Here is a 66,844-nt window from a genome sequence, read left to right on the forward strand (position 1 = left end):
GAAAGTGCTTTACCAGAGTCTGACACTGGTGAGCACAAGTGAATGTCAGCCTCTACACACTGGAATTACTGTCAACAATGTTGAGAAACCATGTCTTAAATGTTTATACACTGTATCTCATGCAGTGAATGGTTTTTGAGGAATGAATGTGTGGCAAGTGAATCTCCAGAGGAGAGGTGAAATAATTTCTCCAGGGTCACACAGCTGGTCAGAGGCAAAGCTAGATTTCATGTGAAGTTGGTGTCCTCCAAATCTTGTTCCTCTCCTACTGACCACAGCAAAGGGATTAGAGTTTTCCTTTCTGTCTGTATTTTGTGACAATTCCAACTCCCACATAAGTACACAAGGAGGTCTCACAAGTCAGAACTTCTCCTGAGCAGTAGCCCACTTGGGTCAGTGCTGAGCCTTTGTCCAGGCTGTTCCACCACCTGGTCATCATTCCTTCTCTCCCTCCAGCTTCTCAATCTTCCTCAGCCCTAACACTCTGCTCAGGAGCTGTCTCCTGGTAAGTGGGGGCCACTCCACAATGCTTCCTCAACAAAAAGACCATGTTTTCTAGCTGATACGTCTACTCAAACTCCCTTGTCATCATTGTTCCAAACAGACAGAGGGTTCAGGAAGTGTCATTTCTCATGATTAGGGTTTGCATTTTTTGATAATCCTTTCCCCCCATTTTTAGTGAAAAATAGTTGACATTCATCACTGTATAAGCTGAAAGTAGCAGTTTGATATCTGTGTATTATGAAATGATTATGATAATAGGTTAAACTAACATTCATCTCATCATATAGACACAATAAAAAATGACCAAAAAGAAAAACATGTTTTCCTTGTGATGAGAACTCTTTAAGATTTGCTCTCTTAACAACGTTCCTATTCATCATACATCACTGTTGGCTCTAGTCACCATGTTGTACATTATATCCCCAGTACTCACTTGTTCAGAACCTAAGTATGAGAAAGAGTGGCAAAAAATGCCTACATTAAGAAGCAAGAAAACCCCCAATAAACAACCTACCTCTATATCTTCAGTTCAGTTCAGTCGCTCAGTCGAGTCCGACTCTTTGCGACCCCATGAATCGCAGCACGCCAGGCCTCCCTGTTCAACACCAACTCCTGGAGTTCAGTCAGACTCACCTCCATCGAGTCAGTGATGCGATCTAGCCATCTCATCCTCTGTCGTCCCCTTCTCCTCCTGCCCCCAATCCCTCCCAGCATCAGAGTCTTTTCCAATGAGTCAACTCTTCGCATGAGGTGGCCAAAGTACTGGAGTTTCAGCTTTAGCATCATTCCTTCTAAAGAAATCCCAGGGCTGATCTCCTTTAGAATGGACTGGTTGGATCTCCTTTCAGTCCAAGGGACTCTCAAGAGTCTTCTCCAACACCACAGTTCAAAAGCATCAATTCTTTGGCGCTCAGCCTTCTTCACAGTCCAACTCTCACATCCATACATGACCACAGGAAAAACCATAGCCTTGACTAGACGGACCTTAGTCAGCAAAGTAATGTCTCTGGTTTTGAATATGCTATCTAGGTTGGTCATAACCTTCCTCCGAAGAAGTAAGTGTCTTTTAATTTCGTGGCTGCAGAGTACATCATGAGAAACACTGTACTGGAAGAAACACAAGCTGGAATCAAGATTGCCGGGAGAAATATCAATAACCTCAGATATGCAGATGACACCACCCTTATGGCAGAAAGTGCAGAGGAACTAAAAAGCCTCTTGATGAAAGTGAAAGAGGAGAGTGAAAAAGTTGGCTTAAAGCTCAACATTCAGAAAACAAAGATCATGGCATCTGGTCCCATCACTTCATGGGAAATAGATGGGGAACCAGTGGAAACAGTGTCAGACTTTATATTTTGGGCTCCAAAATCACTGCAGATGGTGACTGCAGCCTCTATACCTTAAGGGAATAGAAAAAAAAAAGAATAAACTGAGCTCAAAGTTACCACTGAAAGAATACAATAAAGATTATAGCAGGAGTATTTGAAATAAAAAAGACAAAAATAATAGAAAATATTAACCAAACTAGTATTGGACCTTTGAAAATGTAAAGGAAATGGAAAAACCCTTAGCTAGATCTCATGACTCCCAAGGGAACTTCGGGTCTTCACATGTTGTCTGGGTCTGCTTTGTCCTCGAGATAGAATTTAGAAACAATTACCTGGCAAAGCTCAAGATAATGAAGTTTTACAAAGCGAGTGGGACAATATATCATTATAGTGCCTTGAACCAGGTGTGCCTGAAGCCCTCCTTGCCACAAACTTTAATGCTCAAATACATTTCTGGCTTTTTATTTTTGTTGAAGTCAGTGTGAGTCGGGTCATGCCATTCAAATCCACAGGAAGTCCTGACAACGTATCTGTAGACTCATGTCTTCCTCTTCCATTCTGAAATCTACTCTAGGGTCACAAAACCACATTGGAAACATAACAGATGTCAAAGTCACAGGAGAGCTTAGAGGTCATCATTTTCACTTCTTTGTTTAAAAGTCTAGGGAGACTGTGGCTCAGAGAAGGAGAAGGACTCATCTCTGGCCACATGTGTCTTGAACCCCGCTTATTTTCCTCTTTCTATTCATCTGTTAGGTCTTGAGAAATTATATACTTAGGCAATAGTGTTAGTTTCTCAGTCGTGTCTGACTTGCAGCAACTTTATAGACTGTAGCCCAGTAGGCTCCTAAGTCCTTGGGATTCCCCATGCAAGGATACCGGAGTGGTTTGCATTCCCTCTTCCAGGGGATCTTCCCAACCCAGGGGTCAAATCCAGGTCTCCTGCACTCCAGGCAGATTCTTTGCCATCTGAGCCATCAGGAATGTCCTTTTACAAAAAAGGTTAAAAAATATTACCTAAAAGCTTTGCTTAAATTATAGATGCCTGAGCCCCTTCCTAGGTATTTAGGGTCAGAGGTTCCTGGGTAGTCTGGCCCTGGAGTGTCTGGCAAGAAATGGAAACAAATGGACTAGATGGCCCAAAGGCACTTTCTATCTTGAGTTCTAAGAGCTGTATCCCCCAACCCCATGCCATCCTCTAGAACCTCAGCTCTGCCTAGACATGACCCTCACAACCCTACGTCTGATCCTGTTTCATCTCAACAGAAACCAGGCAGAGGGTGTCACTGCCCTCATTTCTTGGCTCATGGGTGTGATGCTCAGAAGGGGAGGATGACTTGCTCATGATCAAACAGATGGGAAGGGAAAGATCTGGAGTGTGCTCCCAGTTCTGCATTTTCTCCCATGAGAAAGGCTGATCCAGCTCACAGCCTCTGGAAGCAAGAATAAGTCACATTTATTGACCCCAGTCCCACACCCAGGACGAGCAGGCAAATGGCTGGCCCTGAGCTTGGCAATGCGGGTCCACTTTCACCATTGGTGCTCATGAAAACACACTAAGAAGGCCTGGAAAACTCCATTTTCCAGTTGAGGAAACTCAGGTCAGGGAAAGGAGGTGACTTGCCCAGGTCTCATAAGGACAGGAACCCAGCATTTGAGTCCACAGGGAAGGTTAGATCATATTGAGGCCAGCTGGTGGGGCAGGAGAGTCCTTAGGCTTGAACATCCTGTTTGTTTCCTTGACCTCTGCTGTTTGAGTTGGTTGTTATGCCTGATGCGTTTGGCCCGTGTCAACCTGGAACACGCAGTCCAGGATGCACAGATGGGTGCCCACTTGACATCATGGTGGAAGCACCATGAGAAAGCTCCAGATCACCCAGGGTCAGTCTCCTCTGGTCCCAACCTGCATCAGTATGAACCTTATGAATGTGACCAGGACATAGTAGGGACAGGCTGGTGCTTGAGGAGCTATCTTTCCTCACCCTGACTGTGGTCCCATCTTCAGAGTACAGAGCAGGGAGAAGGTGGCAGCCTAGGTGGCCAAGGCTGGGGCTGGGACATGGAGGACCCCATCCAGCAGAGCCTTAGACCATCAGCAGACCACCCTCCCTGTTGTCTGTACCCAGTTCTGCAAATATCAGGGGCCCTCCTTCCCTCGGTGTGGGGACAGAGGTGAGAATTATGGGAAAATTTGTGATGAGAATTTTTTTGGCCTTAGGGCCATAGGCCTGAGCTGAAGTGTGATATAGTGAATTCAGACCCAGTGTTGGCCCCGGAGTTCTGCTGCCATATCGTAAAATGGGTAAACAACTTTGTGCCTGATCCCCGTGGCGAAAAGGGTAGTAGGAGTTGGTGTTCAGACCTTATTTCTTTGTGCAAATCCTCTATTTTTCTGTTGCTGGCTAGGGAGCCTTGAGAAGGGACTCATCTCCCTGAGTCTCAGATTCCTTCTCTGTGAAATGAGATTAAGAGAGTTGAACAGTGAAGAAAGCTGAGCGCCAAAGAATTGATGCTTTTGAACTGTAGTGTTGGAGAAGACTTTTGAGAGTCCCTTGGACTGCAAGGAGATACAGCCAGTCCATTCTAAAGGAGATCAGTCCTGGGTATTCTTTGGAAGGAATGATGCTAAAGCTGAAACTCCAGTACTTTGGCCACCTCATGCGAAGCGTTGACTCATTGGAAAAGACTTTGATGCTGGGAGGGATTGGGGGCAGGAGGAGAAGGGGACGACAGAGGATGAGATGGTTGGATGGCATCACCGACTCGATGGACATGAGTTTGAGTGAACTCTGGGAGTTGGTGATGGACAGGGAGGCCTGGGGTGCTGCAATTCATGGGGTCGCAAAGAGTCGGACACGACTGAGCGACTGAACTGAACTGAACTGATGGGACCCTGCAGGCTTCCCAGATGGCGTTAGTGGTAAAAAGAAGCCTGCCTGCCAGCGCAGGAGACATAAGAGATGTGGGTTTGATCCCTGGTTTGGGAAGATCTGTTGGAGGAGGGCATGGCAACCCACTCCATTATTCTCTTGCCTGGAGAATCACACGGACTGAGGAACTGGACAGGCTACACTCCTTAGGGTCGCACAGAGTTGGACATGACAGAAGCAACTTATGCACCCATGCACTTTGGATTCTCCTCCCACGTATGCTGTGAAGATGCTGTGTGATCATGTGTGTAGGCCCCTGATACACAGTTACACCAGTGATGATGATATTATAATTGTTACTGGTGTCTGGTCATTTCACTCCTCTCCACCTCTGGTCTCCCATCTGTACATGACCCCACTGCAGAGGGTTATGGAGAGAATAAAGTGAGGAGATCAAATATCCAATATGTTTTATGCTTAATCAATGGCAACTACATTTCCTATTTTGTGTGCTATAAAGGCCATATGAGCTATATGGGCTCAGACTTCTAGTACACTCGTGTCTACAAATACTGTCACCCTTGGTGGCTAGTGTATAGTTTTTGAGGGGTGCAGTTTCTCACTCAGCTTCAGCTACCCATCCAGGAATGAGTTAGAGACTCTAAGATCAATGGCATGTAGTACACCTCATTGATTGTAGGAACTAGATAGAGCTTTCTGCAGAGAAGTCCTCCCAAGCAGTCCTGGGCTTTGAGAGCAGGATTGATTAGTGATGTCTGCCCAAGTTCAGAGGGGAGAGTAAAATGACTGCATGTTTGCCAGGGCAGGATCAGATCATGTCTCTGTTTCCTCTAACTACAAAATGAGCAGATTCTCTGCTACACAGCTGACCCCTTGGGTCTTTGAGAGGCAGTCAGGAACAAATGTGGGCTATTTGCTACATTCCCACCAGCTGGAGCAATGCACATAGTGGAGAAAACTCAGGCCAGCCAGGCCCACGGTCTAAAGCACTACACATACCAATGGTCACCTGAACAGAGAGGGACCAGAGAGAAGGGAGGGGTGGGTCCTAATGCAGCAGAAGTGCCCAGTGTCTGGGGGGAGGTAGACGTGCACAGAAAGTACTTGAAACAGAGCAGCATGGCTCCCCCTCAGGGAAGCCACCCGTGGGCAATATCCCTGAGCTGTGTGCTATAAGAACACAAACAACAACATGTCAGGGAGCATATGTTCATCAGCTACTATCCCAAGGCATTGTTATGACACAGGGGACATGTTAGGGAACAAAACAGACAAGATCCCTGCCTTGTGAGGCTCCCACTCCAGCGGAAGAGCAAGGAGAGCACATTTCTAGGGACTATGTGTCTGAGTTTATACATTTTAACTTGTGTACCCTTCAGACTGATTCAGTAAGGTAGGTACACACACTCTGCCCAATTTCCAGGTGAGTTAGCTGAGTTGTGAGAGGCAAAGCTCGCAAAGCAGAGCTAGGATTTGAATCCAGCTGCATAATACTTTCAAGAGGTGCACACACTCACCCTTGTCACCCTCCCTATTTTCCTAGGCTCCTAAATGATGTCTCTGGCCACCACTCAGTACTGTTTATTGTGGTAATAGCAATGACAGTGATTCCTATAATTCATGGATTCTACAAAGTTAAGCTGGGCTCGCTACTGACATTTCCTCAGTTAGTTCCCCAGGCAGCTCTTCTAAGGTAACTAGAATGTCCTAATTCTATTTCTGGCTTTCTGTTTAAAACAAACAAAAAAAAAAAAGTAAAGCTCAGATAAGTTAGGTCACTTGCCTGCTGTCACACAACCAACAAGGGGAAAGTCTGGGATACACAACCAAGAATGAGTCCAAGAGCAAGCTTTTTGTGCTACTATAAATAAAATGAATGGTTGTCTAAATATGTACACTTTAATTAATCAGTAATAAAGCAAAATGTTTCTGCAGGTGATAATAAATATTTATTGAGCATCTGTGTGTCAGGTCCTGGGGATGATTCCTTGTGGTCCTGGCCCTCATAGTTTCAGTGAGTGGGCAGTTATCTCTGTGTCCAAGGAGTGGGTGTGATTCCTGCAAAGCAAGAGTGCCAGGTGTTTGATCTGGTGGAATGTGGCAGGTAGACCCAGATATTCCCGATCACCTGTCAGAGCCCTGAAATGCCAACTGTTTAGAAGAGAACAACTGTTCATTTTGTAATTCGAGGAAACAGAGCCACTGTGAGGGAGCAAATGTCTTGGTCAGAATCACAAAGCATGTTATTAAAGAGCCAAGATTGGAACCAGATCAGGGTCTCCTCCTTCCTGTAGCACCAGACAAGTCCCAGGGTCATACCCTCCATGAACATGTGGTGTCGATATGCCCATCACTAGCTGCAGGGCCCTTAGAGGTGACATGGTTCTGCATTGGCAAACATGCAGTGTCTTCACTCTCTCCTCCTGAATTTGTGGCAGACACCACTAATCAATCCTTCCCTCCAAGCCGAGGAGTTTCCTGGGAGGCCATTTTGGCATAACGCTCTATCCAGGCCCTACAATCAATCAGAATCTTATGTGAGACTCCCTAACTTGACCCGAGAAGGGAAACTAGGACAGAATGAGGAATCGTCTGTGCCAAGGGCTATATATCAGCACCCAAGGGTGCCAGAATTTTTGAACATAGGTATATTGTAGATGTAAGATCATTTGAGCTCATTAGTCTTACTGCATGCAAAAATAAGAAATGCAGTTGCAATTGATTAAGCCTATTGGCTGCTTAATCTACCCCTACCACCTCTCCATAACCATGTACAGTGGGGTCATAAATAGATGAGAGACCGGAGGTGGAAGGGAGTGAGGTGACCAGATAACAGCAACAATTGTAATCATCAACATCACTGTAGTAACCGTGTATCAGGGGTCTACACACAATATCCCACCACTTCCTCACAGCACACCTGGGAGGAGAGGCCCATAGTTAGTTCCATTTCACACCTAGGGGACCTGAGGCTCAGGTAGATGAAGCTGTTGGTCCAGGCCACACAGTCAGCAACAGGCAAAAAGAAGGTTCTAATCCAGGCTGCCCAACCTCAGAGTTGGGGTATTGTAATTTCCATTTTGCCACTAGGCATGGAGTTGTCTGACCATTTTTCAATGAGGCAGCTGTAGCCTGGGGCCAACATCAGGTCTGAATTCATTATATCACAGTTGACTCCCTGGGCTGTGTTTTTGATTCAGGACAACTCTGCACAAGATTTCTGTACAACTCTCAGCTCTGTGCCCACAACAAGGGGAGGCAGGGCCTCAGATGTTTGCAGAACTGGGTGCGGACAGCCTGGGAGGTGAGTCTGCTGACCAGTCCAAGGCTCTGCTGGATGGGATCCTCCGTGTCCCAGCCCCAGGATTGGGCACTTGCCCTATGCTCTGATGATGGGACCACAGTCACCATGAAGAACACTAGCTATACAAGCATCTGGAACTACCCCTACTTTGTCCTGGCCACGTTCACCTTAGGACAGGGTTACAGGTCCCTGCTGAGGTGCATGTGGCTGAACGAAGGAGACTGACCTGGAGCCACCAGTGCTCCCAGCCGACTGCCAAGTGGGCACCCATCTGTGCTTCCTGGACTGGGAGTTCCGTGTTGACATGGACCCAATGCATCAGGCATTACAATCAGCAGAGGTCAAGAAATAAACAGGGTATTCAAGTGCAAGGACTCTCCTGCCCCACCAGCTGGCCTCAATGTGATCTGAGAGAAAGGTCCTTCCTGGGGACCCAAATGCTGGGTTCCTGTCCTTCTGAGACCTGGGCCACTCACCTCCTTTCCCTGAACATCAGTTTTCTGAATCGGAAAATGGGGTTTTCAAACCTCCTTAGGGGTTGTCATGAGCACCAATGGTGAAGGTAGACCTGCAGTGCCAAGCCCATGGCCCAGGTACTGCCCTGGACCTACTGGATTCTGGATACTGGGCCCAAAGAGTGAGACTTGCTGCAGTCCCCAGAGACTGAGTGTCAAAACAGCTGATCTCAGTGGGAGAGGATGCAGAACTGGGTGCACTCTCCAGCTCTGCCCATTCCCATCTGTGTGGCCTTCAGGAAGTCATCCTTCCCTTCTGAGCCTCACACCCCAAAGTCAAGATGAGGACAATAACATCCCTGCCTGGTTGTTGATGAGGTGACACAAGATGAAACAAGATAAGCCCCTAGGGTTGTACAGTCATGTCTAGGCAGAGGTGGGGTTCCAGAGGATGGCGTGGGGATCACAGCTCTTGGAACACAAGGTAAAGTATCTGTGAGACACCCTAGTCCAGTTACTTCCAATTTTGGCCAGACAACCCGGAGTTCCTGACCTTAAGTATCTAGGGAGGAACTCAGGCATTTATTGTTTAAAAAATTTTATTAGAAAAACTGGAAATAGAACTTCCATATGAACAAATGATCCCACTTCTGGGAATATACACAGTTCAGTTCAGTTCAGTTGCTCAGTCATGTCCAACTCTTTGCGACCCCATGAGTAGCAGCATGCCAGGCCTCCCTGTCCATCACCAACTCCCGGAGTTCAGTCAGACTCACATCCATCGAGTCCGTGATGCCATCCAGCCATCTCATCCTGGGTCGTCCCCTTCTCCTCCTGCCCCCAATCCCTCCCAGCATCAGAGTCTTTTCCAATGAGTCAACTCTTTGCATGAGGTGGCCAAAGTACTGGAGCTTCAGCTTTAGCATCATTCCTTCCAAAGAAATCCCAGGGTTGATTTCCTTCAGAATGGACTGGTTGGATCTCCTTGCAGTCCAAGGGACTCTCAAGAGTCTTCTCCAACACCACAGTTCAAAAGCATCAATTCTTCAGCGCTCAGCCTTCTTCACAGTCCAACTCTCACATCCATACATGACCACAGGAAAAACCATAGCCTTGACTAGATGGACCTTAGTCGGCAAAGTAATGTCTCTGCTTTTGAATATGCTATCTAGGTTGGTCATAACTTTTCTTCCAAGGAGTAAGTGTCTTTTAATTTCATGGCTGCAGTCACCATCTGTAGTGATTTTGGAGCCCCCAAAAATAAAGTCTGGCACTGTTTCTACTGTTTCCCCATCTATTTCCCATGAAGTGATGGGACCAGATGCCATGATCTTCGTTTTCTGAATGTTGAGCTTTAAGCCTACTTTTTCACTCTCCTCTTTCACTTTCATCAAGAGGCTTTTTAGCTCCTCTTCACTTTCTGCCATAAGGGTGGTGTCATCTGCATATCTGAGGTTATTGATATTTCTCCCGGCAATCTTGATTCCAGCTTGTGTTTCTTCCAGTCCAGCGTTTCTCATGATGTACTCTGCATATAAGTTAAATAAGCAGGGTGACAATATACAGCCTTGACGTACTCCTTTTCCTATTTGGAACCAGTCTGTTGTTCCATGTCCAGTTCTAACTGTTGCTTCCTGACCTGCATACAGATTTCTCAAGAGGCAGGTTAGGTGGTCTGATATTCCCATCTCTTGAAGAATTTTCCACAGTTTATTGTGATCCACACAGTCAAAGGCTTTGGCATAGTCAATAAAGCAGAAATAGTTATTTTTCTGGAACTCCCTTGCTTTTTCCATGATCCAGCGGATGTTGGCAATTTGATCTCTGGTTCCCCTGCCTTTTCTAAACCCAGCTTGAACATCAGGAAGTTCATGGTTCATGTATTGCTGAAGCCTGGCTTGGAGAATTTTGAGCATTACTTAGGAAACCAGAATTGAAAGAGACATGTGCACTCCAATGTTCACTGCAGCACTGTTTACAGTAGCTAGCATGCCGGAGTCCAGCTCCACCAGCCAGGGAATCAGCCCGAAGGGATGAGTGGTGTTGGCAGACAATGATGCAGCCTCTGACTCAAGGTGTGGTATTGCATATTTATTTCAAGCAGGTCTTCTTTTATACTCTGACAAAAGCATTAGGTCAGAGGTTTTACATTTTCAGCTCCCCCTCACCCAGATTTATTGTCTCCTTTTTGCCCTTCAAACAGAGCTGCTGCTCCAGCGATTCTCTCAGAATCCTGTTTACTTGTGATTGCATTGTAACTCATGCTTATGTCTGGGCCGCATACCACATTTCTCAGTTTATTTCTTATCTTTCTAAATCCTGCTTGCCCCTAGTATTTTAAGCTCACTGTCTCATAAAAAAGCTTCTAGCTATTCTTAATTACTCCTGAGCCCTAAGCTCAGCAAGATTCCTTTGCCATAAACATTCCAGTCTGCCGGGGTCCAGACCTGGTGGATCCAGGGAATTCGAAGCGGGGATGGCGTTGGCGAGGAAAACTTATTTATTTATTAATATAAGGTTAGATTAGGAAGAAATAGTGTAGTAGGAAAATTAAGTAGAGAAAGAAGGCTGAATAACTTGGCTTACAGGGAAGGCCAATAAAGTTCCAGACAAGGAGCTTGCACTATCTACATTGGGCCACCAGCGGCCACTTGAATATCTAAGGGTGCCCCTCCTTAGGCTCCCTTTTGCACGGGTCTTAAAAGCCAGGGCAAGTAAGTAGACTTAGTGAGCTGCCCCGCTCCAGATGGGAATTCAGGCTGAAATTAGAGTAAAGAGGAGAGGGAGGGAGAGGGAGAAAAAGAGAGAGACAGAGACACGGGGGGAGCCAGATTCCCAAGAAACTGGGCCGAGAGACTAGTCCGATAAACTGGTCCATCCTTTATTGTTCAGAAGACTTTTTATACTTTTGAATAATACATGGAGATCAATGGGTAACACAAAGTTATGCAGCATTAGCAGTCCAGACTCTTATCAAAACCAGGCTTTTCTCTCTGCATACCTAGTAGCATACACAAGTCTTAGGTGATTTACATCATCTTCTGGCTAAAAAGGGCCAATTAACATTTTACAGCCTTTTTTCTGATAAGGGTTTGTTAACTAGAAGATTTATTTGTGTTGATCTTCCCAAAGTCTGGTGCCATTCTCAGAAAGCACTAAATAAAGTTACATTCTTACATAGCAAAGATACAGCAGTTTATAACAAGTGAAAGGAGTACAGTGATTTATAATAAAAGAAAAGTAATTAACTCAAAAGTCTAGTGTTGCTAACATCAAAACTACTATATATCTTTTTCCATATCCCATTTACATTGATTAACATCTTCCCAGGTGCCTAAAAGATAAAGAATATGGAGGCCTGGCAGCAATCATTGAGTCAACAGTGAAAACCTGTCACCAATATGATTTTTAACTCTTTAGAAAAGGCTCTGTATCTTTAAGATGCTTTTAAGCTTTGTGCCTCTTGCGGTTGGGGAGCTGTAAGCAATTCACAAACTATAAGAGGTCCGGGGAACCTGTTAGGCAAGCTAGAGAGCTATCAGAGGGGGTTTAACTGAAACATCCCTTTCAAATGCAGAAGACTAAAGCCCTGAGTTGACTTTGTTCCAGAGAATATCAGAAGAGTGGAAAAGCAGAGTACAAAAGCCGGCAGATTTTTGTTTTTTTGTTGGGGTACATGCTCAGGAAATTCCAGGGGGACCCCTGAAGTCTGATCACGTCCTTGTGTATGTCAGCTTCCTTCCTCATGACCTTGTCACGGGCGGGATTCCTCACACTGGCTTCTGGCACCGGTCACAAACAGGTCTCAGATAACAATCTTTCCCATGGCCTCAAGCTGCGGCCTACATGCTCATCCTGGAACATTCTTTGTAAAGATCCTTGAACAAATGTCAATGGTTACTTTATAGTTTATTTTCTGGGTACAGCTACAGAAGGCTTTGTGCTTTTTTCATGCTTCTCTCAAGAACGATAAGCACCTTAGCATTCTTTCCAGCCAACTCAACCGAAGAAAGGAAAGAACAAGTCAGAATCACAAGACCTAACTCCTTCATCCCGGGACCGTGCCTGTGGGATGAGGAGAGGGGTTGGGGCCATGCCTCCATTTTGTCAGTAATGGCTAATGCAGCTCTCAACACTAGCACATGGAAATAACCTAGATATCCAGTGGCAGAAAAATGGATAAGAAAGTGTGGTAGATATACTCAATGAAATATTACAAGCTATTAAAAAAATGTATTTGTTGCAATGGTGAATGGAATTGTTTCCTTAATTTCTTTTTCTACTTTCTCATTATTAGTGTATAGGAATGCAAGGGATTTCTGTGTGTTGATTTTATATCCTGCAACTTTACTATATTCATTGATGAGCTCTAGTAATTTTCTGGTGGAGTCTTTAGGGTTTTCCATGTAGAGGATCATGTCATCTGCAAACAGTGAGAGTTTTACTTCTTCTTTTCCAATTTGGATTCCTTTTATTTCTTTTTCTGCTCTGATTGCTGTGGCCAAAACTTCCAGAACTATGTTGAATAGTAGCGGTGAACGTGGACACCCTTGTCTTGTTCCTGACTTTAGGGGAAATGCTTTCAATTTTTCACCATTGAGGATAATGTTTGCTGTGGGTTTGTCATATATAGCTTTTATTATGTTGAGGTATGTTCCTTCTATGCCTGCTTTCTGGAGAGTTTTTATCATAAATGGATGTTGAATTTTGTCAGAGGCCTTCTCTGCATCTATTGAGATAATCATATGGTTTTTATTTTTCAATTTGTTAATGTGGTGAATTACATTGATTGATTTGCGGATATTGAAGAATCCTTGCATCCCTGGGATAAAGCCCACTTGGTCATGGTGTATGATCTTTTTAATGTGTTGTTGGATTCTGATTGCTAGAATTTTGTTGAGGATTTTTGCATCTATGTTCATCAGTGATATTGGCCTGTAGTTTTCTTTTTTTGTGACATCTTTGTCAGGTTTTGGTATTAGGGTGATGGTGGCCTCATAGAATGAGTTTGGAAGTTTACCCTCCTCTGCAATTTTCTGGAAGAGTTTGAGTAGGATAGGTGTTAGCTCTTCTCGAAATTTTTGGTAGAATTCAGCTGTGAAGCCGTCTGGACCTGGGCTTTTGTTTGCTGGAAGATTTCTGATTACAGTTTCAATTTCCGTGCTTGTGATGGGTCTGTTAAGATTTTCTATTTCTTCCTGGTTCAGTTTTGGAAAATTATACTTTTCTAAGAATACCTCCATTTCTTCCACGTTGTCCATTTTATTGGCATACAACTGCTGATAGTAGTCTCTTATGATCCTTTGTATTTTGTGTTGTCTGTTGTGATCTCTCCATTTTCATTTCTAATTTTATTGATTTGATTTTTCTCTCTTTGCTTCTTGATGAGTCTGGCTAGTGGTTTGTCAATTTTATTTATCCTTTCAAAGAACCAGCTTTTGGCCTTGTTGATTTTTGCTATGGTCTCTTTTGTTTCTTTAGCATTTATTTCTGCCCTAATTTTAAAGATTTCTTTCCTTCTACTAACTCTGGGGTTCTCCAATTCTTCCTTTTCTAGTTGCTTTAGTTGTAGAGTTAGGTTATTTATTTGACTTTTTTCTTGTTTCTTGAGGTATGCCTGTATTGCTATGAACTTTCCTCTTAGCACTGCTTTTATAGTGTCCCACAGGTTTTGGGTTGTTGTGTTTTCATTTTCATCATTTCTATGCATATTTTGATTTCTTTTTTGATTTCTTCTGTGATTTGTTGGTTATTCAGAAGTGTGTTGTTCAACCTCCATATGTTGGAATTTTTAATAGTTTTCCTGCTGTAATTGAGATCTAATCTTAATGCATTATGGTCAGAAAAGATGCTTGGAATGATTTCGATTTTTTTGAATTTATCAAGTTTAGATTTATGGCCCAGGATGTGATCTATCCTGGAGAAGGTTCCATGAGCACTTGAAAAGAAGGTGAAATTCATTGTTTTGGGGTGAAATGTCCTATAGATATCAATTAGGTCTAACTGATCTAATGTATCATTTAAAGTTTGCGTTTCTTTGTTAATTTTCTGTTTAGTTGATCTGTCCATAGGTGTGAGTGGGGTATTAAAGTCTCCCACTATTATTGTGTTATTGTTGATTTCCCCTTTCATACTTGTTAGCATTTGTCTTACATATTGCGGTGCTCCTATATTGGGTGCATATATATTTATAATTGTTATATCTTCTTCTTGGATTGATCCTTTGATCATTATGTAGTGGCCTTCTTTGTCTCTTTTCACAGTCTTTGTTTTAAAGTCTATTTTATCAGATATGAGTATTGCCACTCCTGCTTTCTTTTGGTCTCTATTTGCGTGGTATATCTTTTTCCAGCCCTTCACTTTCAGTCTGTATGTGTCTCTTGTTTTGAGGTGGGTCTCTTGTAAGCAGCATATAGAGGAACTAAATAGACATTTCTCCAAAGAAGACATACGGATGGCCAACAAACACATGAAAAGATGCTCAACATCACTCATTATTAAAGAAATGCAAATCAAAACCACAATGAGGTACCACTTCACACCAGTCAGAATGGCTGCGATCCAAAAATCTGCAAGCAATAAATGCTGGACAGGGTGTGGAGAAAAGGGAACCCTCCTACACTGTTGGTGGGAATGCAAACTAGTACAGCCACTATGGAGAACAGTGTGGAGATTCCTTAAAAAGTTGCAAATAGAACTACCTTATGACCCAGCAATCCCACTGCTGGGCATACACACCGAGGATACCAGAATTGAAAGAGACACATGTACCCCAATGTTCATCGCAGCACTGTTTATAATAGCCAGGACATGGAAACAACCTAGATGTCCATCAGCAGATGAATGGATAAGAAAGGTGTGGTACATATACACAATGGAGTATTACTCAGCTGTTAAAAAGAATTCATTTGATTCAGTTCTGATGAGATGGATGAAACTGGAGCCGATTATACAGAGTGAAGTAAGCCAGAAAGAAAAACACCAATACAGTATACTAACACATATATATGGAATTTAGAAAGATGGCAATGACGACCCTGTATGCAAGACAGGAAAAAGACACAGCTGTGTATAACGGACTTTTGGACTCAGAGGGAGAGGGAGAGGGTGGGATGATTTGGGAGAATGGCATTCTATCATGTATACTATCATGTAAGGATTGAATCGCCAGTCTATGTCTGACGCAGGATACAGCATGCTTGGGGCTGGTGCATGGGGATGACCCACAGAGATGTTATGGGGAGGGAGGTGGGAGGGGGGTTCATGTTTGGGAACACATGTAAGAATTAAAGATTTTAAAATTAAAAAAAAATTAAATAAATAAATAAAATAAAAGCCAGAAGGCACAAAGTAAAAAAAAAAAAAAATGTATTTGAGCCCATTCTAATGAGGTAGACGAAATTGAAGTATATTATACAGAGTGAAGTAAGTCAGAAAGAAAAGCACCAATACAGTATATTAAGGCATATATATGGCATTTAGAAAGATGGTAATGACGACCCTATATGCAATACAGCAAAAGAGATACAGATGTGAAGAACAGACTTTTGGACTCTGTGGAAGAAGGTGAAGGTGGGACGATTTGAGAGAATATCATTGAAACATGTATATTACCATATGTGAAATAGATGACCAGTGCAAGTTTGATGCATGAAGCAGGGCACTCAAAGCCAGTGCTCTGGGACAACCCAGAGGAATGGGATAGGGACTGGGGTGGAAGAGGGATTCAGGATGGGGTTAGGATCACATGTACACCTGTGGCTGATTCATGTCAATGTATGGCAAAAACCACCAGAATATTGTAAGGTAATTAGCCTTCAATTAAAATTAATTAATTAATAAAACTTATTTAATCGTTTGTTTTATAAAGTGATTGCCCAAGAAGAAAATTTCAACAAACTGAAAGATATGAAATGGAAGAGGAAAATAAGTGGGTTCAACTCACGTGTAGCTTTGGATGTGTCCTTCTCCTTCTCTGGACCATAGACTCCCCAGTCTTCCCAGCAAGGAGTTAAGTTGAACTCTAAGCTCTCCAGTGGTATTGATGTCTGTTATGTTTCCAGTGTGGTTATTTGAACCAGGAGTTGTCATCTAAAGGGAGTAGGGGATTTGAGTGTACAAATCTGTTAATTCAGAACTTACTGTGAGTTTGAATGGCAGGAACCAACTCACACTGGCTTCAAGAGAAGAGTTCTGTAAAGAGGGAATGGTCTGTGCAGAGGACCAAGGCAGCAATGATGTTGGTATTTTTCTGGAAAAGACGGAAGACAGTAGGGCCATGGAGAGAGAGGCAGATGAGTTTGGGGTGGCAGTGAGTAGATGACATAGGGGCTATGGTTTAAGGTGAGTGCTTTAAATTTTGGCAACTGCATTGAGAGTAGAGGAGTTGGAGGCAAGTGTGCAGAGGGAAGCTGCATATATGGGGATATATACAGAGGCAGACTATATTGACTCTCAGGAGAAACTCTACTGACTCAGTGGAGTAGGCAGATTGGGAGGGTGGGTCCTGAGCAGCCTGTCATTGCAAACATTTGTCCTGAGACTGGCTCCACTTGGAGGAATGTTATGGAGAGCATTCAGACACAAGAGAAGTTTGGGAAGAATGACCTCACTGGTCACTAACCCTGATGCCATGGGCAGCAAGTCTAACCCCATCTCTGTCCCTCTCTTACAGGCTGGCTACTTTCCCTCTCTGAGCCTGAGTTTGCAAATGCTGAAAAAATTAAGCTGGATGATCACTATGGATCCTTCTACCTTCTATTCTCAATTCATCATACTAAATTTTTTCCACAGCCCTCCACCTGTATGAGCAACATCTTTGTAGCTGGAGGCTCCATGAGAACCTGCTCTTAATCTTGGTACAAAGTCCTCTCCATAGCCATCCAATTCAAGCATCCTGGCTGACCTTTGCTTCAGAAGTCTCTCTGTTCACTCTGAACAGGGGTTAGTTTCATTGGAGTCTCCTTGGATGGCTCTGGACACAGAGCTCATTTCCGGGGGCAGCCTCCCTCCCCATCACCTTCAGTATAACGGCCATCAGCACCCAGCAGAGTTCCAGGAGACTGTGCAGGGGAGCAAGGACTTTGTAAGTATTTGTCTTCAAACCTGTGGCTGCTGGGCTTCCTCCTTAATGTCACTCCACGTGGAGGCCTACAGAAGGCTTTGGGGACAAGAGGCAAAGGGGTGAAACTGAAAGTGTTAGTGCTCAGTCGCAATCAACTCCTTGCGACCCCATGGCCAGTAGCCCACCAGGCACCTCTGGCCATGAATTTCTCCAAGCAAGAACACTGGAGCAATTTGCCATTTCCTTCTCTAGGGGATCTTCCCGACACAGGGATTGAATCTGCGTCTCCTGCATTGCAGTCTTTACCATCTGAGCCACCAGGGAAGCCCTTCAGACGGTCCTGGGGGCAAGAGGCAGAGGTATGGAGCTGCTTGAGTTAGCTAATATTTTGACTAGAGCAAATTAAGAAATAGATTCAGTTAGGAGAAATGTCAAATTGATGAGAAATGCAAGATCATGATGTGGTGCCCACTTATTTGCACATATTTTTATTTGGCAATATTTACTTTGTTGTACTGTACTAAGTACTTGGTAAAGAATTCGCCCGCCAATGCAGGGGACATAAGAGATGTGAGTTCAGCTCTGGGTTTGGAAGATCTCCTGGAGGAAGCCTGGCGGGCTACAGTCCATGGGGTCACAAAGAGTTGGACACGACTCAGTGACTAACACTAACATTGTACTGGGTGCAGGTTTTTTACTATAAGTTGGGATTTCAGCCATGAAAAAAGTCACAGTCCCTCCTCTAAGGATTTCACAGCCTGGGAGGAAAGGCAGGCAATTTGTCACTAATTGGTACCCAGGGCTCTGAACAGTTAATGAAGGCAGCAAGATGGTGGAGTGGGGTCCCCTAACTTAGACTCTGGTGAGAGGTCTGAGAGGACATGATGTCCTAATGAGCCTGGAAAGTCAGTAAGAAGTGATTCAGCTGAGAATGAAAAGAAGAGGAAAATGTTTCAGACAGAGAAGCCAATATGTGCAAAGGACGTTTAGTAAAGAGAATTGACGTGACTTTTCACGTCGTAGTTCCTTCATTCACTGGTTGTTTATCTCTGGGCAAGAAAGTTTCTCTAGCTTTTTGACCTGGGCTACACATCTGTAAGAGAGGAGATAACCAAATCTATCTTCAAGGTCTGTTGAGTGTAAGAGTGATAGGTACTCATCCAAGATCCTGTTTCCCTGTGGGTAATTCTCATTCCTGTTCTTCCCATGAGTATCCAGGTGTCTGGAAATTTGTACTCTTTTGTGGACTGCTTACCAGGACCTCAGTGCCTCTTCTTGACAATCTTGGCAAGGATGTTCTGAGGAAGCTGAAATCTGGTCTTGAGAAAGGACTTGTCAACCTTGACCAGTACACTTGAAAATGAGTCAACAACAGGGATGACCAGTGACACCTAGGAGCTTCCTTTCTAAATATTATGCCTGTAGACTATCTGGTGCCTGTTTCATTTATTATTTTTTGAGAAACAGGCATTACTTAACTGAATATCACTCTAAATCTTATATCATGGTAAACTTTGCTAATATATTCATAGGATAAATTCCTAAAGGTGACATTTCAACAGTTCAAAAGGTATGCATATTTTAAATTACAGTACACCTTGACAAATAATTCCCTATGTTAACAGTTTCTCCAATCATTTGTGAGAGTCTTTTTTTCTACTCTCTTGACAGCTCTGGTTTGGACAACTGAAATTTTTTCCAGTCTCACAGATGAAAGGTTATAATTCATCTCAGTATTTCTCTAATTATGAAAGAATTAACTGATTTTCTGTGGTTTATTAGCCATTTATATATTGTAACTTAACTAATTTATATTTGTAGTATATTCTTCTGTTGGGTCATTCAATTTTCTTTGTAATTTATATTAACTAATTGGAAAAGGATTCCTACCTAGCCTAAGTAGCTTTAAAATTACCTAACTTTCTAGTGAATATTTCCTAGTATTTCTGATTTCTTGAAAGAACTTGGTCTTCTTTTCACTCTTGGGAAACATTACTAGCACACTGCTAATCATTCTTTATATGAGAAGCTAAATTCTGAAAGTGACTGCCCTTCAAAACTTGCCAGGGCTTGAGAGGGACTGTATGATAGTTGCTCAGTTGTATCCAACTCTTTGTGGCCCCATAGCCTATAGACTTCCAGGCTATACTGTCCATGGCATTCTCCAGGCAAGAATACTGGACTGGGTTGCTATTTCCTTCTCCAGGGGATCTTCCTGACCCAGGGATTGAACCCAGGTCTCCTCCATTGCAGGCAGATTCTTTATCATCTGAGCCACCAGAGAAGCCTGGCAACCTAAAAGATACAGGAGGGACCTACTTTCCAATTTCTACTGATAAAACTGAGCTCAGAAGCAGAAGTATCTGCATCAAAGTTACTTAGTAAGTTATAAGACCAGATAGTTTCCATCTCTGCATCATTATAACTAGGTACTGCCCATTGCAAAGCCACATTGTAGTCCTTGGATTACATACTTTTTCTTGTAGCCTTTTCTTATTCTTTGAGTGGATTGTTGCCTTGTTGTTTCTCATTTGAATTATTTTCCATAGAGATTTTCTTAACACTTTTCAAATGTGCCACTACATCTGCCATGTCACTTGCTCTATCAAATCCCTCTTTCTCTGTCCATTATGACTCTCTGTCCTTGTTCTTCTGTATGCATCATCTCTTTCTAGGCCTCATTCAAAGCTATCATTCAGGGACTCCTATTTGCCACTTTCATGATTTACATCTGTATTCTTTCTCTGATTCTAGATTTTCCAATTCTTATTCTCTTCTAAGTTTATTTTATTTGCATGAGCAGCTCATTGGTGCTTCACTGCTAGATCCTGATGTGCAATCAAAACTTATTGCCTGCTCAGTGAGTTGATTGCTCTGTTGATGTATAACGTGTATATATTAGCATGAAGGCAGCATGGAAAGAACAAGGTCTCCTAGCTGTGTGACTTTGATCCATTTCTTAAACTTTTGATATTTTATTTCCCCATCTGAAAATGTAAACATTAGTAATACCTACTTTGTGGAGTTGTTACAAAGATTAAATGAAATAACATAGGCAAATTGTCTCAATTAGTACCTGGTGCCTATGAGCTGCTTCTTAAGTTGTGTACCACACTAAATGGAGACTGTTTTTGCAGCTATCTTTCAGCAGTTGAAGACTGATTTCACGTTGCCCCAGGAATCCAATACTTCTGAGAAGATCTACGAGAAGGCTGAGGAATCTAAGAACTTATTGGAACAACTCATTTCTGGAATTTTTCAAGTAGTGTACAATTTACAGGGTGAGTGGATGCTTCATTTGGAGATCTTTGTTCCCAGAAAAGAGAATAGATCTCTTTGGAGACATAAATTTTACATGAAAGACAGAAACTTGAATAAACCTAGTATGTTTTCACAGAGGGCTTCCCTGGTAACTCAGCTGTTTAAGAATTGGCCTGCCTGCAAAGCAGGAGACCCCAGTTCAATTCCTGGGTGGAGAAGATCCACTGGAGAAGAGATAGGCTACCCATTCCAGCATTCTTGGGGTTCCCTGGTGGCTCAGCTTGTACTGAATCCACCCGCAAAGTGGGAGACCTGGGTTCGATATGTGGGTTGGGAAGATCCACGGTTCCTGTAGAGCAGAAGTGATCTGAGGTCAATTCTACCAGTGCATGGGAAAATTAGATTCAGGGCTGAGAGGTCTGTTTGGATCTCATGAGTTTGGACTTTCTGCTTCTGTTACTTCAGGGTCAGGATGAAGGTTCTCTTCACTCCCACCTCTACTTGTTTACTGGTACCTAAAGTCCCTTTCCCAAAGAATAAGACTTTTCTTCTCTGAATATAGCTGAGTATAAAAGTCTGAATGGTTTCAGGAGAGAAGAAAGTAGAATTCACACCACATAGGCAGCCCCACATGAAGTCTGGAGTCAAGCAGTTCCAGGTTCTAATTCTGGCTCTGCATAAAGACAAATGAAATAATAACATTTGCAGCAACAAATGGATGGCTGTAGAGATATTAATGAAATGAAATAGGTCAGACAAAGACAAATATCACAGATGCCACAAATATATAGAAATACAATATGATAGAAAAGAACTTATACAAAACAGACACATGGAGAAAAAGAAAACCAAACTCATGGTTAACAAAAGGGAAAGCAGTGTGGAGGATAAATAATGAGTTTGGCATAAATATATACATGGTACTATATATCAATAGACAACTAACAAGGACGTGCTATATAGCACAGGGAACTATACTGAGATATTTTGTAGTAACCTATAAGGGAAAAGAATCCAAAATAAAAATACCTCTATATCTGTATATATCTATATCTGAATCGCTTTGCTGTACACCTGAACCTAATGAAAAGTGAACATGTTAGTCATTCAGTCATGTCTGACTCTGCGATCCCACGGACTGTAGCCCACCATGCTCCCCTGTCCATGTTTCTTTAGGCAGGAATGCTGGAGCGGGTTGTCATTTCTTTCTCCAGGGATCTTCCCAATTAGGAATCAAACCTGGATCTCTTGCACTGCAAGCAGATTCTTTACCCTCTGAGCCACCATGGAAGCCCCACACCTGAACCTCACACAACACTATAAAGCAGCTATATATTAATTTTTTAAAAAAACAAATTAATCTCTGGCACATATTTACCCTTGGAGTCTTGAGGGAAATCACAGCTGTCTTATCCACAGTCTGCCATGCCATCCTGCTGGCGACGGAATGAAACACCAACACTGCAGAGTGGTTTGAATCTTTATATTTTAACACTTGCTTCTTACAGCTACTTTATTTTATATCCCTTGCACAACAACCTACAGGGCAAGCTGCCAAGCACTATGATTCAGAGACTATACAGTGCGCAGGCACAGGGTGAGATAACCTTTACCTTGACTTATTTACTGCAGCTAAGACTTTGTTTTGGGGAACTTCTTTATCAACTTAGAATCCGTTTTGTCCCAGGGTCTGTTCCTTTTGAGGAATCAGAGAAACATCCTTGTGTGCAAGAGATGTTCTTTTCCCACGGGAACAAACAGGATTCTTAGCTGAACATCTCGTTTGCAAGAATGTTCAGCCCTGGTTGAGAGTCTCGTTTGCAAGCACTTCTCAACCTTCCTTAAACCTAGTTCCCTACACTGGGCAGAACATCTCGTTTGCAAGAATGTTCAGCCCTGGTTGAGAGTCTCGTTTGCAAGCACTTCTCAACCTTCTTTAAACCTAGTTCCCTACACATCCAATGGAGAGAATCCAACCCCTGAGAAGGGTTCTCATGAGACCAAAGCAGTCAAGGTCTATGAGGCTCAAATGCTCAGCACAATGCTGACATAGAGAGAAGCCCAGAAATGGCTATCAAGAGGAATGAGAAGGGTCAATCGTGGTTTTTGCACAGGGTGAAAATCAGCAACCTGCACATCCTGGATATCACATTAGAAGTGACTTCTGAAAACACCGCTAAAGTGAGGACCCCCATCACTGCTGACATCAATATGAAACTGTGAGTAAGGCTTAGAATCTGAGGCTTGGGAGATGCAGTGTGGAATAGTCAATGAATCTCCAGTCTGGAATCAGGCACTTTTCTTTGCCTCTGCTTTAGTCTCCGCATCTGTAAAACAAGGAGGCTTTTGCAACTCTAGAATCCTCACCCTTAAAATGTTCTAAGAAACTTTGCCCATAAACAAATCTCTTTTAAAAAACCTTCCTTGAAATATATTTCCAAAATCAAAACACTTATCTAATTATAAAATTTGAGAATTGAGAAGACATGAACATTTATAACTCTTTGGCAAAGTTTCCTCCAGCATCATTTTGTCTCTCAAGATTTTCTTTAAAAGCAGTGAACAGTATGGGCCATATAGCAGTGTACAGTATGTAACGAAGAACATGTGAAAATCATGTGGAAAATACAATTTCTAAGTATTTTAATTACTTTGAAGATACAAAGAGATAGGAAAATGAGTATGTGTAAAAGAGTCTTTATAAATTAAAGTGCACTATGGCTTCATCATTCATTAGTTATAAGATCTTGAGATAGTGACTGCACCTCTCTATACCACATTTTTCCTCATTCTGAAAACAGAGATAATAATAGTGCTTTTTTTCTCATGGTATTGCTGTCAAGATTAAATAGATTAATCCAGGTAAAATGCTTTCTGGAAATACCTAATGATGCATTTTTCTTTAAAAATGTTATATCCTATTTTTATTTTAATCACTGGTGTGATACACTATAGAAATTTCATGAGCCAAACCCTTGTGGCCAGGAGAAGAAACTCCTAACGCAAGAATATAGATTCCACAAAGGATACACACTGTCCGTGTGTTGTTCCGTCACTAAGTCCTGTCTGACAGACTTCAGTACACCAAGCTTCCCTGTCCTTGTTCATAGAGATCCCATATAATGTCTACATAAGAGAGAGACCAAAGTAGGCAATGTGAAGAGACTTCTCCATCTCTGTTCACTGTGAATCTATATCCCTGCAGGCCTGTGTTGGGTGAGATTGTTGATTTGGCCCTCAACTTGGTCCTCCAGTTCTGTGTCCATGTTGAAATGGATGAAGAGACTGTTGTCTCCCAGGTGGTCATGGAAGAATGCAAGAACAATCAACACAGCATCTCACTCACTGTGCTGGCAGGTCAGGTCCACACATCTCAGTAGAGTGGGGATCTCAGAGGGGCTGGGACCCGTAATTTCAGCCGTATTCCTTCCCTGGGAGGGAGCATAGTAATGTAAAGAAGCGGTAGACTCTGGAGTCAAGCTAGCTTTGCCATTAACTTGTGGTTTTGTAATCAATTTAGCCACTAGATGCTTCAGCTTTCACATCTGTAAACTGACTCATAGCCTACTGTGTTAGCCAAATGAGAAACTGCGAGTGTTTAGCATACAGGCTGCAACATACTAAGCTCTCAGGTAATGATAATATCCATGCTGATTTTCTGTCTCTTTGTTCTTCCCCTTACTGAGACAGGAGTGTTGACCTCTCCAACCATGACTTTAAATTGCTGTATTTAACCCTTCAAATTTGTGTTTTGCTTCATGCTTTTTGAAGCTTTGTTTTTAGATGCCTGCACATCTAACATTGTTATATCTACTTGAAAAACTGACCCCTCTAGTATTATATAATGACCCTCAATAATAATAATGATAATAATAATAATTCACTGTGTTTACCTTCTTGCCACTAGTTAGGACATGGCAAGAGGAGTAGTAAATGCCTACCATGGGCTCTAATTTCAGATTATCCCCAAATCATCCTCTACCCACTGAGAAAATGAGATCTTGAAAACTTAATCCTCTCCATTTCAATTACTTATCTCTGGTAACCCACCACAAATCTACATCTTAAACTGTGTGCTTGAAAGAGCATGTTTAGCTCAGGCAAGAGGGTGGAAGGAGAAAGGCTGATCTTGGTCCTGGCTGGGAGAGAAGTGATCTGGAAGCTGAAGGCTGGGAAAGGTTGGCCTTGGCAAGGAACAAGGCTGAGCCATGAGCAAAGGTCAGTGAATTCTGCCTCAACAAGGGATCTGATCACAGGTTGCCTAAGACACCCCTCAAACTAAGATAGGCTCTGCAGCCTACCACCACTTGGAAAGACAGATGTACATCCAAATGACTGAGCCCTGCTGGACCCTGCCTAGTCTATAGTTCCAGGGAAACCATCCTGCCTTCTTGGTCTCAGTGTCCATATCTGCAAAATGGCATTCCACTCTGCTTCTCCAAACCCTCTGGGGGCTTTCTCTCCACTTTGGATGAAATCTCAGGCCCTCCCAGGGCCATCTAGGCTCTACCTGATCTGGATCCACACCTTGACCACTCTGCCCTAGACACGCTAGCTTTTGCTTTGAGCCTCAGACAAGCTCCTTCCACTCAGAACCTGTGCACAGGCTGCTTGGGCACATAGGACACCTTTCCTGCATCCCATTTTCATGTTAGTCTCATCATTTAGGGTCTACAACAAGCTTCCTCCTCTTCTCTCTTTAAGATTCTACTCTCCTCCTTCTGAATACTTATCACAAGTTATTAGTATATATTCAATTGTATATTCATTTATTCTGTCAGCCAAAAATGTCTTGAGCATCTATTTATGCCACAGCCACCAATCTGAACTCTGGAGAACTTACTAGTGACTGAGAGCAAGGAGCTTGTTCTTGTGGAGCTTAGTCTCTGGAGGGAAGGGCAGACAGGCATTCAGTCCAGCAGTAAAGAGCCCACAAGGAAACTGTTCAATTGCAATCACCCCTGGGCAAAGCAGCACACTTAACAGGGCGCTGTAACACAAAGCCCCCCACTTAGGCAAGCAGTCACGAGGGCTGCCCTGAGGAGGTGACAGTTATGCTGAGAGCTGAAGGTGGGAAGGAGCCAGGCTTAGGAAAATGTGTTTATATTGTGTTGACCAAAAAGTCCTTGGGTTCTTTTTTCATAAGCTGGTACAGAAAACTCCAAATGAACCTTTTAGCCAATAACTAACCAATGTCCTAGGTACCACTTTAGGAGTCACTTGTGCTTTGTTTATCACTGTGTTCCCAGTCAGCCTTGGTTGTGGACACAGGGTTGGTGTTCTCTAAAGATGTGTTGATGCCTGAATGGATGGCTAGAAGGATGGATGTGTAGAAGAATGGTTGGATGGATGGATGGATGGATGGATGGATGAGGTGTCAGGGTTGTGGTGAGACTCTCATGAGGTATCCCTGTGGGCTGCTGGTCAACCATGGGGTTCTATGTGATGATCTCCCTGGGTAGAGGCTTAAGTCACTTGACTTCAAGGTGCTTCACATTCCACCCTCTTCCCGCTGCACCAGTTGACTGCTCAGCAAACTTCATGAAGCTTTATCGATTCTCTCTCTTCTCCAGGCACATTAGAGTGCTCAATGAGGTTGTGCACTTGCAGTCAACTTTGTGAATGAAGTGTTGTTCCTGGTAACACACTATGAAGAGAGTCCCCCACACTGGGGTTGCAGAGCCAGGCCTTGTGGGGCAGGGTGACTTTCCTTGGGTAGGCTATACTCTCTGGGCACCTTCCTTTCTGGGGGGCCAACTTCCATTTGGGATGAGTTGCTACCTACCCCCCTTCACTCTGCCTGGCCTGGGGAGGAGGTGATCAGGGGCCCAACCTGAGTTAAAATCACTGAATCCCAGTATTGAACCATTTGCCATACACATGGACTGCAGGCAGGCCTTTTAGATAATATTTTTCTTCATTCAACAAAAATTTAAATCATTTAAATGCAAAAGCTATACATATCATAGTTCATATTCATGTGTATCACATAAAAATACCATATCACTGCAGATGGTGATTGCAGCCATGAAATTAAATTAATTTCCTTGGACGGAAAGCTATGATCAACCTAAATAGCATATTAAAAAGCAAAGACATTACTTTACCAACAAAGTTCTGTCTAGTCAAGGCTATGGTTTTTCCAGTAGTCATGTATAGATGTGAGAGTTGGACTGTGAAGAAAGCTGAGCGCTGAAGAATTGAGCGTCCCTTGAGAGTCCCTTGGACTGCAAGGAGATCCAACCAGTGCATTCTGAAGGAGATCAGTCCTGTGTGTTCTTTGGACGGAATGATGCTAAAGCTGAAACTCCAGTACTTTGGATACCTCACGTGAAGAGCTGACTCATTGGAAAAGACTCTGCTGCTGGGAGGGATTGGGGGCAGGAGGAAAAGGGGATGACAGAGGATGAGATGGCTGGATGGCATCACCAACTCAATGGACATGAGTTTGAGTGAACTCTGGGAGTTGGTGATGGACAGGGAGGCCTGGCATGCTGCTATTCATGGGGTCACAAAGAGTCGGACATGACTGAGCAACTGAACTGAACTGAACTGAACTGGACTGAACCATGTGCCCCATTTGGTCGCTCTGGAAGGGGGCTGGGAATCTAGCTTAAAAAAAAAAAAATCCTCCATGTTTTCCTGTGATTTACTGAACTTGAGTCATGTTCAAAGTGTGTTCCTCAGATCAGCAGCGCTGACCTCCCATGGACACTGGTTAGAAATTCAGAATCTTAGGTCCTACCCCGGACCTGGTGTTCAATAACTTACATTTTACCAACATCCTCAGGAAATTCCAGGCATACAAAATTGTGGAAAACACAAAACCATTTCTCTATGGCTCCCAGAGCCCTATTTAACTCTATAAAGTTTCAGAGTCCAGAGGTCAAGGTTTCTAAGGGCATAGGGTTCTGGAATGTTAATAGTCTAGATTTTTTAAGTTTCTAGGATTCTAATGTTCTGAGGTTTTAGGATTCTAGTGTCCTCTGGTTCTCAGATTTGGGCCTTCTAGGTTTTCCCTGTTCTAGAATCCTAAGGGTCAGAAGTTGTGAGGCCCCCAGTATTGAGCATCTCGGTGGGTGGCGGGCAGGGTGCTCACAGCAGGTAATAACCAGTCCTCTTCCTTTCTCATCTCTCCTCTCCTTCCTCACCTCCCGACCTCTTTCCTTCCTTCCCTCTCTTCATTTCTCTCTGTGTGTCTCTCTTTCCCTCCTTGTGACCCTCAGATGTGCCCAGTAGTCCGCAGCCTCCTCGAAAGTTTTGATGCGGAGTATGCTAAAAACCACGTTGGTAAGTCACAGCCTGGGGAAGTGAGGAGGGGGCTCCCTCTGCAGCCTCACAAGGGGTGCATGTTGCTCTATGCCTGCAGCACTCGCAGGTCTCTCAGGGGACCGTGGAGAAGCTGAGGACCCTTTGTCCTGAGCAAGTCAGGACACTGTGGATAGAAGGGTCCCTGCAGACTGAGGGCCTTTCTGGGCCCCTGAGAACTTTTGCTGCCCTCCTTTGTCAAACAGATAGAACCTGCTGCCCAGTATGATGTGAGAAAGAGCACAGGCAAGATCTGAGTTCAAATCCTGGATGTGCTACTTAACAACTGTTGGATGGGGGTCAACTGGCTCCACCTCTCTGAGATCTGGGTTCCTCCCAGGTGAAAGGAGATTGTAAACACGGGCAAGCTGATGAGTGGATTTAAAGAAAAAGCAGAAAGAGCCTAATATCCAGTACACATTGATGATAAATACCGTCCCTTCCCTTTCCCTTCTTATGAGGTGCTATGGGTTTACCTCCAGCCCCTGGGGACTTTCCTTGACCTGGATCTCTGGCACAACTGAGGTTGCTGGGGCTGTGGGGTAGCAGTAATGGGGTGAGTGACAGGTCAGGGTCCTGAATATTCAGTCCTTCTAGAAATCAGCCACAGGCCCAGTTCTTGGGTGATTGCTGTGTGCTTCCTGTTCACCGCTTCACTGGATCCCTGCAACAGTCCTGTGGGGGTGGGCAGTGTCATCATGCCCATGTTTCAGTTGATCTAACTGAGGCTCAGAGACATGGAGTGACATGTGAGTGGTCCCATGGCTGTCAGCCTGACCGTCTGGATGACGGCAGCCCCTGGTGTATGATTTCTATTCAGCTTTCCAGTGCTGGAGGCTGAAAACTGCTACTGATGTCTTCTTTCAGGTGAACTTCAGGAAGTCCAACAGGGAAAGTGAAGAGCACAGATGAGGAAACTGCTGCGATGCCCACCTGCTGGTGAGGACTGACCAAGCTCGGGGCCCTGGGCTGAGGGAGGATGGGACCCCCTACAGGGGCCGTGAAGAAGCAGAAACAAGCTTGGCTTCTCTTCTTTCTCCAGTAGCAGACTGAGCCCTGGTCTTGATCATAGACCCCAGTCCTGACCCTAATCACACACCCAGACGGCACTTGATTCTGCTCCCTGACTGAACCTGGAACAGTCAGCCTGAGCTTTGACTTCAGTAGTTGACTGAGCCCTGACGCTGGTCACAGTTAGAATCTGACCTGCATCTCAGTCTGATCCCTGATTGTGATCTTACACTGAACCCTGAACCCTGGTTCCTCTGGGCCCTGATCAGTCTTTTCACATCAGTCATTGTTGCTAAGGTGAGGGGGCGGGGAGCGTGAGGCGATGAGGAGGGGCCAGTGCCAGGTGCCAGAGAAAGACCCCAAACCACAGGTGCCAGTCCCTTTCCGAGCCTCAGAGCTCCCAGGGTTTGTGGGGAGCCACTCCTGCAGCAGTGCCTGGTGAATGCAATTGCCAAGTGAACACAATTGCCGGTAAGAGCCCCAGGGTGTGCAATGCTCACACTGGGGTCTCCTTCCAGACTGAATCTTGACTGAGTCTCTGCACAGTCTCCCTCTGGGATGGTCGGTGCTACCATCATCCATCAGGAGGGACAACTGAGCCCAGTCAAAGGACACTTCTCAGATACTCCTCCCCATACTCAGGACACCCTGTACTCATCACCCTCCACCCCCAGCAATAAAAAGCCATTTCTGTTACTCTTGTGTGGTCCATTGCATTCTTTCCATTGGTATTTCAGGGCAGATGAAGTATGGGCAATCAGGGCAGTGGAGAACTGGATCTGAACGTGGAAGGGACTTTTGGGATTATCCAGCTGCATTTTATTGTCTTAGAAATGGGAACACTGAGGCCCAGGATGGGCAAGAAAGCGACCTGAGGTCACATAGCAACAGCCTCACTCTGCTTCTGCTAACAACACCACCATGCTGGAGAGTTGTCTTCACTAGCACACCTGACCTCATGACTTCCTGACAGCACCCTTCTGCCAGGAGACCCTGCTCTTTTCCCCACTGGATAGATTAGGAAGCTGAGGCTCAAGGAGGACAAGTGACTCATCAAGGTTATAGCACAGCAATTAGTGGGACTAGGTTTAAACCCATGGCTATGAGATCCCTTGCTCAGATAAGTGACATCCTGGCTCCCATACTCGGCCACCTCTCCCCAGCCTCTGCAGGTCCCACTCTCCTGGCCTTGGTCTCTTCAGCCCAGGACTGATGGGGTTCTCCTTGTGGCCCTCTGTCTCCTCAAAATGCAAGCCCTCAGTTTCCCCTTTGATTTGGAATGGGGAACAGAGACCCCTTACTCACAGCTGCATCACCTCTGCAGAGGACTGACCCAGGCTATCACCTCAGGGTCCCCAGGCTTCTCCTTTCCCTGAGGGGATCTGACTTTCCTGCCAAGAGGCCCAGGGAACCTTTGCCCATTTGCCAAGGAGCCATCTCAGCTCTGTGTGCATTTCTGTGAGGGAAGAACCACTGTTGTCCTCATGGGAGACTTGGGTTAAGTGAGACCAGGGCCACACAGAGGCCTGCACCAGTGGCTGCTTCACTCACGGGCCTTCTGTCTGATGAAGGCTGCCTCACAGAGTGAAGTCATCTCAGGAGGCCTTTGAGCCCTTGGGGCAGCTGAGGGGCCTTGGACCAGCTCTCCTTAGCTCTCCCAAGAGGACCTCAGTTCAGGCTGTGCCAAGGCTGTTGGCAAGGAGGGAGGTGAGAAGTTGGAAAGAGCTGAGCTAGACTTGGCCTCTGCTCTTTGCTAACTGAGTGATCTCAGTCAACTTACTAGAGCCACAGTTCTCTCACCTGCTCAGTGGAGTTAACAGCAAAACTTCCTTGTTGCAAGGTTGTGACGATTAAATGAGTCAATGAGTGGGAAATGCTTAACCAGAGTCTGACACTGGTGAGCACAAGATGAATGTCAGCTCTACACACTCGAATTACTGTCAAACAGTGTTGAGAAATCCCATATTCAATCCTTATACATTGTATCTCACTCAATTATGATTTATACTGAGTGATACAGTGAAGGGATCTCGGCATAGGTGTGGCAACTGAGTCTCAGAGAGGGGAAGTGACATCTACAGGGCCACACAGCTGGTCAGAGGCAAAGCTGGATTTCATGTGAAGTCAGTCTCCTCCGGTTCTGGTTCTCCCCCTGCTGGCCATAACAAAGGGGTGAGAATTTTCCTCTCTCTATATTTTGTGACAATCCCAAGTCCCACACAACTACACAGGGAGGTCGCACAATTCAGGACTTCTCTTGAGCAGTAGCCCACTTGGGTCAATGCTGAGCCTTTCTCTAAGCTGTTCCATCCACCCGGAACATCAATCCTTCTCTCCCTCCAGCTTTTCATTCCTCCTCAGCCAACCACTCTGCTCAGGAGCTGTCTCTTTGTAAGTGGGGATACTGCTCAATGTTTCGCCAACAAAGATACCATGTTTTCCAGCTGGTAAGTCTACCCAGACTACTCTTCATTATAGTCTCATACAGACCATGAGAGAAAACGAACGTCTTGCTCAGAGTCACAAAACAGATTATTAACAGAGCCAAGGCTGAAACCTGTGATAGGGTCTCCTTCTCCTTCCTCCAGCACTAGGCATGTCCTAGGGTCCCACCTCCATGAACATGTGGTGTCACAGGTTGCAGGGACCTTAGATATGACCTGGTCCTGCATCGGGAAACATGCAGAGTGTCCACTCTCTCCTTCTGACCTTGTAGCAGACATCACTAATCAATCCTTCCCTCCAAGCCCAGAAGCTTCCTGTGAGGGCATCTTGGCTAAAGCTACATACAGGCACTACAATCAATCAGAGTGCTACTTGAGACCACAGTTAAACTCCCTAATTTGATCCCAGAAGGGAAACTGAGACAAAACGAGAAATCATCTGTGCCAAGGGGTATATATCAGCACCCAACTGTGCCAGAATTTGTGAACATAGGTATCCTGTAGATCTGAGCCCATTCAACCTCATTTAGTCTTTTCTGCACACAAAAATAAGGAATGCAGCTGCAATTGATTAAGCATATTGGCTGCTTAATCTACCCACTAGAGCCTCTCCTTAACCATGTGCAGCGGGGTCATAAATAGATGAGAAACCACGTGCAGAGTGGAGTGAGGTGATCATAAACCAGCAACAATTGTAATCATCATCACTGTAGTAACCATGTATCAGGGGTCTACACACATTATCCCACCACTTCTCACAGCACATCTGGGTGGAGAGGCCCATAGTTAGTCCCGTTTCACATTTAGGGGACCTGAAGCTCAGGGAGATGAAGCTCCTTGTCCAGGCCACACCACCAGCAACAGACAAAAGAGGATTCAAGCCCAGTTTGCCCAACTGCAGAGTTCAGTTCAGTTTAGTCACTCAGTCATGTCTGACTCTGTGACCACATGAACTGCAGCATGCCAGGCTTCCCTGTCCATCACCAACTCCTGGAGCTTGCTCAGACTCATGTTCCTGGAGCTGATGATGCCATCCAGCCATCTCATTCTCTGTTGTCCCCTTTTCCTTTTGCCTTCAATCTTTCCCAGCATCAGGGTCTTTTCAAGTGAGTCAGTTCTTCACATTAGGTGTCCAAAGTATTGGAGTTTCAGCTTCAACATCAGTCCTTCCAATGAATATTTAGGGCTGATTTCCTTTAGAATTGACTGGTTTAATCTTCTTGCAGTCCAAGGGACTCTCAAGAGTCTTCTCCAATACCACATTTCAAAAGCACCAATTCTACGGCACTCAGCTTTCCTTATGGTCCAACTCTCACATCCAGACATGACTGGTGGAAAAACCATAGCTTTGATGAGACGCATCTTGTCACAAAGTAATGTCTCTGTTTTTTTAATATGATTTCTAGGTTGGTCATAGCTTTTCTTCCAAGGAGCAAGCGTCTTTTAATTTCATGGCTGCAGTCACCATCTGCAGTGATTTCTCAAATCCCCCAAAATAAGTTTGTTACAATTTCCATTGTTTCTCCGTCTATTTGCCATGAAGTTGAGAGGGTAACAGGCAAGAAGGCCAGGGGTCTCCAAATGGAGGAAATAGCCTGCAAGTGTCAGACATTTTTATCTCTCAAGTGGCAGGAGGAAACAAACTAGTGATATTTTTTCCTTATCTATACAATTTTAAAAGGAGGTTTCTCTTAAAATTCTGTGTTGCCACCTGGTTTCACCTGAAGTTAACCAATGCCTTTTTCTTACGGAAATGTTTATCTTAAGCTATGCTAATGTACTATGCATTTACCCCAAACTCTGTCTTCAAGTCGGTTCCACCTTTTGGGCTCAGAACCTACTTGATAAACCAGTATGTTATACTCCGATATTGTTCTTCTAATCTATGTAAATGAAACTATTTGTATGGTGATCTGCCCTTCTTCAAGATTCAAGTTAATCATTTTATGGCCCAAGATAAACCATTTGGTGCCAAGATTATCCCAAAATACATCTTATGGGGGAGGGGCCTGGTGCCATTCTGAGTTTTGAGACATTCCTTTCTTTCATTAACAGGCTGCTTGTGACTATATAACATCCAGCTGAAGACTAGCAGGGGGGTACTCTTTCTGCCCCCTTCTGATGCCTATGTCAGAAGCTTTCTCTATCTCCTTTATACTTTAATAAAACTTTATTACACAAAAGCTCTGAGTGATCAAGCCTCGTCTCTGGCCCCGGATTGAATTCTTCTCCTCCGGGGGCCAAGAATCCCGGTGTCATAATTCAACAACAACCTTTCAAAGTGATGGGACTAGATGCCATGATCTTAGTTTTTTGAATGTTGAATTTTAAGGAAACTTTTTGGATTAGCCCTCAGAGTCAGCAAAAGAGTAACTCTTATAGTAAATAAGAGTTCCAAATGCAGTACTTGGGTGCAATCTCAAAAATGACAGAATGACCTCTGTCCATTTCCAAAGCAAACCATTCAATATCACAGTAATCCAAGTCTATGCTCTGACCAGTAATGCTGAAGAAGCTGAAGTTGAATGGTTCTATGAAGACCTACAATACCTTCTAGAACTAACACCCCCAAAATATGCCCTTTTCATCATAGGGGACTGGAATGCAAAAGTAGGAAATCAAGAGATACCTGGAGTAACAGGCAAATTTGACCTTGGAGTACAAAAGGAAGCAGGGCATAGGCTAACAGAGTTTTGCCAAGAGAATGCACTGGTCATAGCAAACACCTTCTTCCAACAACTCAGAAGACTCTTCACATGGACATCAGCAGATGGTCAATCCCAAAATCAGATTTACTATATTCTTTGCAGCCAAACATGGAGAAGCTCTGTGCAGTCAGCAAAAAGAAGACCAGGAGCAACTGTGGCTCATATCACAAACTTCTTGTTGCCAAATTCAGACTTAAATTGAAGAAAGTAGGGAAAACCACCAAACCACTCAGGTATGACCTAAATCAAATCCCTTACAATTATGCAGTGGAAGTGACAAATAGATTTAGGGATTAGATCTGATAGACAGAGTGCCTGAAGAACTATGGATGGAGGTTCACAACACTGTAGAAGAGGCAATGATCAAGACCATCCCCAAGAAAAAGAAATGCAGAAAGGCAAAATGGTTGTCTGAGGAAGCCTCACAAATAGCTGAGAAAAGAAGAGAAGACAAAGGCAAAGGAAAAAAGGAAAGATATACTCATCTGAATGCAGAGTTCTAAAGAATAGCAAGGAGAGATAAGAAAGCCTTCCTAATTGAGCAATCCAAAGCATAGGGGAAACAATAGAATGGGAAAGACTGGAGATCTGTTTGAGAAAATTAGAGATACTAAGAGAACATTTCGTGCAAAGATGGGCACAATAAAGGACAGAAACGGTATGGACTTAACAGAAGCAGAAGATATTAAGAAGAGGTGGCAAGAATACAGGGAAGAGCTACATAAAAAATATCTTCATGACCCAGATAACCACGATGGTGTAATCACTCACCTAGAGCCAGACATCCTGGAACACGAAGTCAAGTGCACCTTAGGAAGCATCATTACAAACAAAGCTAGTGGAGGTGATGGAATTCCAGTTGAGCTATTTAAAATCCTAAAAGATGATGCTGTGAAAGTGCTGCACTCAATATCTCAGCAAATTTGGAAAACTCTGCAGTGGCCACAGGACTGGAAAAGTTCAGTTTTCATTTCAATCCCAAAAAAAGGCAATGTCAAAGAATCTTCAAACTGCCGCACAATTACACTCATCTCACATGCTAGCAAAGCAATGCTCTAAATTCTCCAAGAGAGGCTTCAACAGTAGGTACACCCTGAACTTCCAGATGTTCAAACTGGATTGAGAAAAGCCAGAAAAAACAGAGATCAAATTGCCAACATTCATTGGATCATTGAAAAAGTAACAGTTCCAGAAAATCATTTACTTCTCCTTTATTGACTATGCCAAAGCCTTTGACTCTGGATCACAATAAAATGTGAGAAATTCTGAAAGAGATGGGAATACCAGACCACCTTACCTGCCTCCTGAGAAATCTGTATTTCTCAGGTCAAGAAGCAACAGTTACAATCAGACATGGAACAACAGATTGGTTCCAAACTGGAAAGGAGTACATCAAGGCTGTATATTGTCACCCCAGAGTTGGGGTATTGCAATTTCCATTTTGTCACTAAGCATGGAGTTGTCTCACCATTTTACAATGAGGCAGCTGAAGCCTGAGGCCAACACCAGGTCTGAGGTTACTATGTTGCACTCAGTCCCTTGGGCTGTGCTCCTGAGTTGCGACAGTTCTCTGCACAAGATTTCTGCACAGCCCTCAGCTCTGTGCCCACTACCAGGGAAGGAGAGGTTTCAGACATTTGCAGAACTGGGTGCTGACAGCCTATGAGGTGAGTCTGTTGACCAGTTCAAGGCTGTGCTGGGTAAGGTCCTCCATGTCCCTGCCCCAGGATTGGGTATTTACCCTGTGCTCTGACGATGGAACCAGAGTCAGCATGAGGAATACTAGCTCTCCAAACCTCTAACTTTATCACTGTTAGGCCCTGCCTGCGTTCACATCAAGGATAGGGCTACAGGTCCCTGCTGAGGTGCAGGTGGGTGAACAGAGGAGACTGACCCTAGGTGACCTGAAGCTCCCTACCGCTGTTCCCAGCCTAATGCCACGTGGGCACCCATCTGTGCTTCCTGGACCGGGTGTTCCTGGTTGACATATGCCCAATGCACCAGACATTACAACCAACTTTTAAAACAGCAGAGGTCAAGGAATAAACAGGTTATTCAAGCCTAAGGACTCTCCTGACTGACCAGCTGGCCTTGATGTGATCTGAAAGCTCCTTCCCTGAGTACTGGGGTCCAGCCCTGGTGGATCCAGGGAATTCGAAGGGGAGACGGAGTCAGTGATCAGGAAAGAATAGCTTAATTAAGTATTAATTAAAGATACAAAGAGGGATTGAATAAGGATTGCTCAGTGGGAAAAATCAGTGGAGAAAAGAGGCTGAATAACTTGGTTTACGCAGAGTACCAATAAAACCTCGAGGCAAGAGGTTTGCACCACCTACCTAGGCCACAGGCGTCTTCCTGTTCTCCCGAAGGAGAGGAGACACAAAGGCCTCCCCGGTCAGATCTTAGAAGCCCCCGCAAAATTAGTAGGCTTGGCAGGCATCCACGCTCCAGATGGGAATTCAGCCAGAAGGGGAGAGAAAGAACGACATGAGGAGACCAGTCTTTCCAGGAACTGATCCGTTTCTTTATTTTCCAGGTTCGCTTTTATACCTTTAGTTATACATAGAGATAAATGTAAACAGCTGCTCTGACCCTTATCCAAAGACAGTATTCTTTGCATATCTTTATTCTTCCAAGGGTCTTACGTTTGTTTACAATATCTTCTGGTCTGGAGACCATTTTATGGCCCTGTCTTACTTTCTATTGATAAAGGTTAGTCAATCAGAAAACTTGTTTTTCCCTTAAGATCCGCTTTGTCTTAAGACAGTGATAACATTACATTCTTACATTGCAAGGATACACGGTTTATAACAAAAACAGGAGGAGTACAGTGATTTATAACAAAGAGAAAATTCATTAACTCAAAACATACTCCCAGGTGCTTAAGGGTATGGAGGCCTGATGGCAGTCATTAACTCAAAATGAGAAAAGCTCTATGCTAATTAAGACTTTCAAAATACTCCAAACTCTCTGTGCTGTTTATGGTTGAGAGGTTGTAAACAATCATCTACCTAGAATGTGGATAATCCTGTCACACAAGCTAGTCTGCCAGCAGAGAGGTTTTTGGACTGAAACACCCTTGTCACGCCCAGGAGATTTATTAACTGGAATCCTAAGTTAACTCCTTTTCAGAGAGAGGTGGTGGGGGATAGCCCCCTGTATAATGTCAGAAGACTAGGCAAAAAGCACAATGCCATAAGGCAGGCAGACTCTGGTTTTGGGGCAGATGCACGTGCAGATCCAGCGAGGCTTCCTTAAGGCCCGACTCACCTTTGCCTGTCGGGCCCCTTAACCTCATGACCTTTGCCATGGGTGGGACTCCTCATGCTGGCTCCCAGCATCTCCCCCTTTTTTATTTCTCAAAACAGCCAGATGTAGTTCAGTCGTGGGTTTCTGAATGCTCTGCTGAAGGATCCTGACAATACAAGGGAGAATGATTATAAGAAGCAGAATTAAGGCACCACCAGCAGTATAACTGAAAATAGTAGAAGGAATGTTCTTTCCAGAAATAAAGTTAGAAAAAGTGTGGAGAAAGTCATTAGCTGCTCCAGGGGCAGTAAAATCCAATCGAGAGTGTTCCAAGGTCTGTATCTGATTATGAAGTTTCCCTAAGTCTAAACTAATATCTGGGGGTGGTCCTAAGATGGCGGAGGAATAGGACAGGGAGACCACTTTCTCCCTCAAAAATTCATCAAAAGAACATTTCAACGCTGAGTAAATTCCACAAAACAACTTCTGAATGCTGGCAGAGGACATCAGGCACCCAGCAAAGCAGATCATTGGCTTCAAAAACAGGTAGGAAAAAATATAAAAGATGAAAAAAGAGACAAAGGAGGTAGGGAGGGAGCTCCGTCCTGGGAAGGGAATCCTGTCCTGGGAAGAGACTCTTAAAAACAGAGGTTTCCAAACACCAGGAAACATTCTCGCAGCCGAGTCAGTGGCGAGCTTTGGAAGCACAGAGGGCAACATAACAGGAAGGAAAAATAAATAAATAATTAAAACCAACAGATTACGAGCCCAACAGTAACTCCCCCAGCGGAAAAGCAGCGCAGATGCCTGCATCCGACACTAGCAAGGTGGGCTGGGCAGGGAGGAGCAGGAGGCGCAGGTGGCAGTGCTTTTTAAGAATCGGGCTGCAGGAGGTGCGGGCTGCTGTGCTTTTTTTGAGAATTGGGCCGGAACGCCCCACGCATGGCCAGAGCGAACTAACTTGGGTTAGCAAACCAGACTGTGGGATAGCTACCACGTGAAACGCTCGAACATAAGACACCGCCAGGACCGCACACAGAACAAAGGATGTATTGGAAATAGCCGGCTGCAGACCATCCCTCTCCAGTGACAGGCAGCCAGAGCCTTAAGGACTGGAAGGGGGCAATCACAGCCCAAGAGAGACATTACCTACCAAAATGCAAGCAGGCTTCTTTGTTAACTAAGATTTCTGGGGGTTCTGGACAGTCATCATCCGCCTGGGAAGGAATGCCAGCGGTACACCCAGAAAACTGAACAGCAGGGAAAGGCCATAAGTTGCAGCGATTGCGCTCGCCGAACTCCTGAGCTACTCGGACCTGGGAAAGGCACAAAACGCAGGCCCAACCAAATCTGCGCCTCTGAAGGCTTCCTGAGTGCCAAGCCTGAGCGGCTTAGACCGGGGAGGTGCATGAAGCCTAGGGCCGGCCTCAGATGGTTCCCCGGTGGAGCTAGGCAGAGCCTGAGCGGTGTGCGCCACGAGCAGGGGTAAGCCCAGCGTGGATGAGACACTGCAAGCACACGCCAGTAATATTTGTTTGCAGCATCCCCCCCCTCCCCACAGCGCGACTAAATAGTGAGCCTAGGAAAAAAAAAAAAAACTGTGTCCACCACCGCCCTCCCTGTGTCAAGACGGAAATCAGACACTGAAGAGACCAGCAAACAGAGGAAGTTAAACAGAGGGAACCGCCATGGAAGTGACCCCACACAACCCACGACACCAGAGAAAGGGCCAGATATACCTTTACTACTTTTACAATCATTCTTTTTTTTTTTTTTTTTTTTGAGTTGATGTGGTTGCGTGATTGTTTTGTCTTTTTTTTAAACTCTCTTAAATTTTTAAGTACTCTATTTCTCTAATTATTATTTTTATAACCTATTATTACTTTTCAAAAAAAAGACCCTATTTTTAAAGCAAACACTGTATATAGTCTTTTTGTGGTTGATGTTGTTTTTTAATAATTCTTGTAGCTTTGTTTTTTTGTTATTTTTTGTTTGTTTGTTTTTCTTTTCTTTTTTTCCTCTTCTTCTTCTTTTCTTTAATATTGTATTTTTGAAAATCCAATCTCTAATCCAGATTTTTAATCTTTGCTTTTTGGTATTTGTTGTCAATTTTCTACATATAAAACCCAATCTTCAGTACCCAATTTTACCTGAGAGCGAGATTACTGGCTTGACCACTCTCTCCTCCTTTGGACTCTCCTTTTTCTCCACCAGGTGGCCTCTGTCTCCTCCCTCCCTCTTCTCTTCTCTACCCAACCCTGTGAATCTCTGTGTGTTCCAGATGGTGGAGAACACTCAGGGAACTGGTTACTGGCCGGATCGCTCTCTCTCCTTTTCATATCCCTCTTTTATCCTCCTGGCCACCTCTGTCTACTTCCTCCCTCTCCTCTTCCCTGTATAACTCCGTGAACATCTCTGAGCGGTACAGACTGTGGAGCGCACATAAGGAAGTGATTACTGGCTAGCTTGCTCTCTCCTCTTTTGATCCCAACTCATCTCATTCCAGTCACCTCTAAATACCCCCTCCCTCTTCTCTTCTCCATGTAACTCAGTGAACCTCTATGGGTGACCCTTAATGTGGAGAAACTTTTCATCTCTAACCTAGATGTTTTATCATCAGTGCTGTATAGATGGAGAAGTCCTGAGGCTATTGTAAAAATAAAACTGAAAACCAGAAACAGGAGGCTTAAGTCCAAATCCTGAGAACATCAGAGAAATCCTGACTCCAGGGAACATTATTCAATAGGAGCTCATCAAACGCCTCCATACCTACACTGAAACCAAGCACCACCCAAGGGCCAACAAGTTCTAGAAGAAGACATACCACGAAAATTCTCCAGCAACACAGGAACACACCCCTGAGCTTCAATATACAGGCAGCTCAAAATTACTCCAAAACCATTGACGTTTCATAACCCATTACTGGACACTTTATAGCACTCCAGAGAGAAGAAATCCAGCTTCACCCACCAGAACTCCAACACAAGCCTCCCTAATCAAGAAACCTTGACAAGCCACTGATACAATCCCACCCACAGTGAGGAAACTCCATAATAAAGAGAACTCCACAAATTCCCAGAATATAGAAAGGCCACCCCAAACGCAGCAATATAACCAAGATGAAGAGACAGAGGAATACCCAGCAGGTAAAGGAACAGGAGAAATGCCTACCAAACCAAAACAAAGAGGAAGAGACAGGGAATCTACCTGAGAAAGTATTCCGAATATTGATAGTGAAAATGATCCCAAATCTTGAAATCAAAATGGAATCACAGATAAATAGCCTGGAGGCAAGGATTGGACCTAAAAGAAATAAAAAGAGTCAATATATAACGAATAATGCAATAAAATGAGATAAGAAACACTCTGGAGGCAACAAATAGTAGAAAAACGGAGGGAGAAGATAGGATTAGTGAAATAGAAGATAGAATGGTAGAAATAAATGAATCAGTGAGGAAAAAAGAAAAATGAATTAAAAGAAATGAGGACAGTCTCAGAGACCTCCAGGACAATATGAAACACTCAAACATTCGAATTATAGGAGTCCCAGAAGAAGACAAAAAGAAAGACCATGAGAAAATACTTGAGGAGATAATAGTTGAAAACTTCCCTAAAATGGGGAAGGAAATAAACACCCAAGTCCAAGAAACCCAGAGAGTTCCAAACAGGATAAACCCAAGGCAAAACACCCCAAGACATATATTAATCAAATTAACAAAGACCAAACACAAAGAACAAATATTAAAAGCAGCAAGGGAAAAACAACAAATAACACACAAGGGGATTCCCATAAGGATAACTGCAGATCTTTCAATAGAAACTCTTCAGGCCAGGAGGGAATGGCAAGACATACTTAAAGTGATGAAAGAAAATAAGCTACAGCCCAGATTACTGTACCCAGCAAAGATCTCATTCAAATATGAAGGAGAAATCAAAAGCTTTACAGACAAGCAAAAGCTGACAGAATTCAGCACCACCAAATCAGCTGTCCAACAAATACTAAAGGATATTCTTTAGACAGGAAACACAAAAAGGACACATAAACCCGAATCCCAAACAATAAAGTAAATGGCAACGGGATCATACTTATCAATAATTATCTTAAACGTAAATGGGATGAATGCCCCAACCAAAAGGCCAAGACTGGCTGAATGGATACAAAAACAAGATCCCTATATATGCTGCCCACAAGAGACCCACCTCAAAACAAGGGACACATACAGACTGAAAGTGAAGGGCTGGAAAAAGATATTCCATGCAAATAGAGACCAAAAGAAAGCAGGAGTAGCAATACTCATCTTTGATAAAATAGACTTTAAAACAAAGGCTGTGAAAAGAGACAAAGGCGGCCACTACATAATGATCAAATGATCAATCCAAGAAGAAGATAGAACAATTATAAGTATATATGCACCCAACATAGGAGCACCACAATATGTAAGACAAATACTAATAAGCATGAAAGGGCAAATTAACAATAACACAATAATAGTGGGAGACTTTAATACCCCACTCACACCTATGGACAGATCAACTAAACAGAAAATTAACAAAGAAATGCAAACTTTAAATGATACAATAGACCAGTTAGACCTAATTGATATCTATGGGACATTTCACCCCAAAACAATGAATTTCACCTTCTTCTCAAGTGCTCACGGAACCTTTTCCAGGATAGATCACATCCTGGGCCGTAAATCTAACCTTGATGAATTCAAAAAAATCGAAATCATTCCAAGCATCTTTTCTGACCATAATGCACTAAGATTAGATCTCAATTACAGGAGGAAAACTATTAAAAATTCCAACATATGGAGGCTGAACAACACACTTCTGAATAACCAACAAATCACAGAAGAAATCAAAAAAGAAATGAAAATATGCATAGAAATGAATGAAAATTAAAACACAACAACCCAAAACCTGTGGGACACTATAAAAGCAGTGCTAAGGGGAAAGTTCATAGCAATACAGGCATACCTCAAGAAACAAGAAAAAAGTCAAATAAATAACCTAACTCTACACCTAAAGCAACTAGAAAAGGAAGAAATGAAGAACCCCAGGATTAGTAGAAGGAAAGAAATCTTAAAAATTAGGGCAGAAATAAATGCAAAAGAAACAAAAGAGACCATAGCAAAAATCAACAAAGCCAAAAGCTGGTTCTTTGAAAGGATAAATAAAATTGACAAACCATTAGCCAGATGCATCAAGAAACAAAGAGAGAAAAATCAAATCAATAAAATTAGAAATGAAAATGGAGCAATCACAACAGACAACACAGAAATACAAAAGATCTTAAGAGACTACTCTCAGCAATTATATGCCAATAAAATGGACAACTTGGAAGAAATGGACAACTTCTTAGAAAAGTGCAATTTTCCAAACCTGAACCAGGAAGAAATAGAAAATTTTAACAGACCCATCACAAGCACAGAAATTGAAACTGTAATCAGAAATCTTCCAGCAAACAAAAGCCCAGGTCCAGATGGCTTCACAGCTGAATTCTACCAAAGGTTTAGAGAAGAGCTAACACCTATCTTCCTCAAACTCTTCCAGAAAATTGCAGAGGAAGGTAAACTTCCAAATTCATTTTATGAGGCCACCATCACCCTAATATCAAAACCTGACAAAGATGCCACAAAAAAAACTGTGGGCCAATATCATTGATGAACATAGATGCAAAAATCCCCTCAACAAAATTCTAGCAATCAGAATCCAGCAACACATGCAAAAGATCATACACCATGACCAAGTGGGCTTTATCCCAGGGATGCAAGGATTCTTCAATATCCACAAATCAATCAATGTAATACACCACATTAACAAATTGAAAAATAAAAGCCATATGATTATCTCAATAGATGCAGAGAAGGCCTCTGACAAAATTCAATATCCATTTATGATAAAAACTCTCCAGAAAGCAGGCATAGAAGGAACATACCTCAACACAATAAAAGCTATATATGACAAACCCACAGCAAACATTATCCTCAATGGTGAAAAATTGAAAGCATTTCCCCTAAAGTCAGGAACAAGACAAGGGTGCCCACGTTCACCACTACTATTCAACATAGTTCTGGAAGTTTTGGCCACAGCAATCAGAGCAGAAAAAGAAATAAACGGAATCCAAATTGGAAAAGAAGAAGTAAAATCTCACTGTCTGCAGATGACATGATCCTCTACATAGAAAATCCTAAAGACCCCACCAGAAAATTACTAGAGCTAATCAATGAATATAGCAAAGTTGCAGGATATAAAATCAACACACAGAAATCCCTTGCATTCCTATACACTAGTAATGAGAAAGTAGAAAAAGAAATTAAGGAAACAATTCCATTCACCATTGCAACGAAAAGAATAAAATACTTGGGAATATATCTACCTAAAGAAACTAAAGACCTATATATAGAAAACTATAAAACACTGATGAAAGAAATCAAAGAGGACACTAATAGATGGAGAAATATACCATGTTCATGGATTGGAAGAATCAATATAGTGAATATGAGTATACTACCCAAAGTAATCTACAGATTCAATGCAATCCCTATCAAGCTACCAGCGGTATATTTCACACAACTAGAACAAATAATTTCACAATTTGTATGGAAAGACAGAAAACCTCGAATAGCCAAAGCAATCTTGAGAAAGAAGAATGGAACTGGAGGAATCAACTTGCCTCACTTCAGGCTCTACTACAAAGCCACAGTCATCAAGACAGTATGGTACTGGCACAAAGACAGACATATAGATCAATGGAACAAAATAGAAAGCCCAGAGATAAGTCCACACACATATGGGCACCTTATCTTCGACAAAGGAGGCAAAAATATACAATGGAGTAAAGACAATCTCTTTAACAAGCGGTGCTGGGAAAACTGGTCAACCACTTGTAAAAGAATGAAACTAGATCACTTTCTAACACCACACACAAAAATAAACTTAAAATGGATTAAAGATCTAAATGTAAGACCAGAAACTCTAAAACTCCTAGAGGAGAACATAGGCAAAACACTCTCCGATATAAATCCCAGCAGGATCCTCTATGATCCACCTCCCAGAATACTGGAAATAAAAGCAAAAATAAACAAATGGGATCTAATTAAAATTAAAAGCTTCTGCACAACAAAGGAAACTATAAGTAAGGTGAAAAGACAGCTTTCTGAATGGGAGAAAATAATAGCAAATGAAGCAGCTGACAAACAACTAATCTCAAAAATATACAAGCAACTTATGCAGCTCAACTCCAGAAAAATAAACGACCCAATCAAAAAATGGGCCACAGAACTAAATAGACACTTCTCCAAAGAAGACATATGGACGGCTAACAAACACATGAAAAGATGCTCAACATCACTCATTATCAGAGAAATGCAAATCAAGACCACAATGAGGTACCATTTCACACCAGTCAGAATGGCTGCGATCCAAAAGTCTACAAGCAATAAATGCTGGAGAGGATGTGGAGAAAAGGGAACCCTCTTACACTGTTGGTGGGAATGAAAACTAGTACGGCCACTATGGAAAACAGTGTGGAGATTCCTTTAAAAATTGCCAATAGAACTGCCTTATGACCCAGCAATCCCACTGCTGGGCATACACACCGAGGAAACCAGAATTGAGAGAGAGACGTGTACCCCAATGTTCATCACAGCACTGTTTATAATAGCCAGGACTTGGAAACCACCTAGATGTCCATCAGCAGATGAATGGATAAGAAAGCTGTGGTCCATATACACCATGGAGTATTACTCAGCCATTAAAAAGAATACATTTGAATCAGTTCTAATGAGATGGATGAAACTGGAGCCGATTATACAGAGTGAAGTAAGCCAGAAAGAAAAACACCAATACAGTATACTGACACATATATATGGAATTTAGAAAGATGGTAATGATGACCCTGTATGCGAGACAACAAAAGAGACACAGATGTATAGAACGGACTTTCGACTCTGAGGGAGAGGGAGAGGGTGGGATGATTTGGGAGAATGGCATTGAAACATGTATACTGTCATGTAAGAAACGAAGTGCCAGTCAATGTTCGATACAGGATACAGGATGATTGGGGCTGGTGCATGGGGATGATCCAGAGAGATGATATGGGGTGGGAGGTGGGAGGGGGATTCAGGATTGGGAGCTCGTATACACCCGTGGTGGATTCATGTCAATCTATGCAAAACCAATACAGTATTGTAAAGTAAAATAAAGTAAAAATAAAATTAAATAAAAATAAATTAATATCTGAGCTATTCCAAACACCTAAAATATGATTTTTCAACATATCTTAAATCGTGTAAAAGGCACCATTTACCAGATTTTTTCTTAATAACATAAATAGGAGTGTTCCAGGGGCTATTGGAGGGCTCAATATGTCCCAATACCAGTTGTTCAGAAATTAACATTTTAGCTGCCAGTAATTTTTCTTTAGGCAGAGGCCATTGTTCCACCCACAGTGGGTCTTGAGATTTCCATGTGATGGGGTCGGCAGCAAAAACAATGGCTTCCATTATAAATTTGGATAATCCAATCCGGTTCGTAGCTTGCAGGAGTTGGGCTAATTGGTTCAATTATTCCTGATTGCTGTTTACCTAATCCTTTCGATGGATCATAGCCCATCTGTAGCATTTGAGAGGTCACTTTATCATCAGGGCTAAAAAGTAACACTCCCATTTGAGACAGCACATCCCTCCCCCATAGGGTAAAGGGGAGTGAAGGAACCACATAAGGCTGGAAAGTTCCACAAGTATCCCCAAATTGCCAATTTAAAATTTTTGCACTTTTAGCTACTGCAGGGGCTCTTCCTAATCCCACCCACACGTTTTCAGCAGTATGAGTGGGCCAGGAGCTGGGCCAGTCTTTTCCTGAAATGCAAGAGACATCTGCTCCTGTGTGTAGCAGCCGTGACATTTTATTTCCTTGAGTTAAAAGATCTTTCAAAGGCCTAGAAGTGGTAATTTCCTGCACCCCAAAAGCTAGATCACTAGATCCAAATCTTCTGGGGCCCCGAGCTTGAGAAGTCAAGGTTTTTCTATCTGATAACAAGGTAAAAAGCAAAAGCTGTGCTATTCTTTGACCTTTATTAATTTGCACAGTTTTAGTAGGCGGCGAGATTAAAACTTTAATTTCCCCAGTATAATCAGAATCTATTGTTATGCCGAGTCCGAGTCCCCCAAACCGGGAGAATAAGACGTCCACAGCAATGCAAAAGCATAAAGGGATTTATTACTAGCTCAAGCCAGGACCCATGTTTCATCCAGCACAGTGGAATCAGACAAAGGCCCCGAGCTCTGAATCACATATACTTTTATACAGATGGTTCTTTGTTTCTGTAACAGCATAGCTGATTGGTTAAACCGTACGTGCATGCAGGACTTTTAAACCTCGCATCCCTATCGGTAATGGCTCAGGTCTGGCGCGGGCAGGGGGCTACGGGGATTTTTTCTGATTGGTCAAGCTACACTGCCTGTGGGAATTCCCAGAGCCTCAGCTTTTCTCAGGCCTAGCCCGCCCCTTAGAGCCTGTCCTGGCTTCAGTTGGGTCCTAACACTATTACACCAGGCATCACTGAAATTCCTTGGAAAGAAAGTGAGCTATGCCCTAGCACAAGTCCAGAATGTCCTCAGGCAGGGGGCCAGCCACTCCCGTAACTGACAAGTCAGGGGTTAATACTGTTACGGTGGTGGAACTGAGGTCTAGGCCTGAGCTACCTGGGGTTGATTGGCATGGCTTGTTTTCTCTGTTTAGCAGGACATTGCCGGCAAAAATGCCTCATTTGGCCATAAGAGAAACATTTTTTATTCGTAAAATCCTTTTTATTACGATTATTTTTCTTTTCTTTTTTCTTTTTTTTTTCTCTTCTCTGTTTTTTTTTTTTTTTTTTGCTTGGGTAAGGCCCACCTGAGGGGGTTTTCTGCAAGGAGCAGGCTCTGTTTTAAAAGCTCCTTTGTTAAAGAAAAAATTCTCCCTCTCTTTTTCAACCTTAGGCAATGTTCTGGGAGGCGCAAGTGGAGGTGGGGTGATCGCCTTAAATCAGAAAGTGGTGGATAAATTTTTAAAGGTTTGCGTAGAGGGGGAGGGGGCTCGCCAGGGCGCCTGGCCACAGCATCCTGTAAGCCCTCACCTTCCTCAGGAGGTAGAGCACAGTCTCCCTCCTTTTCTTTGTCAATGGCAGAAAGTATGATCTGCGTAGAAGGTGGAGACCCACTACCATCCACCTCTAGAGCCTCTCCCATAGGCTGTCTAACAGCCTCATGATGAGGGTCCAGAACATTTCTAATCATATTCCACAGAGCAAAAGCATAATAAGTTTTTAGCTGTTTCCCTACCTTCACCCAAGTATCTAAATTAACAGTGCCCTTTTCTGGAAACCAAGGACATTGCTCTTGTACAAATGAAAAAAATGAATGAATATTGGATTTCTTAACTTTAATTCCTCTCTTGCTTAATAACTGCACAATTACTCCTATAAAGAGCTGTCTTTCCTTTGATTCACTGTTACCCATGTCAGAAAGTTAGGTATAGTAAAGAAGATTTAGTTTTAGCCTTCGGAAAACCGGGTTTCTCTTCAACCCTTTAACACTTCGCACTCCTACTCACCCTGTCTATCCTACGGGGGGTTCTGCAGCACCCTGAGTGGGGTCCTATCCATCCCGAAAACTCAGCACTGGGGGAACAACAGGGCTGATGACCCTAATTGTTCCAAGGAATAGGGTTGATGACCCTAATTGCTCCATACTAGGGGAACAACAGGGCTGATGACACTAGTTGTTCCGAGGAATAGGGTTGATGACCATAATTGCTTCATACTAGGGGAACAACAGGGCTGATGACACTAGTTGTTCCGAGAATAGGGTTGATGAACCTAATTGCTCCATACTAGGGGAACAACAGGGCTGATGACCCTAGTTGTTCCGAGCAATAGGGCTGATGACCCTAATTGCTTTGAGGGACCTACCTTCGAATAGCCTGTTCCAGGCACCACTTGCCGGGATCCAGCCCCAGTGGATCCAGGGAAGTTGAAGGGGAGACAGAGTCTCCAGGGGCAGTAAAATCCAATGGAGAGTGTTCCGTGGTCTGTATCTGATTATGAAGTTTCCCTAAGTTTAAACTAATATCTGAGCTATTCCAAACACCTAAAATATGATTTTTCAACATATTGGGCAGTATGCACTTGTTGAGTCAATGATATTACTGCCACAGTAACAGTAACAGTAACAGTAGTAATTGTTATTAAAGCTGAATTCCCTAAGATTAGTAAGCCCCCAAACTGTCGTGATCGCATTAAATCTTGTAGTTGTTTTAACACAGCGAGACCATAATTATCATACCAATGAGTAGTTACAGTTACAGGTATCATGAGTTAGGGTGGACGTTTCAACATTGGCAGGAAAACAAAGCAAGTATGGCAATAAACACCTTTTCAGGAGAGACTGGAGATCCCTGCAAGGAAGTATTATGCCCAGAGTCCGAGTCCCCAAAACTGAGAGAATAAGACGTCCACAGCAATGCAAATGCAAAAAGGGAATTTATTGCTAGCTCGAGCCAGGGCCCAAGTTTCATCCAACGCAGTGGAGTGGAACAAGGGCCCGAGTTCTGAATCACATATACTTTTATACAGACGGTTCTTTGTTTCTATAGCAGCATAGCTGATTGGTTAAACCATACGCACACACAGGACTTTTAAACCTCGCATCCCTATCTGGATTGGCTCGGGTCTGGCGTGGGCGGGGGGCTACGGGGATTTTTTCTGATTGGTCTAGCTACACTGCCTGCGGGCCTGCCCCTTAGAGCCTGTCCTGGCTTCAATTTGGTCCTAACATTCCCCCCTGTCTTCAGCTTCATAGAGGAATCTTCCTCTTTATTTGGGGGCAGGGCCTGATACTGTTGCCTCAGTACCATCAGTTGGATGGTATTGACGTGGTCTTTTATAAAGGCAACAAGCTCAGTTATTATGCATGGACCAAAAGTAAGTATTAATAGTAGCACTATTAGAGGGCCCACCAGGGTAGAAATTAGCGTTGTTAACCACAGGGACTGTTGGAACCAGAACTCAAATTAATTTTGAGACATTTTTTTTTCCTTTTTGATTTAGCCCCCTTTTTTTTTTTATCTTGGCCAGGGACTCCCTGATTATCCCTGAGTGATTTACATAAAAATAACGTTTTTCCCTTAACACAGCACATAGGCCCCCTGAGAGACTTCATACTCAAGATACTTTTTGGGAATTGGGGCGGAGGTCTCTTTCTTCTGTAATTTCTTCCTGCTGTGCATGGGCGTAGGCCTGCCTAGCAGAGCAGAAGTCTCTCTACCTGATCTAAGTTGGGGTTTTTCAATTCTGAAACCAGCTTTTACCCTTGTAGTTACAGCAATTTAGTTGGTCCCTCTCAGAGATGAAATAGACAAGGGCCAAACAAGAGACCTAACAGGATGGTCATCTCTGGTCCCTGGAAACAGAAGGCAACATTTGGGGTGAGGGTTACAGGGTTTGTGACCCCTTCTGATTGGTTGGTCGTGAGGCAACAGAGCAGTGCTCCAAGAATCTTGTGTTCAGTCTGAAGTCTTTTACCTGGTGGGGGCTCAAGGACATTGTTATGCATATTTCTTTGAGTAGGAACCAGGACTCTGTCTGGAGGCTGTACCAACCTTTGATAGTTTCTGTTTTTGTATCCCCTCCCTTCCCTGATTAGCAATTATTTGAATCTATGCTTTGGAATTCAGGGAAGGCCAAGGAGGCTGAACAAAGTCTATATCCTACAGATAAGAAATGGAGAACACAGAGCAGATCTGTACTCCAGAGCCCCACAGAGTCCCACTCAGTTTTAATTTTAGGGAACTAGGCAACAATGACTATGATAACTTTCTATCAAAATGGGGCATAGGACTGCCCCAGCTTGGAGTATAAACACTGAATTGGAAGTATTTCTGAGATCCAAGTTTTAGATCTGAGTCTTGTATGATTGAAATCCTAATCTCATTTCTTTTTAGAAGAATAGGTCTGAAACCCAGTCTGGACCTGGCACTTCAGGGAGACTTGTAGCCATGTAGCCAGTTGCCTAGTTTTATAAAAAGTAAGGTTAGTAGCTTCCAGCAGACATTGTTTTGAAAATGGTGGCATCCAAGCCTGACATGACTCAGAAAACTCAAGTGTTTAGCAATACAAGGTGTAATCTGAAAGTACACCCATAGCATCACCTAGTTATTTCCCAGGATATCTGAACCATAGCTACTCTATTTTGACTTTTAATTGTAAACTATTTTATAATAGCCAAAGCAGGTTTTACCATTAATGACAGTGTTTTTCTAGATATGAGAAGATGCAAGAATTGGGACTCATAAAATCTTTTCCTGAAAAGATCTAACTATCTGATACCTGTTTTGCCAGTTTTTCCCAGAGCACAGAGTGCCTCATTTCTGAATTTTACCCTGAACTCCTTTCAGGGGCATTGAAAGTCAGCAGTTACAGCGGCCATGATTTAATCTTTGTAGATGCAGATGGCGAGTGTCAGTCTTCAGTTGGCAGAGCCCCTTTTTGCTCATAAACTTGACCATGATTATGAGGGGGGCACGTCATGACCATTTTATCCCAGGGTGCTGAGAGTGTCCATTTTCAGGTAAACAGGCCACTCAATGTGCTGTTACTGGACTAGGCCATGAAACAGTATCTAAAATTCTCTGGACCACCTGTCTTACTAGCTTCTTGGTCCAGGAAAATATTCCCTCTTGTTGCTTCTTGCCATATCTAGAGTTAGACTGTTACCATCATCGATCTCATATGGGACTATATATTATTCTATTAGAGGCCTCACACACATACAGTGTAAAAAACAGCAATTTTGTAAAACAGGTGAAATACAAATAACATAGCCAGCAGTATTAGTAAAGTCATAAGTAAGACTTATGTTAAGAACTTTCATTAGATGTAGCCCAGTATATCTTCAGGTCATCTGACTTAGTCTGTCCTGTAGAATATTTATCTTCCAGGGAAATTATATATTGGCACCATCTATAAGGAACATAGCCCAGTTTTTTTAGTGTCACTAGACTGATTATCTTTAGTATGATTTAATTTTTTAAGTAAATTTTCTCAGGGCCAACCAGTTAAAGTCTGGTAATAGAGAAATTTACCAAGATAACCCAGAACTAGACACAGGTTATTGGCCACAAACCCAGCAATTGGATTGATTTTGAAACTAGCATAGGATCAGGCCTATGATAGAAAAGCATTTGACTTATATGTAAAGGTCTAAGAAGTCAAGAAAACATAAATGATCATACGAATCAGGTCCAGCATCTTGGGGAAGCTGTCTACCTCTGATGTTGTCGTCTTCTCATCCGGGTGTAGCATAGTTTTTCCTGATTAAAAAAAAAGTCCTTCCATCCATGGAGACAGTCCCTTAAATTATGTCTTTTTCCAGTCTTGGTTGCAGGTCATGAGGCATCTGATCTTCATCCAAAGATAGATTACTGAGATAAGCTTCAGAAGCAAACTTAGGGGGTTCTTCAAGAATTCAATTAAAATTTATATTAACATCTCATAACAGCAAAGAACTATCTAAGAGATGAGTCTTACTAGATGCAGACCTCACTGGTATTTAACATTTTGAAATATCTTTTTTCTTCTTAAAGTTACTCTTATTTTTATTAAATATAACCAAATTAAGGCTAGTTTGTTTGCAAAATAGGTCTGTTCTCACTGATTTGGGTCTGATGATTTTTATAACCATAATTGATTATAGGCTTCTTATTTTGTTGAAACATTTATAGAGTCTCAGACTGAACTTTTAAAATAAAACAGGGCTGGGAAACTCACACCAAAGGCTTATCACAGATTTTGCCTAACAAATCTAGGTGAATTTTTCCCTCTTTAAGGTCTCAAAAAAAATTTTTTTTGAGATTTTTGTATCCGTGAGATAACCTTTCTAACTCATTTGATAAACTCACTGGAAACCTAAGAACTTCCAATTTTTGGAGGAGTCAGATAGAAAATATAATTGTTTTGTTTAGAACGTTTAATTTTACCAAAGTATTGTCATAATTAGTTTGAGAGGAAGATTTTCCCTACTCCCTGAAAACATAAGATTCAACCCCATAATTTTTTAGATAGAAACCATAAAAGTTATAAGCATATTCACTGGTTCATTCAGTCCTTTTGCTAACTTTTGTGAAGTCATCAGGTTTTTCATTAAAATACCAGGACATATCAGAATATTAAAAACTCCATATAATTTTTAGGATATCTGTATTAGTAATTTTACCCTACATTATAATATGAGCAGATGTATTACTCATTTGATAATCTTTTTTAATGTAATTTAACCAAGCGAATAAACACAGTTTAATATCTCTCTTTGGGATGCTTCAGGGGCCCTCCAAAGCACCCCAAAGTTAGCTAGAAGCCAAAAGTGCTTCATAGAATAATTTAGGAAGTTTTGTCAACAAATATCAGAAAGGTTTGGAGCACTCAGTCAGATGGGACTATAGGTCACTGTGAAACAATAGCTATTCACTCAGCCAAAGTAACAATATGGGATTTCAGAGGCGAATACAGAACAGACCATTTAAGAAGGAAATGAACTTAAATCTATTGTCAAATGCAGTTCAACATCTGAAGAAAGTGTGTCCTTTTAACAGAGAGAAAAGCCAAATTCAAGTTTTTGCGCCAGCTTATTTTAGTCATTAACAGTCCCAAATTTTTTAGCTTCTTTGTAAGAGGAAACTAATGTTCAGTAATAAATGTTTCAAAATTTTACTGTATTTGGAAATGAGCTAGCTAGTCAGTGAACTTTCATCACTTAGTTTAGCACAACCCAATTCAAGTTACCCCAATTTGGACAGACTATTTCAGACAGACATTCCTAAAGCATAATTATTCTTAATAAAGTCTATCTAAAAGCTCATATCTCATTTACATTTTTTTTGAAGTGTTTTTTTTTTTTACTTGAGGTAATTTGTTTGTTGACAAACTTGTTAACAGATATAATATTTAACATATTGAACCTAGGTACAATGAAAATATTTTTTTAACGTTAAGTACTCTAAGACATGTCTATATTAAATAGGTCAACAAACAAACATTAATATCAGGTATTTAACACTGAATATTTCCCAGTTCACATAAACCTGGAATTTATTGTTTAATTTAGAATTACTTGATTTGTAAGCGCTTATCTTTTAAGCCAAATAAATAGATCTCATATATAAATTAACTTCAAAAATATTACCCAGAGACAGAGACATACCAAGACATATTTAGACACACACAGTGCGAGATCTAGCTTCACGTCTTTTTTTTTTTTTTTTCCTTCTCAGTGTCAGGAGTTAGAGATAGTCTAGGTAAGTGTTCTTAAGAGCCCTGGTCTCAAGGCACAGGGAAAGAAAATCAAGTTCTAACAAATGGCGGCAGGTCTAAACCACATGGTGGCCAGACAAAGCAAAATGGCCATCAAAAATCACTACACAGATCACAGAGTTAAAACACACACATATAAACCCGGCAGTCCTCATCAAAGTGAAGGTGAAGTCGCTCAGTCGTATCAGACTGTTTGCGACCTGTGGCCCACCAAGCCTTTCCGTAACATCAAAGATTTTCAGGGAGGAAAGGAAGCCAGGTTGAAAAAAGAAGGGGGAGGAGGCAGGAGAGGGGGCAAAAGGGGTGGCCTTACAGATGTCTCCTGTCACCTACAGATACCCAGGCCTTACGGGACTTTTCCCTGGGCCTCCAGAGAAGGGAGGACTGGAACTCGGCCCTACCAGAAATCAGAACCAGAATTTGAGTTTTCTGCCAAGAGGAGGTGATCAGTCTCCAATCCTCAGCTCAGGCTGAGGGCCCTTCGACCAGATTTCTGAGTCTAGGACCAGGGGACTAGAAAAACAGGGAAGGATAGGAAGGGTTAAGGAGAGGAGACAGAGAAGGAAGGGGAGAGAGATCAATAAAGTTTCTTGTTTCTTACCAGTCGGGGCACTCTGGCCAGTTGTCCGCGTCAGGAGGAGACGAGGGACAAAAGGGTCCCAGTTGCGGCCGCTGGGTCTGGTCCATTGGCAGGCAAGCTGGCCCCTGAGTACCCCAAGTGGTCAGGATGTCGTCTCAGCAAAGAAGAATCCCACCAGAGTCACCATTTGTTGCAGGAAGAGGGACCCCTTCCAGGGCCCGAAACTGGGCTTTTGCCTAACACTCGGAAATGAATTGTCTGAGGAGACATATGTGCTGACAAAGCAAGAGATTTTATTGGGAAAGGGCACCCGGGTGGAGAGCAGCAGGGTAAGGAAACCCAGGAGAACTGCTCTACCGCGTGGCTCACAATGTACAGGCGGTGTCTCCTTTAAACCTTTCCCGAACTCTTCCAGTTGGTGGAGGCTTATTAGTTCTGTATTCTTTATCAGGATCTCCTGTCAGAAAACAACTCATGCAAATGGTTACTATGGTGCCTGGCCAGGGTGGGGCGGTTTCAATCAGTGTGCTTCCCCTAACAATTCCCCCTGCAAGATGGGGTATATAGTGGCGCCGTTGGTTCAGGCTCCTTGAGATTCTTTGGGTTCTTTCTTACATGTGTCGCCAACACCTGAGGGGTAGAAAATCCCTGTTGCGGCAAAAAAAGGTTTTACCCAAGGAGTGGCGGGGGCTTGGTCAGGGTGTCCGATCCGCAGTCGGAAGATGATATCTCGGACTTGGTGTACAGTTCCCAAGTCAAAGGTGCCTTCTGAGGGCCAGCCTACATGGAAGGTCGGCCATTCTGCGCTGCAAAAAGTTAATTTGTTCTTCTTCACCAGCACGGATAGATTCTGTGCTCTAGACTTAAAATCAGAAAAATGGTCAGTCCTAAGGGACAACAGAGTGGAAGTCTCTTGTCCCATGATTACAGGATAGAACACAGGAGACAAGACGAACGCACAGAGAGCAGTGACAATGCTGGCACACACAAAGATGCGACGAACAGAGGAGACAAACCTCGGCCGAGAACACAGTACTAGGTCTTCCTGGGCCCCCTGAACCATCCTATCCCTCTAGGTTATCTTACCAACAAGGTGTTCACAGAACCAGCTGCCTTCCAAGCACGATGCCGGGCCTCGGCCTTACGCCGGCTAAAACGACTAATTCGCCCATGATTAAGCCTGACAAGAGCTCTCTTCTCACCAGAGCCAGCTGCCTTCCAGCGCGTAAGCTGGGCCTTGGTCTTACACTGGCTAACCAAACTTAACACTGGTGTTCAGATAGCTATCCTCCAAGTGAGGAAACCCCTTCTACCGGGAGAGTGTTATTCTTCCCAGTTAAAGGGATCCAGGATGAGCCCCCAAATGTTATGCCCAGAGTCCAAGTCCCCAAAACTGAGAGAAGAAGACATCCACAGCAATGCAAACACAAAAAGGGAATTAATTGCTAGTTCAAGCCAGGGCCCAAGTTTCACCCAACACAGTGGAGTGGAACAAGGGCCCCGAGTTCTGAATCACATATACTTTTTTTTTTTTTTTTTTTTAATTGGGTACTCTGATTTATTTTTTTTTTTATTTTTTATTTTTTTTTAATTTTAAAATCTTTAATTCTTACATGTGTTCCCAAACATGAACCCCCCTCCCACCTCCCTCCCCATAACATCTCTGTGGGTCATCCCCATGCACCAGCCCCAAGCATGCTGTATCCTGCGTCAGACATAGACTAGCGAGAATCACATATACTTTTATACAGACGGTTCTTTGTTTCTGTAACAGCATAGCTGATTGGTTAAACCATACGCACGTACAGGACTTTTAAACCTCGCATCCCTATCTGGATTGGCTCGGGTCTGGCATGGGCGGGGGGCTACGGGGATTTTTTTCTGATTGGTCTAGCTGCACTGCCTGCGGGCCTGCCCCTTAGAGCCTGTCCTGGCTTCAGTTGGGTCCTAACAGAAGCAATTCCCCGTGCCTGGTGACAGAGCATTTTAATTTGACCCCAAGTGGGTATGGGGGCTTGCTGAGTCACCTGAGTAGGGCGACCTGGCATCTTTTTGCGGGGCAAAGGATCAGGGGGAGCAATATCCTGTATGCGAAGTTGAGACATCAGCCTTGTGGCCAGATCCATTCCTTGCTCATCCGTGATCTCCGATATCAGTCGTCCCAAAGTCGGCAGCGTTGCCCACGCTGGCGAAGGGAGCGGAGGTAGAGGAGGCCTCTTCCTTTTTAGGGGTCGTGGCAGTGGAGGAATCGGATGTCTAGGGAGCTGCGACATGATGAATCAGCCTGTCTGGGACCCAAATTGGAGAGTCTGCATCCTGTGCAAAATCACAAGCGTATCCTCAACTGCTAGTTAATAATGGGTCAGAACCCTTCCATTGTCTGGAGAGGAGGTCCTTCCATTTCACCAACGGCTTTACATTTTGTTGTTCCAGACACCAATGATGAAGCATTGCAGGCGTTCTTGATAAATCATCATTTAAATTATTTATTACAAAGAGAGCATGTTGTAAAATCTGATGGGGGGAACCATACTTAAATTCCCCTTCCTTTAATTTTTGAATTAACAAAGCATGTGAGGGTAAATGATGGAAAATTTGACCACAATAATTTCCTATAGCAGTCTGCCAATCTTCATCAAACATTAGAAGTGCATCAAGCTGTTCCTTATTATATGGAATTACAATTTCTGATGGCTCTTTCCCAAACAATTCAAGGCTCCGTTTCCTCCCTTATAATATCAACGTTGCTATCAAGCCTGGATAGGAAGCCACTACTTTTTTAGCTTGGGCGGGAAGATGGACCCACTCTAGGGGGTCATTTTGCCATAAAACTCCCACAGGTGCAGTAGGGGTTGCTAGGCAAAAGAATTGCCAGTTACTGTTAAATCAATTATTTTTACATAGCTATCAGATAAAGCTGCGTCTACTTTGCCTAGAGCCACCCGAGCCTCAGCAGTTAATTGTCTTTTAGAAGTTGGATTAGAATATCCTCATAAAATGTTAAAAAGAGGCTTTAGTTCAGCTGTGGTTATTTTTAAATAAGGCCTAATCCAATTAATATCACCTAAAATTTTCTGATAATCATTTAAAGTAACAAGACGGTCTTTCCTTAGTTGCAGCGGGGCATGAGTCACTGTTCCTGAATTTACGACTCTTCCTAAGTAGGTTATGGGTGGATTGATTTGAATTTTCTCTGGGGCAATTTTTAAACCTCTAACTGACAATGCCTGGGGGTCAAATCTTGGAGTACAGTTTGCAAATGAGCTCTATCAGGATGAGCTATTAAAATATCATCCATGTAATGGATCATATATACTTGTTCATATTTAGCTCTAATATGCTCCAAAGCGGCATTGACAAATTTTTGACAAATTTTCATTCCCTGAGGTGAAACTTTCCATTGAAATCTTAAATAAGGCTGTTTAAGATTTTCTGATGCAGACTAAAGGCAAATCACTTTTTATTCTCAGCACTTAAAGGAATAGTGAAAAAAGTAATCTTGTAAATAAATTACAATTATATTATATCCCTCTGGAACTGCTACTGGAGAAGGGAGCCCAGGCTGTAAGGCTCCCATGTCCTCCATGGTGGCATTAATTGCTCTCAAATCCTGTAAAAGGTGCAATTTACCAGATTTTTTCTTAATAACATAAATAGGAGTGTTCCAGGGGCTATTGGAGGGCTCAATATGTCCCAATACCAGTTGTTCAGAAATTAACATTTTAGCTGCCAGTAATTTTTCTTTAGGCAGAGGCCATTGTTCCACCCACAGTGGGTCTTGAGATTTCCATGTGATGGGGTCGGCAGCAAAAACAATGGCTTCCGTTATAAATTTGGATAATCCAATCCGGTTCGTAGCTTGCAGGAGTTGGGCTAATTGGTTCAATTATTCCTGATTGCTGTTTACCTAATCCTTTCGATGGATCATAGCCCATCTGTAGCATTTGAGAGGTCACTTTATCATCAGGGCTAAAAAGTAACACTCCCATTTGAGACAGCACATCCCTCCCCCATAGGGTAAAGGGGAGTGAAGGAACCACATAAGGCTGGAAAGTTCCACAAGTATCCCCAAATTGCCAGTTTAAAATTTTTGCACTTTTAGCTACTGCAGGGGCTCTTCCTAATCCCACCAACACGTTTTCAGTAGTGTGAGTGGGCCAGAAGCTGGGCCAGTCTTTTCCTGAAATGCAAGAGACATCTGCTCCTGTGTGTAGCAGCCGTGACATTTTATTTCCTTGAGTTAAAAGATCTTTCAAAGGCCTAGAAGTGGTAATTTCCTGCACCCCAAAAGCTAGATCACTAGATCCAAATCTTCTGGGGCCCCGAGCTTGAGAAGTCAAGGTTTTTCTATCTGATAACAAGGTAAAAAGCAAAAGCTGTGCTATTCTTTGACCTTTATTAATTTGCACAGTTTTAGTAGGCGGCGAGATTAAAACTTTAATTTCCCCAGTATAATCAGAATCTATTACACCAAGCACCACTGAAATTCCTTGAAAAGAAAGCGAGCTAAGCCCTGGCACAAGTCCAGAATGTCCTCAGGCAGGGGGCCAGCCACTCCCGAAACCGACATGTCAGGGGTTAATACTGTTACGGTGGTGGAACTGAGGTCTAGGCCTGAGCTACATGGGGTTGATTGGCATGGCTTGTTTTCTCTGTTTAGCAGGACATTGCCGGCAAAAATGCCTCATTTGGTCATAAGAGAAACATTTTTTATTCGTAAAATCCTTTTTATTACGATTATTTTTCTTTTCTTTTTCTTTTTTTCTTCTCTCTCTCTCTCTTTTTTGTTGCTTGGGTAAGGCCCACCTGAGGGGGTTTTCTGCAAGGAGCAGGCTCTGTTTTAAAAGCTTCTTTGTTAAAGAAAAAATTCTCCCTCTCTTTTTCAACCTTAGGCAATGTTCTGGGAGGCGCAAGTGGAGGTGGGGTGATCGCCTTAAATCAGAAAGTGGTGGATAAATTTTTAAAGGTTTGCGTAGAGGGGGAGGGGGCTCGCCAGGGCGCCTGGCCGCAGCGTCCTGTAAGCCCTCTCCTTCCTCAGGAGGTAGAGCACAGTCTCCCTCCTTTTCTTTGTCAATGGCAGAAAGTATGATCTGCGTAGAAGGTGGAGACCCACTACCATCCACCTCTAGAGCCTCTCCCATAGGCTGTCTAACAGCCTCATGACGAGGGTCCAGAACATTTCTAATCATATTCCACAGAGCAAAAGCATAATAAGTTTTTAGCTGTTTCCCTACCTTCACCCAAGCATCTAAATTAACAGTGCCCTTTTCTGGAAACCAAGGACATTGCTCTTGTACAAATGGAAAAAAATGAATGAATATTGGATTTCTTAACTTTAATTCCTCTCTTGCTTAATAACTGCACAATTACTCCTATAAAGAGCTGTCTTTCCTTTGATTCACTGTTACCCATGTCAGAAAGTTAGGTATAGTAAAGAAGATTTAGTTTTAGCCTTCAGAAAACCGGGTTTCTCTTCAACCCTTTAACACTTCCCACTCCTACTCACCCTGTCTATCCTACGGGGGGTTCTGCAGCACCCTGAGTGGGGTCCTATCCATCCCGAAAACTCAGCACTGGGGGAACAACAGGGCTGATGACCCTAGTTGTTCCGAGGAATAGGGCTGATGACCCTAGTTGTTCCGAGGAATAGGGCTGACGACCCTAATTGCTCCATACTAGGGGAACAACAGGGCTGATGTCACTAGTTGCTCCAAGGGGAGACAATAGGCCTGATGACCCTAATTGCTTTAAAGGACCTTCCTTCGGATTGTCACAAGGTGACGCAGGATAAGCACCTAGTGTTGTGCAGTCATGTCTAGGCAGAGGTGGGGTCTAGAGGATGGTGTGGGGATCACAGCTCTTAGAACTCAAGGTCAAAAGTACCTTTGAGCCATCGTATTCTGAATAACTCCACTTCTGTCCAGCCACCCTGGAGCCTCTGACCCTAAGTAACTGGGGAGGAGCTCAGGCATCCACAGTTTAAACAAACATATTAGATGATTTTATTTAATCTTTTGTTTTAAAAAGCTACTGCCCAAGCAGAAAATTTCAACAAACCAAAAAGATATGAAATGGCAGAGGAAAATAAGTTGGGTTCAATTCACATGTACCTTTGGATGCGTCCTTCTGCTTCTCAGGACCATAGGCTCCCCAGGTTTCCCAGCAAGGAGGTTAAGTTGAACTCTAAGCTCTCTTGGTTTTAATGTCTGTTATGTTTCCATTGTGGTTATTTGAACCTGGAGTTGTCATCCAAAGGGAAGAGGTGATGCGAGTCTACCAATGTGTTAAGTCAGGACTTACTGTGAGCTCGAATGGCAGTAACAAACTCCCCTTGCTTCACGAGGAGGGTTCTGTAAAGAGGGAATGGTCTGTGCAGAGGGCCAAGGCAGCAATGATGTTGGTATTTTTCTGAAAAAGAAGGAAGACAGTAGGACCATGGAGAAAGAGGTAGGTGAGTTTGGAGTGGCAGTGAGTAGATGACACAGGGGATATGTTGGGGACTTTGGCTTAAGTTGAGTGTTTTAACTTCTGGCCGCTTCCTTGAGAGTAGAGGAGTTGGGGAAAAAGTGCTGAGGAATACTGCATATATGGGGATATATATGGAGGCAGACTATATTCACTCTTAAGAGACACTCTATTGACTCAATGGAGTGGGCACATGGGGAGGATGGGTCTTGAGCCACCTGTCATTGCAAACATTTGTTCTGAGGCTGGTTCCACTGTGAGGGATGTTATGGAGAGCATTCAGACACAAGAGAAGATTTGGGAAGAATGACCTCACTGGTCACTGACCCTGATGCCATGGGCCACACGTCTAGCCCCATCTCTGTCCATGTCTTACAGGCTGGCTGCTTTCCCTCTGTGAGCCTGAGTTTGCAAATGCTGATAATATTAAGCTGGATGATCACTATGGATCCTTCTACCAGAATATTCTCCAATTCATCTCAGTTTTTACCCCAGCCCCAAAGCTGCATGACCATGTAGGGAACAAAGTATAAAGAAGGTTGAGAAGTGCTTGCAAACGAGACTCTCAACCAGGGCTGAACATTCTTGCAAACGAGATGTTCTGCCCAGTGTAGGGAACTAGGTATAAGGAAGGTTGAGAAGTGCTTGCAAACGAGACTCTCAACCTGAGCTGAACATTCTTGCAAACGAGATATTCAGCTAAGAATCCTGTTTGTTCCCATGGGAAAAGAACATTTCTTGCACACAAGGATGTTTCTCTGATTCCTCAAAAGGAACAGACCCTGGGACAAAACGGATTCTAAGTTGATAAGGAAGTTCCCCAAAACACAGTCTTAGCTGCAGTAAATAAGTCAAGGTAAAGGTTATCTCGCCCTGTGCCTGCGCACTGTATAGTCTCTGAATCATAGTGCTTGGCAGCTTGCCCTGTAGCTTGTTGTGCAAGGGATATAAAATAAAGTAGCTGTAAGAAGCAAGTGTTAAAAATATAAAGATTTAAACCACTCTGCAGTGTTGGTGTTTCATTCCGTCTCCAGCATCTGGCGCCCAACGTGGGGCACGATGGAACCGAAAGGGTAAGCACCCCGGGGCAAAAGGCTGAAAGGGGGACTTTCGGGAAATAGAAAAGAAAAAGAGAAAAGAATAAAAATCCGAAAGGGTAAACACCCCGGAGCAAAAGGCTGAAAGGGGGACTTCCGAGAAAAAGAGAAAAGAAGAAAAATCCGAAAGGGAGAGCACCCCGGAGCGAAACGCTAAAAGGGGGACTTTCGAGAAAATAAGAAAAATAAGAGAAAAAGAACAGAAAATAAGAGAAAAGAAAAAGAAAAAACTATGGGGAATTCCCCGTCTTTAAAGTCACAATATATGGAGCTGGTTAAGGGGCTCCTGCATTCTATAGGAATTAAAACGTCTACTCGCCGCTTGAGTGAGTTATTCTGTCTTATAGAGCAGCATTGTTATTGGTTTCAATATCAAACAGAAGTACAGCTGCATTTGAAGGAATGGAAAGTGGTGCAGAGTTAAGAAGGCAGCAGCAAAAAGGAAATGTGATTCCTTTAAGGCTGTGGACTCTACGTAGCGCTATAACACAGGCTTTAAAATTAATGGCTGCCAATAGTGAGGCCGCCTCTTGTTATCTTGAGGAGGGGGCTTCACCTCGGCCTCCGCCCAAACCTCCGGATGATAGTACAGATTCATCCACTGAGCCAGATAGAGATGTGAGTTCTGGAGAGGATTCAGATTCTGTAGAAGCAATGACTGCTGCCTTTTAAAAGGTTTTATTAAATAAAAAACAAACTTCCAAGGCTGTTAACCCTTCTGCACCACCTTACGCATCCCTATTTCTGGTAGCTGCCGACAAGGCTGAGGTAGGGAGAGAGTCAATAGTTTTGGAAGTACGGGAAAAAGTATATTTTAGAAAATGCTTATTAATGACTCTCATCCTTTAATGTCACTGATTATTGAAGGTAAACAGTTTGAAGGATTAGTGGATACAGGAGCAGATGTTTCGGTTATTTCTCTCCAGCAATGGCCTAATGACTGGAAAAAAGAAAAAATTCCTCTTGTTTTAACAGGCTTAGGATCAATAGCAAATGTGTGGAGAAGCGCTCAACCTTTGTCATGCCAATTGTCTAATGGAAAGAAAGTATTTATTTCTTTTTACATTGTTAATATACCTATTAATATCTGGGGAAGAGATCTTTTATTTTCTTTAGGAACAACGCTTACCATCTTGTCGGAAAACTTGTAGCCACTGCTCAGATTCCTCGAGCTCTCCCATTGAAATGGTTAACTGATGTCCCTAAATGGGTTGAGCAGTGGCCGCTTCCAAAAGTGAAGCTCGAGGCTTTAGAACAATTAGTAAAAGAACAGCTTCAATCTGGCCATATTGAACCTTCTACGTCTCCTTGGAATTCTCCTGTTTTTGTCATTAAGAAAAAATCTGGTAAATGGAGAATGTTGACTGATTTAAGGGAAGTTGACAAATGTATAGAACCTATGGGAGCTTTGCAATTAGGTCTCCCTTCTCCTGCTTTGATTCCACAGGATTGGTCTTTGATGGTTTTAGATTTGAAGGATTGTTTTTTTTAATATTCCTTTGCAAATAAAAGACAGAAATAAATTTGCTTTTACTATTCCAGTGTATAATCATGGGCAGCCCGTAAAACGTTATCAATAGACAGTGTTGCCTCAGGGAATGATTAATAGCCCTACACTTTGTCAGGAGTTTGTTGATCGTGCTCTTATTACTGTGAGACAACAATTTTCTAATTGTCTTCTCTATCATTATATGGATGATCTTCTATTGGCAGCTCCTAGTAAAGAGGAACGAGATAAATTTTTTATTCATGTAAACAAAGCTTTAAGTGATTTTAATCTTCAAATTGCTCCTGAAAAAATTCAAACTGAATTTCCTATTTCATATTTAGGTGCTATTTTGGAACGACAAAGAATAAAACCTCAAAAAGTCCAAATTAGACGAGATAATTTGAAAACTCTTAATGATTTTCAGAAGCTTTTGGGTGATATTAACTGGTTACGTCCCATGTTAGGGATTCCTACACATCAATTGCGTCATTTATTTTCTACTTTGGAGGGTGATGCTGCTCTTAACAGTCCTCGGTCTCTTACTTCTCAAGCAAAAGAGGAATTACACTTTGTAGAGCAACGGTTAAATGAAGGGTTTCTTACTTATCTACAACAGGATCAACCTATATATTTCATAGTGTTCCATACTCCCTATTCTCCTACTGGAGTTATTGCTCAATCTGCAGGGTTGATTGAGTGGGTATTTTTACCCAATAACTATACAAAAAAGCTTACTGCTTATATGGATAGAATTGCTTTCCTTATTTTGAAAGGTCGAGGCCGTATTACCCAGTTAATTGGAAGTGACCCTCAAACAATTATTACTCAACTTACTTCCACCCAAATTTCTAATTGCTTACAGTTTAATGAAAATTGGCAGATAGCTCTTGCATCTTATTCAGGGACTTTTTCTAATCAATATCCTCAATCTAAAATGATAGATTTTCTTCGACATACATCAATGGTTTATAAATCTCCTATATCTAATATTCCAGTTGAAGGAAAAACTATTTTTACAGATGCCAATAAAAATACTGCTGGCTATTGGACTGATACTACTTCTAAAGTTGTTCCACATTCCTTTTCTTCTGTGCAGCCTGCTGAACTTTGGGCCATTTGTTTGGCATTACAGGATTTTTTTTTTATATTCCTATTAATATTGTTTCTGATTCTAAATATGCAGTCTTTTCATGTATTTATCTTCCTGAAGCCACTCTACTGGTAACTTTAAAAACTAATATTGATAAATTATTTTTTCAGGTTCAACAATTATTAATTAGGCGAACTAACCCTGTCTTTTTTACTCATATTCGAGCTCATTCTTCTCTCCCCGGACCATTATCTCAAGGAAATGAAACTGTAAAATGGCAACATTTTGCATTGGTTCCACCTCAATTACAAATGGATGGGCACCCTCAATTACAAGGAGATATATGGAAATTATGGGCAGTGTCAGGTGACCTTACTATATGGACGGGAAACTTTACTTTAAATATTAATGATCCTAAGGGGCCATTTCAAGTTCATTTGCATATTAATAAATCTTACTCTGCTATAGCATGTGTAAAATTTCCTTATTCTTTACTGTATGGGCAATGGATTTGGAATGAAATTTTGGGAGTTATATCATGTTCTGATTGTAACTTGACTCAATGTATAAATCGTTCCTGGTGGGAAAATGTTGAAAACAAGATGGTCCATTCCAGTAATTATTCTTTGGTCATTGTGAAAGCACGGACTGAACTTTGGTTGCCTGTTAATCTTACTCGACCTTGGTCAGACTCTTTTGCTGTTACTCATCTTGTGAATGCTGTACAAACTCTTCTCCATCGATCTCGAAGAATGCTTGGCATTGTCATCACATCAATTCTTGCCGTGGCTTCAGTAACAGCAACAGCAACTGTAGCAGGTCTTGCTTTGCATCAAGGCATACAGACTGCTGATTTTGTCAGGGAATGGCATAAAGATGCTCATTTATTGTGGCAACAACAGCATGATTTGGACTCTCAATTGGCTACTGATGTATTGAATTTACAACATACTGTTTCCTGGTTAGGAGATCAAGTGACTGTGTTAGCTACAAAGAGTGTGTTAAAATGTGATTGGAACTCATCTCACCTATGTGTAACCCCTGTTCCCTTTAATATGAGTGAGGGTTGGGAAAAGGTGAAAAGGTCTTTAGTGGGACACCAGAATTTAACTGCTGAAATTATGGAATTGGAACAAACTATATTGTCAACTTTTAGTAAGACGCTGCCTGATATTCTTGGTTCTGATATACTGAAGAGTCTTCAAGAAGGATTAGATAACCTTAATCCTTTAGGGCATGTATCTACATTGTTAACAACATCCTTTGTGAATACTTTGTTAATTGTTGCTTTATGTTTTATTGCTTTTATAGTCTACCGGTGCTGGCGAAAAGGGAAACAATTAAAAGAAGAAGCTTTGCGAATTCAAGCACTTATTCAGCATCTACAAGAAAAGAAAGGGGGAGATGTAGGGAACAAGGTATAAAGAAGGTTGAGAAGTGCTTGCAAACGAGACTCTCAACCAGGGCTGAACATTCTTGCAAACGAGATGTTCTGCCCAGTGTAGGGTACTAGGTATAAGGAAGGTTGAGAAGTGCTTGCAAACGAGACTCTCAACCTGAGCTGAACATTCTTGCAAACGAGATGTTCAGCTAAGAATCCTGTTTGTTCCCATGGGAAAAGAACATTTCTTGCACACAAGGATGTTTCTCTGATTCCTCAAAAGGAACAGACCCTGGGACAAAACGGATTCTAAGTTGATAAGGAAGTTCCCCAAAACACAGTCTTAGCTGCAGTAAATAAGTCAAGGTAAATGTTATCTCGCCCTGTGCCTGTGCACTGTATAGTCTCTGAATCATAGTGCTTGGCAGCTTGCCCTGTAGCTTGTTGTGCAAGGGATATAAAATAAAGTAGCTGTAAGAAGCAAGTGTTAAAAATATAAAGATTTAAACCACTCTGCAGTGTTGGTGTTTCATTCCGTCTCCAGCATGACCAACTACTTGGTAGCTGGAGGCTCCATGAGAACCTGCTCTTAGTCTTGGCACAAAGTCCTCTCCATAGTCATCCAGTTCAAGCATTCCAGATGACTTTTGCTTTAGAAGTCTTTCTGTTCATTCTGGACAGAGGTTATTTTCATTGGAGTCTCCTGCAATGGCTCTGGACCCAGAGCTTGTTTCCAGGGGCAGTCTTCCACCCCATCACTATGAGTATAAGGGCCATCAGCACCCAGCAGAATTCCAGAAGACTGCGCAGAGGAGCAACGAGTTTGTAAGTATTTTTCTTCAAACCTGTGACTGGTGCATTTCC

At 42.9% G+C, this 66,844-nt stretch overlaps 1 pseudogene; it reads left to right on the plus strand.

Moving 5' to 3' along the window:
• Positions 1–20,664: 20,664 nt before the first annotated feature.
• Positions 20,665–55,632, plus strand: LOC128058078 (short palate, lung and nasal epithelium carcinoma-associated protein 2A-like; annotated as a pseudogene).
• Positions 55,633–66,844: the final 11,212 nt, after the last annotated feature.

This window comes from Budorcas taxicolor, chromosome 13 (assembly GCF_023091745.1).
Source record: "Budorcas taxicolor isolate Tak-1 chromosome 13, Takin1.1, whole genome shotgun sequence".
In the NCBI taxonomy this organism is placed as follows: domain Eukaryota; kingdom Metazoa; phylum Chordata; class Mammalia; order Artiodactyla; family Bovidae; genus Budorcas; species Budorcas taxicolor.